Genomic DNA, 72089 nt, shown 5'->3' with positions numbered 1-72089 from the left:
TCCGCAATTGCCAGCTTCTCTTCCAACTTTTTATGTGTGGAGAGTTATCAGTACTCCCCTCATAACTGCCTTGCATGTGTCCCATTCTGTCAACAGATAGTGTGTGAATATTGTCACTTCGAGAATTCACGAAGATCTAAAATATATTGCTATATCTTCGTAATAGCAAATATTCAACATTTTTTTTATCACTAGATAAACCTATAATCTTTTCTGACTTATTGTATATCGCTACTCTTAATCTTTACTATGCTATCTATTATCCATACTTATTTTTTTATAGTTATTATTTTACCTATCATTAATTAACTTTTATTATAAATATTTTCCTACCTATCATTAATTTATTTTTATAGATGCTATATTATTTTATTTTTAAAATAAATCATTACTCACAATAAACAACGTATAACAGACAATCACACAAAGGCTGTGTGCCAAAAGCCAGGTATGTGCAAGCCAACAACCTATCCATGAGACAGGTACAGTCAGCACACCTTACAATGGCAGCCTTGTGTGCAATGAAACATTCTCAACCAGCTTTTTTTCTCTCCTCAGATAGGAAAATTTATGATCTATCACTCATAAACGTTCCATCCCATCATTTTTGGATGCCAGCTCACTCTTCTCTCACTGATTAGGAGGGCTGCATACAAATTTTCAGTTTTCTAATTGTCCTAACATTTATATTCAATAACGTTTCTATACTGTTTTGTCAAGTTATTGAATATAAATGTTAGGACAATTAGAAAACTGAAATTTTTTATGCAGCCCTCCTAAGTAGTGGGAGAAGAGTTAGTTGGCATCCCAAAAACTTTTATACAATTTTTGTCACCCTAATGATAATGATCTAGGTGCGCAGGTCCCCCAAGCCATCCAACAAAAATCAAGCAACTTTGAGGCTCACTGTCTCTCAAGTCTGTGTAAATAGAGAGCTGGTCGTTCCTTGGCTTTTGCCTAAGATTTCTCGCTTGACTGGACTTGGGCAAGGAGTTATTACTCAGCTAAAGGATGGCAGTATATATGCCGAACATCTGTGCAGATTGAAATTTTGAAAGAAGGAGAAGAAAAGAAAGATGAGCTATTTTTTTTTGCGAACGACATTCTACTAAAGACTTTGAACGTGAAGAAGGGAAGCATTCTTGCTCTCAATGGTTAAAGGAAATGTGTGTACAGTCTCACATTTGATAATCTTTCGGACTGTCAAAACTTGTACAAGCAGCTGAAAATACATCACGCTGATCCTATTCTACATGGACTTAATTTTGTTTCACTCTACTCAACGGGGGAAATTCCACTAATTGTACACATGTACAATCCCTTTGTTTCCTTATGTGACATTGAATTCTTTCTTTTGAGATATTGTTCAACTTTGAAATCTGTCCGGAAGCTTATGAATAAAGCGGACTTATGGACTGTAAAGTATCAATTTTTTGTCACCTTCAGGCAGAACCCTGGAGGAACTGGATGATTAAATCTTCCCCTATTAAGCTTCACAATTAGAAGAGACAGAGGGTACATTTATTATCCAGGGATGCCAGAATTTTGTCAAAAGTGTCATCAATTTGGCCACATTCAAGCCAACTGTAAAGAGGAGGCAGGATTTTGCGGGAAGTGCCAACAAGCAGGGCATAAAATCACCAACTGTCAGAATGTGATTATATGTAACCTGTTCAGGATGGAATGCCATGCCTATAAAGACTGTCCAAAGCGGAGTAGAGCTCGGTCCTATGCGGATGTTGCCGTAGGCAAGGGACCTACAAAAGAACTGGAGGCCCCCAAAAAGCTGCACCCGCTATGAAAGAATTGGAGAAACCTGAGACTACGAGCGTACCTGGAACATCCAGAGTGCTGATGAAGGAGAAAATGGTGGATCCTGTGAAGAGTGCTCCTGGAAAATCTGCTCCTGCAAAGGTGGTAGGGGAACCTGCTACTGACACAGGAGTGAAGGGGACAATCGCAAGAGATGAAGCCATTCATCTCACAGAGAGTGAGAAATTTTGAGAGTGCAAAATATCAAATTACTCCCACTAGTGGATACCAACTGACCTTGAGTCTCAATGTGTCCATTAGTAAAGGGGCGTGACCCCCGAAACGTCGCACATGATGAAGTAGGTTACAACCCGGCGCCTCAGAAACACAGTGAGCCTAGAAACTGCTTTTAATGTTTTGCAAATAAAGGAATGAATGTACAAGCACTTCATAAAAAGTGAGTAGCAATTTTTCCTCACTCATACATGTAAGCTAAGAGCTATACACAACTGAATTGTATAGAAATTTCGAGCGAGCTCAACAAAGAGAGCTGCTTTTGTATGCAAAGAGACTTTTTGTTATTTGAAGTTTTTCTTAATAGACATTGTCTGATACGCTAAAAATCTCCTCCCTTAACGTAAGGAGTATTAAAGGAGCATCTAAGAGAGCTGCTGTTTTGGCTTATCTGGAGACAGTCAACTGCAGCATCATCTTTTTACAAGAATGTGGAATAGAATACTCCCCAAACTACGCAGACCTAAGGGAAAGTTGGACACAGGACCCTTCATTGTGGTCTAGAGACAACAATAACAAAGCTACTGGAGTTGGAATACTATTCAAAGGTCTTGATGAAGGGCTAAGATGTAACAGACCGAAACGCGTCACAGCATACTGTTCTGCTTTTGATGTCTGTTTTTAAAGAAGTGGAATAAAGAAGCCTTTTATTGTGAAGAGCTGGAATCCTTGTTCTTTTTCGCATTTTGCTCCAGACCAAGTCCGGGTCTGTACATCCGTGCTCCACTAGAGGGTGAGAGGTGAGAGCTGCAGCAATCTCCATATCTGTCTATATTCAATGGAAATAGTTGCCAAATCATTTCATACATGCAATTGATTCCAGGAAGAGCTTTATTAGTAAATATCAACTTTAATGGCAGAGAAATCAAATTACTAAATGTATATGCTTCACCTGAACTTCATGAAAGAGCTGAGATGCTAGAGGACATACAACCTTTCTTAGCTGGTCAATCACCAGTGATCATGGCCAGAGACTTTAATTGTGCCCTAAAAGAGGAAGACAGAACTGATGAGCAAGTTAGACTACTTTCACACTCGCGTTTGGTGCGGATCCGTCGTGGATCTGCACAAATTCATCCGTTTGTATTATCTTTAACATAGCCAAAACGGATCCGTCTTAAATACCACTGAAAGTCAATGGAGAACGGATCCGTTTTCTATTGTGCCATATTGTGTGAAAACGGATCCATCCTGGCACACAATGTAAGTCAATGGGGACGGATCCATTTGGCTCAGTTTTCGTCAGACAGACACCAAAACGCTGCAAGCAGTGTTTTGGTGTCCGCCTCTAAAGTGCAATGGAAGCGGAACAGAGCCAAACTGATGCATTCTGAGCGGATCCTTTTCCATTCAGAATGCGTTAATGGCAAAACCGATCCATTTTGGGAGGGTCCTGAACGGATCTCATAAACGGAAACCAAAATGCCAGTATGAGAGTAGCTTAAGAAAGGACAAAACAGTGAAGCAACTTAAAAATATGATTTTGGACTTTTATTTAATTGACATTTAGAGTAATATAAAGGACAATAAACCAGGATACACATGGAGTAACTCTTCAGTTCATTCAAGACTGGATTATTTCTTAATTTCAAAAGTCCTGAAGCCTGTGACGATGTCCCTGGAGGGTAATAGCTTCTCTTATCATAAGTTGCTTCTAGTGCAAATTCAAGTAACTGAAGGTGGAAAAGGCAAAGGCGTATGGAGGCTAAATGTGGATCTATTGAATGATGAAGATGTGAAGAAAGTATTCGTTCAAAACTAAAAGAAATGGACTTGTAAAAAAAGTTCTTTTCAATATTGCTATAGTGGGAATATGTAAAAGCCAAAACTAAAGAATTATTCCTCAAAATTGGAATTAAAAAAGCAAACGAGAAAAAACAGTGGTTCAAAAATCTTAATACCAAACTAAAGACTTACCTGAAGCTGACAAATGGAGGCATTGATGTCTCAGACCTGATAGAGAAAACAAAAGGAGAAATTAAAAAGGCAATTTACCAGAAAGGCAAAGAAATAATATTTAATACCAAAGTAAAGCAGCTTGAAGCTGATGAAAAATGTACAAGATTCTTCTTCAGAAAAACAACTGGGCAAAAAACGGTAATATCAAATATCGGTGGTGAAACAAAGAAAGAAGAAATGCCTAAAAAAGTCAAGCAATTCTATCAAGAGCTGTTTAATAAAAAACAAAGAGATAAAGCCTTTGTGGAAGATGTCTTAAACTCTTTAGAAAACAAGCTGGAGAAAGAAGAGCAAGAAATGCACTACAAGAACATGTCGCTAGAATTGCATGCTATCTTTAAAGGTTTTGCAAAAAACAAAACGCCAGGGTCTGATGGACTTACAGTAGAATTTTACCTAACATTCTGGAATGTATTGAAAGGAGACCTGATGGCTATCTTCAAGGAAGCTTTAAATACAGAAGTGTTGCCAGAATTTTGGAGGAAAGGTATCGTGACATTACTATACAAAAAAGGCGACAAATCGCAATTAGAAAATTGGAGACCAATCACACTCCTAAAAACGGATTACAAAGTTATGGCCAAGTTGCATGTGAACCGTATCAAAAAAGTAATTGGCAAACTAATACATAAAGACCAAGTATGTGAAGTCCCAGGTAGAGGAGTATGGGAAAATCTCAACATAATAAGAGACTGTATCCGGTATCAGAATGAGAGAAAACAAGATCTAGCCATACTATCCTTGGACTTTCTCAAAACATATGACCGAGTGTCACATGAGTTTCTGTGGTTGGTTCTGAAGCAAATGAACTTTCCAGATGTTGCAATAAAACAGATCATTGCTCTACAAAGAATCCTTCAGCCAAATTCCTATTAATGGTTTTCTGTCTTGAAAAGTAACTTTCTTTTCCGAAGTCAAGCAAGGTTGCCCCTTGTCACTAGTGTTGAACACAAATATTCGAAAAGCTAATTTTTATCTCGAATATCGCCACTTCGAGAATTTGCGAATATTTAGAATATAGTGCTATATATTTGTTATATCGAATATTCTGCATTTTTTCCATCTGAACACATGATTCCTCCCTGCTTCTTGCTTGTGGGCCAATGAGTCATTGGCCCACAAGCAACTTAAGCAGGGAGAAATCATGACTTCAGATGGAAAAAAATGACGAATATTCTAAAAAACAAATATATAGCACTATATTCAATATAGTGCTATATAGTAGTTTTTCTGAATATTCGTCATTTTTTTCCTTTTGAAGTGAACAGTGTTCACTGTTCACTTCAGATGGAATAAAATGACGAATATTCTAAACGACAAATATATAGCAATATATTGAATATAGTGCTATATACCGTATTTTTCGCCCTATAAGACGCACTTTTTCCCCCCAAAAGTGGGGGAAAAATAGCAGTGCATCTTATGGGGCGAATGCTGCGACCGTTGGGTGTATCGGCTGAGAGGGAGGAGGGGCTGGGGGCCGGCAATTGGTTCTGTAATGGCAACGGGGCCCGGTGCAGTCACTGTATTCTACTACACTGGGCCCCGCTCACTGTAGTATAAACATATCTAACTTGTGGGTATTGTTAAAGTATTCAAATAATCTTAAATCCAGCTCTGTACTACTTACTACTAACTTCTTGGCAGTCAGGAGGCCGGGCGGGCGCTCGCAGCGTAGCTCACTACGTCATGCACCTGCGCCACCTGCTTCATTCATAAAGTGGGCGGAGCAGGCATGTGATGTAGTGAGCTACGCTGCGAGCGCCCGCCCGGCCTCCTGACTGCCAAGAAGTTAGTAGTAAGTAGTACAGAGCTGGATTTAAGATTATTTGAATACTTTAACAATACCCACAAGTTAGATATGATTATACTACAGTGAGCGGGGCCCGGTGTAGTAGAATACAGTGACTGCACTGGGCCCCGCTGCCATTACAGAACCAGATGCCGGCCCCCATTCACTACACAGGGACACTGTTATGGGGAATCTGTGGATGACACATTAGATAAGATGCTATATATGTGTCATCCACAGATGCCCCCATAACAGTGCAATCCACAGATGCCCCCCTCAATGATCCCCCATAACAGTGCCATCCACATATACCCCCATAACAGTGCCATCCACATATGCCCCATAACAGTGCCATCCACAGATGCCCCCATAACAGTGCCATCCACAGACCACCATTAGTTCAAAACTCACACCTTTTGGTTCAAAATATCTTCTTCTTATTTTCCTCCTCAAAAACCAAGGTGCGTCTTATGGTCCGATGCGTCTTATAGGGCGAAAAATAAGGTATTTGTGTTTTAGAATATTCATAATTTTTTTCCATCTGAAGTCATGATTCCTCCCTGCTTAAGTTGCTTGTGGGCCAATGACTCATTATGAATATTTTAAAAACTAATATATAGCACTATATTCTATAGTGCTATATATTAGTTTTTGACCAACGCCTGTATTAATTGCGTAATGTTTGCATATTATGCTATCATTACCTTGCTGATTTTTCGAGAAAAAAATAAGAATGTAGAATAGAATGTAGCCAGCTAAGCGCATCGAGGCCCTAAGGGTAAGACTGCGTGTACACAAGACTATACATCATCATCATCAATATACTGAATATTCGATGAATATTCTATCAAATATTCGTGAAATATCACGAATTCGAATATGACCCTCATCACTACTTGTCACCCATTCTGTTTATTTGTGTTTTGGCACCACTAATCTCGCTACTACAAAAAGACAAGGTAATCAAGGGTGTCTCTATACCTGGTGTTAATGGACCTACTGTTAAAACAGGGGCCTACATGTACAACAACACCTGCATTGAGGAGAGCTGTACAAATTATGGAATTCTTTTGCCAAACTTCTGCCTTTTATCTTAATAGAATGAAGTGTGATTGCTTTGCCATAGGAGATTGGAGAGGCAAATATCCCGGATCTAAAAATACAAAAAGAGCAGATAAAAATACTTGGAGCAATTTTTGATGACAATAACAATGGTCAAAAGAGTTGGGAGGAAGTCAAAGCAAAAGTCCAAAAGAAAGTGGAGTTTTGGAAGCTGCGCAAATTAACAATAGAAGGGAAAAATGTGATCATTAAAGCCCTAATAATCATAATTCTACTGTACTTGAATGTAGTCTTCACTCCAAGTGATACATGTCTGAAATATCTTCAGAGAGTACTCTTTCAGTTTATTTGAAAATGGAGAAAGTCAACAGGTAGACAATGTATAAACAAAAAAAGTTTGGAGGCAAAGGAATACCTAATAATAAGAAAATCCTGTACCTACATGTCACGATCAGTGTGTGTGTGTGTGTGGGGGGGGGGGGGGACTCCACACTGAACACAGGAGGGAAGGAGAAAAGTAACTGGGCCTGGAAACTAGGGAAGAAACAGGTCACCTCCTAGACAACCCTAATCCGGGCCCTAACTATCTATCAATATGAATAGACCTTGAAGGTAGGAATATTTATAAGCAGGATACTTAGGCCCTGATTTCCATATAAGGTCCTGGAATAATTATAGGACCAGAGACAACCCATTCCTCCCCAGATGGATGAATGTAATTTTCTTTCTCAGGCCCAGATACAACAACAGGGAATATAACAAATACAAAGAAATGCGACACTTAACTTCTGTAAAGATGGAAGAACAGGAACACCAAAGAGGATCTCACACCAGCTCAGCCAAACCCAAATGAAGCTATCAACCGCATAGTCAGTAGGGTGGGGTGAGACTATAAAGGGTAGAAGTGATAACCACTGAGCAACAGCTGAGAAAAGGGAAGTGGTCATTAACCCTATCAACACTGAATCAAGAGAAATCAAGGAGGCTGTTAGATTCCTTGAGGCTCAGCCAATCTCCCTCATTTTCCTGACATCAGTCACCTCAGGGACTGTGACACTGCATTTCTTTTCCCTGTGCTTCAGGATGTTTAAAAGAACTGGGAATACCTGGTCTTTTTTCCTAAAGTATGCAGCAGGACATTTGTTCCAGAAACGCCAATGGATACAAGTTCCTTTATCAGTACCAGTGTTGCTTGTCCCACCAAGGCAACATGTATTAACTGAGAAGGTCATTCGACAGTTCTCCCTAGAGAATTGTGAAAGAGACTGTTTGGATAATGCAAAAAAAAAAAAATAATACATCTGAATAATAAGGAACAAGTCTGTCCAGTCTCAAATTATACAGAAGCCAAGTCTTTGTAATGATGGAAGCTATGTAATTGCGCTTACCTCTCGACTGTTTAAAAGACTTAGCCTGGATGGTAATGCAGGATTGTCTTCCGACGAGAGCCTTTTAGCACAGGAGAGGACTGGTGTCATTGGCAAAGTGTCCAAGAAGTGACTATGTTATGGATGAAACCTCTCTCCACGTAATGTGGAATTGTAAGTATGCACAGAACTTATGGAGGAGGGTGGGTGTGTTGCTGAAGCATACTTGTGAACTGGGCTTCTTGAATCACGAACCAGTAATGTATGGACTTTGTACTGTGCCGCAGACAGTTAAGAAGCAGGTATTATGGACTATGGTGAACTGCTTGAAAAACGCATTATGGAAAGTTGTATACTTTGTTGTTCAGGAGAGACTTGATTGATGAAAAAGAATGCATCAAAATTGCCTTAAGTGAGATTTATGTTTTCTATTTACGTGACAGAAAACGTTTAGGTGTTCGAGCTGCTACATTGTGGAATATTAACATGTGGAATATGCTTCTTGAGTAACTTTTGATGAAATTGTTTGTTTTGTAAGTTTTTTAGTTTTATAATAAAAATGAAAAGCTGGTCTTGAATGTCTCATAGTGCACAAGGCTGCTATTGTAAGGTATGCTGACTCTACCTGTCTCATGGATAGGTTGTTGGCTTGCACACCCGGCTTTTGGCATATAGCCTTTGTGTGATTGTTTGTTATAGGTAATGAAATTGCACGTGCAATATGTGCTTATTACATTGGCAATTTTTACAATCGTGAATTTTCAGCTAAAAATTAGCAAAATATCACAAATTTGAATATTGCCTATGCTGCTCATCACTATCAACGGATTGGAGGAACCTGTGTTAATTTCCCCAAATTTATGCTCCACTGGTAGCACCCTTAACCAAGTAGGGTTCAGGCGCCAGTTAGTAAGTGGATGGCCTAGTGGCTGGGTAAGAGTAATCTGGAGCGAGGCATGGTCAGAGATACCACGTATTCAGTGGTCTTTACCCATGCAAGTCCCGGTTGGTTGGCAAATGCCAGATCTATATGAGATAGTGAATGAACAGAGGATGAGTTGCATGAGAATGGTCTATTATCCGGGTATAGACTCCTCCATATTTCCGTGAGATGATCTGCCTATGCCCAATGAAGTAATGCTAAATTGTGTCTAGGTGACGGATGCAACCGGTCTAGTTGTTTGTCCAGTATAGCATTGAAACCCAGCAGAAATAGTGGGGAAGGTGGGAGTAGTGCCACCCGAGTCATAATCTGGTCTAAAACCTCCTTATCAAATGGTGTGTGCACATATATCCCTGCAACCAGTATAGAACAGCCTTTAATAGTGGCCTGCAGCAGTATGTACTTCCCAGATGGATCAATATGCACAGAGATCAACCAAAACGGCAATGACTTACTGACCTATATAGATACCCCTCTGGCATAGTTAGAATAGGTTGTGTGGTACACGTATGCTATCCATGGTTTTTTAAGCGCCAATACTTTTTGACCTAGGAGGTGGGTTTCCTGGAAGATTAGAATATCTGGGTTATATTTCTTTATATAGTTGAAGACTAGGGAACTCTTTACCTTATTATTTAGCCCCCGGACATTCCAGGAGATTAGCTTACACGTCGCCATGGGTATCTGGGAGGGGGGTGCCACCACACCCAGCGTCCATCAGAGTCGTTGCCCCATTCACACACATGCGCACCAAATTAGGAAAAATCTGCAAACCCCTACCCCAACCTCACCCCGCCCAAACATTCCCAACTTATCTAATCCTGTTTGTCCCTAACCTAAATTGTAAGAACTTATGGGGAGCTAAGGCGCTATCTGCCTATCTAGTTGAGCAAAACATAGAGGGATATCAAACATTACCCTCAAGTACAATTAAACTAGTAACTGAACAAGGATAGAGCGCTACTCCTATCTGCATCTATAATGCCAAATATTTAGAGGTTATCCTACTTTCAACAGGAGGGTGCCAAAGAGAGAACCCCAAGAGGTAGTGGCATTCCCTCAGACCCCAATAAAAGTGAGCAACATAAGTTCACTTCAATAGGTTATACATATAACTGTAACTCGGCCTTCATCTCGTTTGCTGTAGATCAATCCAGTCCGATGCCTCTTCTGGGGTCTGGAAAAACCTGGCTTTATTACCATCTTGGATCCGCAACTTAGACGGGTACAGCATTGCATATTCGATCCCCAGCTCGCTCAGGCGAGCTCGGACATTCGTATATTGCCTGCGTTGTTTCTGCACCTCGGTTGTGAAATCTGGATAGAAGGAGATTATTACGTTTTCATATTGAATGTCTTTCTTTTTCCTGGCTGCTGTAAGAATGGCATCCCGGTCTCTATAATTCAAAAATTTTATGATGAAAGGTGCAGAGTCTAGTAGGCATCCTATGGGCTCTCTCCACGACGAAACTGGGGGATAACTCTATAAGTCCAAGGAGGGTTTGAATCAGCTGTTCAGCATAGATCTCTGGGGTGGAGCCCTCCACCCTTTCAGGTAGGCCCAGGATTCTAACGTTATTTCTTCTATTGTGGTTTTCCGCATGTTCCACTCTGGCCTGTAGGGTTTTCACCCTCTGTTGCAAGGTTCTGGTAATTCCAGTAGTAGCAGATGCTGAGTAGAGTTGAGCGAACACCTGGATGTTCGGGTTCGAGAAGTTCGGCCGAACATCCCGGAAATGTTCGGGTTCGGGATCCGAACCCGATCCGAACTTCGTCCCGAACCCGAACCCCATTGAAGTCAATGGGGACCCGAACTTTTCGGCACTAAAACGGCTGTAAAACAGCCCAGGAAAGGGCTAGAGGGCTGCAAAAGGCAGCAACATGTAGGTAAATCCCCTGCAAACAAATGTGGATAGGGAAATTAATTAAAATAAAAATTAAATAAATAAAAATTAACCAAAATCAATTGGAGAGAGGTTCCATAGCAGAGAATCTGGCTTCCCGTCACCCACCACTGGAACAGTCCATTCTCAGATATTTAGGCCCCGGCACCCAGGCAGAGGAGAGAGGTCCCGTAACAGACAATCTGGCTTCATGTCAGCAGAGAATCAGTCTTCATGTCATAGCAGAGAATCAGGCTTCACGTCACCCACCACTGTAATAGTCCATTTTCATAAATTTAGGCCCAGCACCCAGGCAGAGGAGAGAGGTCCCGTAACAGACAATCTGGCTTCATGTCAGCAGAGAATCAGTCTTCATATCATAGCAGAGAATCTGGCTTCCCGTTACCCACCACTGGAACAGTCCATTCTCAGATATTTAGGCCCCGGCACCCAGGCAGAGGAGAGAGGTCCCGTAACAGACAATCTGGCTTCATGTCAGCAGAGAATCAGTCTTCATATCATAGCAGAGAATCAGGCTTCACGTCAGCCACCACTGCAACAGTCCATTGTCATAAATTCAGGCCCAGCACCCAGGCAGAGGAGAGAGGTCCCGTAACAGACAATCTGGCTTCATGTCAGCAGAGAATCAGTCTGCATGTCATAGCAGAGAATGAGGCTTCACGTCACCCACCACTGCAACAGTCCATTTTCATAAATTTAGGCCCAGCACCCAGGCAGAGGAGAGAGGTCCCGTAACAGAGGATCTGGCTTCATGTCACCAGAGAATCAGTCTGCATGTCATAGCAGAGAATCAGGCTTCACGTCACCCACCACTGCAACAGTCCATTTTCATAAATTTAGGCCCAGCACCCAGGCAGAGGAGAGAGGTCCCGTAACAGAGGATCTGGCTTCATGTCACCAGAGAATCAGTCTGCATGTCATAGCAGAGAATGAGGCTTCACGTCAGCCACCACTGCAACAATCCATTGGCATATATTTAGGCCTAGCACACAGGCAGAGGAGAGGTTCATTCAACTTTGGGTAGCCTTGCAATATAATGGTAAAATGAAAATAAAAATAGGATTGAATGAGGAAGTGCCCTGGAGTCCAATAATATATGGTTATGGGGAGGTAGTTAATGTCTAATCTGGACAAGGGACGGACAGGTCCTGTGGGATCCATGCCTGGTTCATTTTTATGAACGTCAGCTTGTCCACATTGGCTGTAGACAGGCGGCTGCGTTTGTCTGTAATGACGCCCCCTGCCGTGCTGAATACACGTTCAGACAAAACGCTGGCTGCCGGGCAGGCCAGCACCTCCAAGGCATAAAAGGCTAGCTCTGGCCACGTGGACAATTTAGAGACCCAGAAGTTGAATGGGGCCGAACCATCAGTCAGTACGTGGAGGGGTGTGCACACGTACTGTTCCACCATGTTAGTGAAATGTTGCCTCCTGCTAACACGTTGCGTATCAGGTGGTGGTGCAGTTAGCTGTGGCGTGTTGACAAAAGTTTTCCACATCTCTGCCATGCTAACCCTGCCCTCAGAGGAGCTGGCCGTGACACAGCTGCCTTGGCGACCTCTTGCTCCTCCTCTGCCTTGGCCTTGGGCTTCCACTTGTTCCCCTGTGACATTTGGGAATGCTCTCAGTAGCGCGTCTACCAACGTGCGCTTGTACTCGCGCATCTTCCTATCACGCTCCAGTGCAGGAAGTAAGGTGGGCACATTGTCTTTGTAGCGTGGATCCAGCAGGGTGGCAACCCAGTAGTCCGCACAGGTTAAAATGTGGGCAACTCTGCTGTCGTTGCGCAGGCACTGCAGCATGTAGTCGCTCATGTGTGCCAGGCTGCCCAGGGGTAAGGACAAGCTGTCCTCTGTGGGAGGCGTATCGTCATCGTCCTGCCTTTCCCCCCAGCCACGCACCAGTGATGGACCCGAGCTGCGTTGGGTGCCACCCCGCTGTGACCATGCTTCATCCTCATCCTCCTCCACCTCCTCCTCATCCTCGTCCTCCTCGTCCTCCAGTAGTGGGCCCTGGCTGGCCACATTTGTACCTGGCCTCTGCTGTTGCCAAAAACCTCCCTCTGAGTCACTTCGAAGAGACTGGCCTGAAAGTGCTAAAAATGACCCCTCTTCCTCCTCCTCCTCCTCCTCCTCCTGGGCCACCTCCTCTTCCATCATCGCCCTAAGTGTTTTCTCAAGGAGACATAGAAGTGGTATTGTAACGCTGATAACGGTGTCATCGCCACTGGCCATGTTGGTGGAGTACTCGAAACAGCGCAACAGGGCACACAGGTCTCGCATGGAGGCCCAGTCATTGGTGGTGAAGTGGTGCTGTTCTGTAGTGCGACTGACCCGTGCGTGCTGCAGCTGAAACTCCACTATGGCCTGCTGCTGCTCGCACAGTCTGTCCAGCATGTGCAAGGTGGAGTTCCACCTGGTGGGCACGTCGCATATGAGGCGGTGAGCGGGAAGGCCGAAGTTACGCTGTAGCGCAGACAGGCGAGCAGCGGCAGGATGTGAACGCCGGAAGCGCGAACAGACGGCCCGCACTTTATGCAGCAGCTCTGACATGTCGGGGTAGTTGTGAATGAACTTCTGCACCACCAAATTCAGCACATGCGCCAAGCAAGGGATGTGCGTCAAATTGGCTAGTCCCAGAGCTGCAACGAGATTTCGCCCATTATCACACACCACCAGGCCGGGCTTGAGGCTCACCGGCAGCAACCACTCGTCGGTCTGTTGTTCAATACCCCGCCACAACTCCTGTGCGGTGTGGGGCCTGTCCCCCAAACATATGAGTTTCAGAATGGCCTGCTGACGTTTACCCCGGGCTGTGCTGAAGTTGGTGGTGAAGGTGTGTGGCTGACTGGATGAGCAGGTGGAAGAAGAGGAGGAGGAAGCCGAGAAGGAGGAGGTGGCAACAGGAGGCAAAGAATGTTGCCCTGCGATCCTTGGCGGCGGCAGGACGTGCGCCAAACAGCTCTCCGCCTGGGGCCCAGCTGCCACTACATTTACCCAGTGTGCAGTTAGGGAGATATAGCGTCCCTGGCCGTGCTTACTGGTCCACGTATCTGTGGTTAGGTGGACCTTGCTACAGATGGCGTTGCGCAGTGCACACTTGATTTTATCGGATACTTGGTTGTGCAGGGAAGGCACGGCTCTCTTGGAGAAGTAGTGCCGGCTGGGAACAACATACTGTGGGACAGCAAGCGACATGAGCTGTTTGAAGCTGTCTGTGTCCACCAGCCTAAATGACAGCATTTCATAGGCCAGTAGTTTAGAAATGCTGGCATTCAGGGCCAGGGATCGAGGGTGGCTAGGTGGGAATTTACGCTTTCTATCAAATGTTTGTGAGATGGAGAGCTGAACGCTGGCGTGTGACATGGTTGAGACGCTTGGTGACGGAGGTGGTGGTGGTGGTGTTGGTGGTACATCCCCTGTTTGCTGGGCGGCAGGTGCCAACGTTCCTCCAGAGGCGGAGGAAGAGGCCGAGGCGGCAGCAGCAGAATAGGCCGAGGCGGCAGCAGCAGAAGAGGTAGCAGGGGGAGCCTGAGTGACTTCCTTGGTTTTAAGGTGTTTACTCCACTGCAGTTCATGCTTTGCATGCAGGTGCCTGGTCATGCAGGTTGTGCTCAGGTTCAGAACGTTAATGCCTCGCTTCAGGCTCTGATGGCACAGCGTGCAAACCACTCGGGTCTTGTCGTCAGCACATTGTTTGAAGAAGTGCCATGCCAGGGAACTCCTTGAAGCTGCCTTTGGGGTGCTCGGTCCCAGATGGCGGCGGTCAGTAGCAGGCGGAGTCTCTTGGCGGCGGGTGTTCTGCTTTTGCCCACTGCTCCCTCTTTTGCTACGCTGTTGGCTCGGTCTCACCACTGCCTCTTCCTCCGAACTGTGAAAGTCAGTGGCACGACCTTCATTCCATGTGGGGTCTAGGACCTCATCGTCCCCTGCATCGTCTTCCACCCAGTCTTGATCCCTGACCTCCTGTTCAGTCTGCACACTGCAGAAAGACGCAGCAGTTGGCACCTGTGTTTCGTCATCATCAGAGACATGCTGAGGTGGTATTCCCATGTCCTCATCATCAGGAAACATAAGTGGTTGTGCGTCAGTGCATTCTATGTCTTTCACCGCTGGGGAAGGGCTAGGTGGATGCCCTTGGGAAACCCTGCCAGCGGAGTCTTCAAACAGCATAAGAGACTGCTGCATAACTTGAGGCTGAGACAGTTTCCCTGGTATGCATGGGGGTGATGTGACAGACTGATGGGGTTGGTTTTCAGGCGCCATCTGTGCGCTTTCTGCAGAAGACTGGGTGGGAGATAATGTGAACGTGCTGGATCCACTGTCGGCCACCCAATTGACTAATGCCTGTACCTGCTCAGGCCTTACCATCCTTAGAACGGCATTGGGCCCCACCATATATCGCTGTAAATTCTGGCGGCTACTGGGACCTGAGGTAGTTGGTACACTAGGACGTGTGGATGTGGCAGAACGGCCACGTCCTCTCCCAGCACCAGAGGGTCCACTAACACCACCACGACCATGTCCACGTCCGCGTCCCTTACTAGATGTTTTTCTCATTGTTATGGTTCACCACAACAACAAATATATTATTTGGCCCAATGTATTGTATTCAAATTCAGCGGGATATAAATTTGAGGCCTAGTATTTAGGCGCTGGGTGACCGGTATGGATTTAGTGACAGAATTAGACTTGGAAATGCACAGAAGCGTGTGTGTGAAGTTATTCTGAATGACCCAATGTGCACCTTGAATATTATATACCCTTTTTGGGATAGATTTCAAATAGCTCTGATATAGCAGGAACCACTAAATTATGAAATTGCTAAATTGGGAATTGTACTTCAACCCAGAACAAAAAATGTGCTTTGACGGGCACTAAATAACTTTCCCAGCTACAACAGGACAGCGGTAACGAGAGATTTAGAGGGATTTAAATTTGAGGCCTAGTATTTAGGCGCTGGGTCACCGGTATGGATTTAGTGACAGAATTAGACTTGGAAATGCACAGAAGCGTGTGTGTGAAGTTATTCTGAATGACCCTATGTGCACCTTCAATATTATATACCCTTTTAGGGATAGATTTCAAATAGCTCTGATATAGCAGAAACCACTAAATTATGAAATTGCTAAATTGGGAATTGTACTTCAACCCAGAACAAAAAATGTGCTTTGACGGACACTAAATATCTTGCCCAGCAACAACAGTACAGCGGTGGGTAACGAGAGATTTAGAGGGATTTAAATTTGAGGCCTAGTATTTAGGCGCTGGGTCACCGGTATGGATTTAGTGACAGAATTAGACTTGGAAATGCACAGAAGCGTGTGTGTGAAGTTATTCTGAATGACCCAATGTGCACCTTCAATATTATATACCCTTTTAGGGATAGATTTCAAATAGCTCTGATATAGCAGAAACCACTAAATTATGAAATTGCTAAATTGGGAATTGTACTTCAACCCAGAACAAAAAATGTGCTTTGACGGACACTAAATATCTTGCCCAGCAACAACAGTACAGCGGTAACGAGAGATTTAGAGGGATTTAAATTTGAGGCCTAGTATTTAGGCGCTGGGTGACAGGTATGGGTTTAGTGACAGAATTAGACTTGGAAATGCACAGAAGCGTGTGTGTGAAGTTATTCTGAATGACCCAATGTGCACCTTCAATATTATATACCCTTTTAGGGATAGATTTCAAATAGCTCTGATATAGCAGAAACCACTAAATTATGAAATTGCTAAATTGGGAATTGTACTTCAACCCAGAACAAAAAATGTGCTTTGACGGACACTAAATATCTTGCCCAGCAACAACAGTACAGCGGTAACGAGAGATTTAGAGGGATTTAAATTTGAGGCCTAGTATTTAGGCGCTGGGTGACAGGTATGGGTTTAGTGACAGAATTAGACTTGGAAATACACAGTAGCGGGTGTGTGTGAAGTTATTCTGAATGACCCAATGTGCACCTTCAATATTATATACCCTTTTTGGGATAGATTTCAAATAGCTCTGATATAGCAGGAACCACTAAATTATGAAATTGCTAAATTGGGAATTGTACTTCAACCCAGAACAAAAAATGTGCTTTGACGGACACTAAATATCTTGCCCAGCAACAACAGTACAGCGGTAACGAGAGATTTAGCGGGATATAAATTTGAGGCCTAGTATTTAGGCGCTGGGTCACCGGTATGGATTTAGTGACAGAATTAGACTTGGAAATGCACAGAAGCGTGTGTGTGAAGTTATTCTGAATGACCCTATGTGCACCTTCAATATTATATACCCTTTTAGGGATAGATTTCAAATAGCTCTGATATAGCAGAAACCACTAAATTATGAAATTGCTAAATTGGGAATTGTACTTCAACCCAGAACAAAAAATGTGCTTTGACGGACACTAAATATCTTGCCCAGCAACAACAGTACAGCGGTGGGTAACGAGAGATTTAGAGGGATTTAAATTTGAGGCCTAGTATTTAGGCGCTGGGTCACCGGTATGGATTTAGTGACAGAATTAGACTTGGAAATGCACAGAAGCGTGTGTGTGAAGTTATTCTGAATGACCCTATGTGCACCTTCAATATTATATACCCTTTTAGGGATAGATTTCAAATAGCTCTGATATAGCAGAAACCACTAAATTATGAAATTGCTAAATTGGGAATTGTACTTCAACCCAGAACAAAAAATGTGCTTTGACGGACACTAAATATCTTGCCCAGCAACAACAGTACAGCGGTGGGTAACGAGAGATTTAGAGGGATTTAAATTTGAGGCCTAGTATTTAGGCGCTGGGTCACCGGTATGGATTTAGTGACAGAATTAGACTTGGAAATGCACAGAAGCGTGTGTGTGAAGTTATTCTGAATGACCCAATGTGCACCTTCAATATTATATACCCTTTTAGGGATAGATTTCAAATAGCTCTGATATAGCAGAAACCACTAAATTATGAAATTGCTAAATTGGGAATTGTACTTCAACCCAGAACAAAAAATGTGCTTTGACGGACACTAAATATCTTGCCCAGCAACAACAGTACAGCGGTAACGAGAGATTTAGAGGGATTTAAATTTGAGGCCTAGTATTTAGGCGCTGGGTGACAGGTATGGGTTTAGTGACAGAATTAGACTTGGAAATACACAGTAGCGGGTGTGTGTGAAGTTATTCTGAATGACCCAATGTGCACCTTCAATATTATATACCCTTTTTGGGATAGATTTCAAATAGCTCTGATATAGCAGGAACCACTAAATTATGAAATTGCTAAATTGGGAATTGTATTTCAACCCAGAACAAGAAATGTGCTTGAACGGACACTAAATAACTCGCCCAGCTACAGCACTAGGGACAGATTTAGCTGGATATAAATTTGAGGCCTAGTATTTAGGCGCTGGGTGACCGGTATGGATTTAGTGACAGAATTAGACTGGGATATGGCCAAAAAATAAACAGACTATTGCTGGTTAAATGCACTTGGTGTGACAGCTTCACCCTGATGTAGGCTTTAGCCAAAAAACAACCACACCATTGAGGGTTAAATGCACTTGGTGACAGGCGCAGCTTGCCCCTGATTTTGTATATGGCCAAAAAATGAACAGACTATTGCTGGTTAAATGCACTTGGTGTGACAGCTTCACCCTGATGTAGGCTTTAGCCAAAAAACAACCACACCATTGAGGGTTAAATGCACTTGGTGACAGGCGCAGCTTGCCCCTGATTTTGTATATGGCCAAAAAATGAACAGACTATTGCTGGTTAAATGCACTTGGTGTCACAGCTTCACCCTGATGTAGGCTTTAGCCAAAAAACAACCACACCATTGAGGGTTAAATGCACTTGGTGACAGGCGCAGCTTGCCCCTGATTTTGTATATGGCCAAAAAATGAACAGACTATTGCTGGTTAAATGCACTTGGTGTGACAGCTTCACCCTGATGTAGGCTTTAGCCAAAAAACAACCACACCATTGAGGGTTAAATGCACTTGGTCGCAGCTTGTGCTGGCGCACCACAAGACACAAAATGGCCGCCGATCACCCCAGAAAAATGAGACTGACAAACGGTCTGTGCAGCCTAAAAACAGTGAGCAATTGAGGATCAGCAGCTCAATGATCCACAGCTGCAGATCGATCAGTTAATCAAGTCCTTTGGAGGAGTTAATCTGCCTAATCTCGCCCTACTGTCGCAGCCGCAACCTCTCCCTACGCTAATCAGAGCAGAGTGACGGGCGGCGCTATGTGACTCCAGCTTAAATAGAGGCTGGGTCACATGGTGCTCTGGCCAATCACAGCCATGCCAATAGTAGGCATGGCTGTGATGGCCTCTTGGGGCAAGTAGTATGACGCTTGTTGATTGGCTGCTTTGCAGCCTTTCAAAAAGCGCCAAGAAAGCGTCACAAAAGCGCCAAGAAAGCGACGAACACCGAACCCGAACCCGGACTTTTACGAAAATGTCCGGGTTCGGGTCCGTGTCACGGACACCCCAAAATTCGGTACGAACCCGAACTATACAGTTCGAGTTCGCTCATCCCTAATGCTGAGTCCTCCTGTCATGGCGTAGACAGTTGATGTCAATTTGTAAATCATCCATTTTAGCGGTTAGCGCTGCATGACACGCTGCTATAGCGGACAATCTTATCAGCTTGTGGCTCAGTATCAGTGGAGGCACATTGCTCAGGTTCAAATTCCGTCTGACTTATATTGTCAACCAGTGCTTTAGGTGACGTAGGCGCAGTAGTAGATATGGTTTTGAGGCCCATAAGTATGGTTCAGATATGCTGTATTTTGCGGGTTCTCCTTAAAGGGAATGCTCTTAGTAATAGCAGTACCCCCTGGAGGGGAAATATATGCGGTCTAGAGACAGCTCAAAACTGCAATATATTAAGCAGCCCTCTGTGAGGGTTTGATATTATGGTGCCCCCACTCAGGATTTGTATCCGATCAACAACCTGGTGGCTAGTGTGTCGCTACGATTAAAGGGTGCAGATCTCCAGTGTCCAGCAATAGCAGATTTACAGGGATCCCAGGGTGGAGTGGCGCTTTCTATTGGGAGAGGGGGATGCGGACAGCAGATTAGGAGAAGAAGACCAGGGCTGCCTATCCAAACTCTGACCCCCACTCCAGCTTCTATAGGGCCTAAAAAAAAGGAATATCCGGCCTTCTCCACAATGCCACAAAGAGCGCTACTTTGCCAGTCCTACGTGGATGTGCGCCACACGCGGGCAAGATGGCCGTCCGCAATCTCCAGCAGCCGCTCCAAAAACCTCCAACCTACCATGCTCGGCAGGCCACGACCCCCTCTCCTTATGTTTAACTCGTAAGCAGGGGAGGACCACCAATGAGGCCAGTTGATGTGATCGCTTCAGACAGCACCGGGTAGGGGCAAGAGGGGGGCAGCAGAAGGGCCATGGGCAATGAGTGCTTTCATTGTGGAAATGCTCATCTCTGCATATTCAACTGCATCGCTATACTCAGGACAGCAATACATTTGAATGCCATGATGGCAGTGATGTCTCCCTGGCCAACTGTTTCGGCTAATAGGCTTTAGTCCTAGTTCCTGTAGCCTATCAGAGGCCGGTGTCATCATTATCGCGCTGTCTGAGCCTGGCATTTCAGTTTTTGCCTCAGGCAGCAGAAAGACTAGCTGCACCCCTGCTCATAAGGGTCACATAAAAGGGCTAATAATATCCGTTGGGTTTCTCTCATGGTGTCATTTTACTGGAAATAAAATAGCACAGTATCCTGCACAATTTTTTGATTTTTGATGAACTAACTGAGCCTCCAACGCAGTTGTGAACATATAATTATATACACATAAAGCAATAATGCTATTTATGATGATGATGATGATGCACATGAAAAGGCACTATAACAAAGACAAACTACAATGCAGAAAACTTTGCTTCAGCTATCTGGACCCAAACATAAAAAATTATGACCTGTGGAACGCAAAGAGGCAAAATTAAAAAACTGTTCAGGCCCTCAGGGCCAATTTGTCTTATGTTCAAGGAGTTAAGGAGGTTGCCCCATGAGGACAACTTATTTTTAGAAAAAGAAGTAAGGGTGGTGAGCATCTAAAACCGCTAAGGAAATCTTGGTTTAGGCATGCATTTCACCTGCAGGGATACAGTATGTAGCGTTACATAATATCTATTGAAATTAATATCTGTCCATGTACTGTAATGTAAGGTTGTTCCATGTCTTCCAGAGCGGGAACTGCCCCATTCTGACACATGGGGGGAAACATAAGCAAGTGACTCTCTTCTATAAAGTCCAAATGACCTAACAGAAGTTCTTGTCATGAGACATCCCCTTTAAGGGAATTTTTGAACACAGCATTGTAAATAATAGGCATACAGAATAGATATTTTGCATTCTACAATGTTTTTCAGTCAAACCTCAAATTGATTCAGAATAGATACTATGAAATACATGTTTGGACATGTGGCTCCCATCATCAATATTATAGGATGGTTGTGTAGGATTTATAAGGGATTTGTGAATATAGCTAAGATGCCATCATCTGTAATATAATGTCTGTTGAGTGGCGGCAATAAGATTCTCGGTGATCTGTGTTCCGTGTGAATACATTTACCTCTGCTTAGATCTAAAGGCTTTGGGGAAAAAAAACAATAGAGATTCATGATGTGATGACAAATGGGCCGGTTAATTTTCTGTAGAATCCAACACATTCTGAAGATAAATGGGAACGTGAAGCACTTTATAATGTGGGTTTTAAAGGATAATATATGATGGCTATGAAATGCAGAACAGTGTTATATAAACGTACAGTATGATAAATAGTGGCAAACGTTCAATATACTGGTGATTCAGGGGGAGTTTTATTGCCAGCCATTTCACTGCTAAGAAGTAGAGACTCATATTTTAGGAAAAAGGTTAGAGACATGACATTTCCTATTGCTCACCAGAGCTTCGTATACTGAACCAGTGAGGCCCAATAACACATTGGAATCCAGTTCTGTGGAAGCCCCTTGAAAAAAAAGATAGTAGTTTGAAGGCTCCAACTTTTAGAAAAAAAGAATAGGTAATAAATAATTGTGACACACAGTCCAGAAATAACATAACCATATAGTGCATACGTGTAATGATGCCGTTTGTGCACAAGATTGAAGAACTGGACTTCACTTAAAGCAGTCGCCTTTCCCAATTCCTAACAATGGTTCTTGGTCCTCAGATACCCCCAGGACTTACAGTAGGTCTGAATGGCACAACTGCTGGACAGTCACAAAAACAACATATATGCAGGGCCGGCGCTACCATAAGGCAGACCAAGCGGCTGCCTTAGGGCGCGCCCTGCGCAGGGCGGAAAAATGAATGCCCTTTTTTTTTTTTTTATAACTTTCTTGAATTTGTGCCGCAGCGCCGCCGCCTTGCGCCCGCCCCCAGCCTGCGTGTGTCGGCCGCTCAGAGTCACGGCAACACACCGGTCACATGTGCTCAGCCTGCCATGGGGGCCTGACTGGTAGTAAGCTGCGCCGCCGGCGGGTATGGCAGGGACTAATAGGCGAGGCTCGAGCTGACTGATTGTGTTGTGTCTGACTCACACAGACACACACAGCCGTCAGCCAGATTAGACCACCAGACGCACTGGCAGCCAGCAGCAGCAGGAGTCAGGCAGGTCAGGAGTGGACTCAGGACTTAAGGTAGGTCACTTGAAGTTTGAACTGTTCCGAATTGAATGTATTGTATATAATAATTAATATGATCATTTAAAATGATTTCAAAATCATAAAATGAGGCCATAAGTGCTAGTCTAGTGCCAGAGCAGAGGCGCTCAGGCTTTTAGCACGGCATTCAATTATGTGTTTTAAAAAAGTAATTACAAAACAACAATCATTAATATTGGCCCCCCCCCCAATATTAATGATTGTTGTTTTGTAATTACTTTTTTTAAACACATCATTGAATGCCGTGCTAAAAGCCTGAGCGCCTCTGCTCTGGCGCTAGTTTGTGTGACCGTGACATGATGGAGGGAGGGGGTACAATGTAAATGTCTGTACAGTTGTACAGTACTCTGAGTATGTGACATGGGAATGGGGCCAGGCCGCCAGGAAGGGTCGGCTGGGGGGGGGGGGGTTAAAATGTGACACAGTAAGGGGTAACGATGTGATCATGGATGGCGCCAGGGCTGTCCGGGCTGGGGAGGGATTAAGTGCAATGGGGGGGAGAAATGTGACACAATAGTCTATTGTGTCACATTTCTCCCCCCCCCCCCCCATGGCACATCATTCCCCCGCCTGGACGTCCCTGGCCCCATCCATGATCATATTATTACCCCCTATTGTCAATAGGCCGGGGCGGGGGGGGGGGGAGGGGGGGAATGTGACACAATAGGGGGTGCTCATGGGATGGGGCCATGTCCGGACGGGGGGGGGCGATGTGCCATGGGGGGGGGGCGCCAAAATGTAGCTTCGCTTGTGTTGGCAAAAATCCTTGCACCGGCCCTGCATATATGAAGCACGTATCAATACTGGCAGAAAACAAGACTTTGAAATTAACTCACTGAAGGATGACAGGAATTAAATGCTGAGGGTCAAGGAAGGAAGAGACAACCCAGCAATGGAGTGGATGGCAGATGTATGGCATACGGGTAGATAGCATATGAATGACAGTGAACGGAAATAGAGCAATACTGAGCTGACTCAGAATATACACTAGACTAGTACAAGATACGATCTTGGAACTACAGTTCCCAGAGTAGAGATAAAAGTACAAAATATATGGAAGTCAGTGCACCTAGTAAACACTATACCTGACAACCAGAATGGAGTAAGGCCTGGATATACAGAGGCTACAATCAGCAACTCCACCCTAATGAACCAGGAATAACTCAAGAATAAGCATAGCAACTGCTCAAATAAAGTTAGTAACTAAAGTTACTTTCACACTAGCACTTTCCCTTTCTGCTATTGAGATCCGTCATAGTGATACGGGCGCCTCCTTCCAGGGCCCTCTCTATAACGCGCCCCAGGTGTAGGAATGCCGAGTGGTATAGTGCATCCTGTTTCTTTATGTGTCACGGTGCTCCTACCTGGATATGGCTGGAACCCAGGCTTTGGCTCCAAAGCAATAGGGGGAATAATTGAGGGATTAGAAAGAATAACTTGAGTCCAGACCTTGAGATGAAGTTCAATGGCAGCTTTACTTTGAATAAACGTTTCTTCAAACAGTTTACAGGCTTTGTCTTGGTTCCAGTAGGCTTAAACTGGCAGGCAAGCTAAACTCTGCTATATCCTTCTCTCATTCTGCTGTACTGACAAGCTGACTTGGTAACTTGGCTTCTTCTTTACGCTGCACTCCACTTTTTAGTCAGACTTATCTTCAGCCAAGGAATAGGTTAGAATCCTGGCAGCTCCAACATGGAGCCTCAACCAGCACAAACCAGAACTGCTCCACCATTTTCTGGTAGCCAGCAGGACTGGCCCACTTCTGTCTAAAGGAAGGGGGGGGGAGAATGGAATGGTGAGTTCCATTCCATCTAACTATAGCACTGCCGTGTTTGCTGCCACCTGCTGGTGAACCAGACACATTACATGAACAGTTACAGAACATTATTATAAATGCACAGTGTTGAGGGACCTGGAAATAAATATATAGGTGACATACAGGTTAGACCATAAAAGATAGTAGCCAATTGCAGAAGTGGTAATACCATTCTTGGGTGTTACATACCCCCTTACTTAAAGCCAAGCCACCCTCGGCTTGTGCTTAGGATGTGCTCTAAGGGTACCCAAGGAAAGTTAGAGTGCTGCATAAGACCATTTACTATTACTGACTGATATAGCAACGGCTACCACTAGGTCTCTGTCCGTATTAGTAGGGTATCCATTCACCGTTTTCGCTCTGGATAATACCCAGAGAACCAAAAGGTCTGCAAAAAGCGATCATTCCTGGCTTTCTTTTGAGTATTCTGGCCACTAATACCAAAAAAAGCTTGGGGGTGTCTTCACTCTGTTATCCCACCACTATGCAATGAAAGCCCGCAAATAGAAGGGTTGCTTCATCCTGTATTCCCTTCCAAGCACCAAGGCCTTATAATGCTTTACGCTTTGTCACCTTGATTACTGAAGAGGTAGCTTTTACACATTTTTTTTTAAGATGGTCTACAGTGCCTTAGGGCACTTAGGAACATATTTTTTTAGCAGCGGGGTTACCCTTTAAAGATGTTAAGACTCCTTGTGACTTTACCACTTGATCCTCCCTGTGTAGCAACAGCACATGATCCCAAAGACACAGGACATACTGGCTCCTTCCCCTCCCAATTCTGTGGAGAGAACAAAACTTTGTTAAGGGCATATGCAAATCATACAATATAATACCTAGGATTTCTAAACTAATACCAGGCAAAATAAGACCATTAGTATTCAGCGTCCTCAGAGGCAGTCCATATGAGCAATGAAGCAAGGATGCTATCTAGCTAACAGTATAAAGTCCAAAGTCCATTCAAAAAGTGCATAAGAGGTCTCAATGTTGTACCCATAAAAGAGTCCATATAATGGGCTAAAGGACCTGTAAAACGTTAAGGCAAAAATAGTCCAAAAATATGATAGTATAAATCACAAAGAGCTCAGGTAAACGTTTGAGTCTTTTCTTTGGGTGCAGGCTTGTAACGTTACAAAACTGGAACATATAATGCAAAAAGGAAAAAAGTTTAATTTGTAATCCACATGAGGTATGGCACCAATGTGCACAAGCTGGAGATAGTTTTTTGGCTGATGGATGGAGTCTTAACAATCTGTGCTCTTCTGGGCAAGAGTTAAAACAGGGCAACAAAATGGAAAAGACCAACAATTCTCTCACCCTTTAGAAGCAGTCCCTGTTGTGGCTCTAGTAGTCAAATGGATGGTTTTCTCACAGCACTGGTTCACTTACAGGAAGGGCTGGAAATCTCTGACCTTTAGTGGCCCGTTGGGATCTCTGCAAGGACAGCTCAGAGTCTCCAGGAACAGAAGTAGAGTCTGGTAATTGTGAAGGAGGATCAGCAATTAGACTTGGTTCTGTAGACTGAGTAATCTCAGTAACTGTCATCAAGACTCAGATTTGAAGCTGGAAAAACCACTGAAGGGGGACAAGCATCGAAGGCAACTGTGTTGGAGTCTCGGTTTCTAGAGACAATGGTAGCTCTGATAACTTATCCACTTATGGCTGCTCCTGAACAGTTTCCTGTAAGCATTTCTTTGAGCCTGTTGCGGTGTACTCATTGAGTACCTTTATCTTCTCTCTGGATCTCATAGACCTCCGATGAGGGGACAGCCACTACTGTATATGGCTCGCGGTCCCAGCGACTATTCAGCTTGCTCACTGGGTGATTTTTTCTGAGCCAGACCTTGTCTCCTGGTTGTAAGGGCTCAGCATGTGCATGTAGATCAATGTCCTCTATTTTGGAATCCACTATTTCTCTGGCATCCTCTAGGCGCCTCTGATGCTCTTTGACCCACTCAGATTGGGGAAGGAGTGGTTCAGAGTCCGGCACAGGGACATTAAGGGCAAGGTCTGCAGGTAAACTGACCTTTTTTCCGAACATGAGGTAGTATGGGGTGTACCCAGTGGAGCAATGAGTTGTGTTATTGTACAGGTACACTAACTCAGGGAGAAGCAAAGGCCACTCGGCACTCTTGTGAGGTGGCACAGCCTTGAGCATATTGATCAGTGTCTGGTTCATCTTCTCTCACAGCCCATTCCCCTGAGGGTGATATGCAGTGGTCCTCAGTTTTTTGCAGTTGTGCAGGGCACAAAGTTCATAGAACAACTGAGACTCAAATGCGGATCCTTGATCAGTGAGTATCTTGTCAGGACACCCATACGGCAGAATGAAGCTCTTCCACATAACAGCTGCTGTATTTTTAGCAGTTAAGTCCTTTACAGGTAAAAGTAATTGATTGGGGCTAGTGGTTAACCAAGCCTCACTGATATTTCAGGGTTCAATATGCGTAAAGGCCCAACACTAGAAAGCGTGGGGAAATATCCTTGTTAAAATATAACTTTTATAGAGTATACGTTAAAAATACACCAAGGGATGCATCAATGTGACATACAAACATTTAGGGGGTCCAATTAGGTACCCCACCGCTGGTAGAGAAAAGGTAAATAAATGGACCTGCTGCGCCTGTGAGGACGCAAGCAGTCTTACCCGACCAACCAGGTGGCTAGGATCAGTAAGGCTCTTTTTGTTGCCTGGACCGGACGGTGTCTTGGATTGGCAGGTTATCAGGAGGAGTGGTATTCCTGTACCCTATCTCACCCTTACAAACGGGGGAAGGGGGCTGCTCCCATACTGCCTATCTAAACAGAGTTCGCCCTTTTCAGGACGCCCCGTTCGGATACCTGTCCCTGGTTATGGACCTGATCCTGGCACTATAAAAATGCAATTTCTTCAGACCTCCCGACGTGGCCCGTTTCTGTCCTGTCGACTCCTCAGGGGAAATTGGTACGCGGAAAAAATAGCATATACCATATGTGACCACAAGTGGCAAAAAAGAGACACCTTGTGGTCAAATCAATGAAAAAATGGGGATGAAGAAGGCTCTTATAAATAAGATAGAATAGGAGCCAATACAATGACACCCCTGGTGTTGGAGTGCCAAACCGCAGGGAAAAAGATAGTCCACTGCTCGTTGGTGTGTGGGATACGGTGGTCCTCACTAAAGGTGATGTCCCTCTAACTTCAGGGGTTCCTCTACATCTACCAGCCACAGGTATCCGGACGGGGCGTCCTGAAAAGGGCGAACTCTGTTTAGATAGGCAGTATGGGAGCAGCCCCCTTCCCCCGTTTGTAAGGGTGAGATAGGGTACAGGAATACCACTCCTCCTGATAACCTGCCAATCCAAGACACCGTCCGGTCCAGGCAACAAAAAGAGCCTTACTGATCCTAGCCACCTGGTTGGTCGGGTAAGACTGCTTGCGTCCTCACAGGTGCAGCAGGTCCATTTATTTACCTTTTCTCTACCAGCGGTGGGGTACCTAATTGGACCCCCTAAATGTTTGTATGTCACATTGATGCATCCCTTGGTGTATTTTTAACGTATACTCTATAAAAGTTATATTTTAACAAGGATATTTCCCCACTCTTTACAGGTAAAACCATAACGAACTTAGTGTAGTGGTCTATGATTGTCATAGCATAGGTGTATCTGGATCTGCTGGGTTCCAGTTTCACGTGGTAGATAGCCACGATTTCCAGATGAATCCTACTCACTATTGGATGAAGGGGGGCTCGCTGGTCATGTCTTTCTCCTCTAGCTACAGCACAGGTGGGACACTCCCGGCATCAGGTTTCAATATCACTTCTCATGCCAATCCAGTAGAAACGCCGCCTGATGGTGGCTTCTATTTTTTTGGTTCCAAAATGACCAGACCTGTTATGGTACATGTCCATTACCATCTTAGCATCTCTTCGGGGCACTACTATCTGATGGAGGCGCTCACAGGTGACTGGATCAAGCGTTCTCCTGAGGAGCAGTTCTCTTTGTAGGAAGAGTAGTTTCCGTTGTCGCCAGAGGCGAAGCAGCTCTGAGTCAGCTCTCCGCTGCCGGATTCTCTCCGGTACACGCCCACTGGATATAAAAAGAATCCAGAAATAATCCAATAGTTCTCCGATGACCCTACTCTCTGCTTGGAGTTTGAGCCAGAGCTCTTTCTCAACTGGTGGTGAGGGACCACAGGTCTTTGGAGAACTAGTGGCTTTGGAGGCCTGATGCCTAGTGTGTAGAGCTTCCTGCTGGGCAAATCGAGAGTAGAACATTGGCATTTCCACATCCTCCCACTGATCATCTTTCGAAATTAGTTCCTTCTGGGCAGGTAGCCTGGACAAGGCGTCAGCGTTGTCATTAGTTTTGCCAGTCTGGTACTTAATGGTGAAGTCGAAGTTCGCCAGTCTAGAGGCCCATCTTTGCTCCCGAGCTCCCAGACACGCAGTGTTCAAGTGAGCCAGCGGATTATCAGTGTAGATAGTGAAAGGAGTGGCCGCTAGATAATCCTTAAACTTCTCAGTTACAGCCCATACCAAGGCTAGGAATTCCAGTTTGAAAGAGCTATAATTCTGATCATTCCGCTCTGGCTCTCGTAAAGACCTGCTGGCTTAGGCAATGACTCTCTCAGTTCCAGCTTGTGTCTGAGATAGTACGGCTCCTAAACCGTTCTTACTGGCATCAGTATAGAAGCAGAATGTCAGGCTATAGTCAGGGTAGCCCGGGATGGTGGCTCTGTAAGTTTTTCTTTTAACAGTTGGAAAGTCTTAGCATTCTGACAGCCTTTTGGATGACCTTTTAAAAGCTCCTGGATAGGATCCGAAATTTGAGCAAAGATAAATCTCCAGTAGTAACTGCAAATCCAAGAAAGCTCTTGACTTCTTTGACTGTTTTAGGAGCTGGCCAGCTTTGTACTGCAGCTATCTTATCGGGGTCCGGTTTCACACCCTCCGCGCTCACATGTCCCAGATATTTCACTTGGGGCTTCAGTAAGTGACACATTGAAGGTTTCACTTTCAGTCCATGTTGGGCCAGAGTCTGGAACACCTCCGCCAAGTGCAGTAAATGCTCTTTGTAGGTTTTGGAGTAGAAGATCACATCATCCAAGTACAGTAATACGGTTTGAAAGTTTTTGTGTCCAAGACATCTCTCCATGAGTCTCTGAAATGTCTCAGGGACATTGCACAGCCGGAATAGGATGTAGTTGAACTCGAACAGACCCACTGGGGTAGTGAAAGCTGTTTTCTCTTTATCTTCTGGTGCCATAGGGACTTGCCAATAGCCACTGGTTAGATCCAGGGTGGAAAAATAAGTAGCAGATCCCAGGGCTGCTAGAGACTCCTCAATATGTGGCAGGGGGTACGCATCCTTGTGTGTAATGTTGTTGATCTTGCGGTAATCCACACAGAAATGGATGGTTGCACCCTTCTTTTTTTACCAGGACCAGAGGGGCAGCCCAGGGGCTGTGACTATCCTGGATGACGTTAGCTGTCTTCATATCCTGAAACATCTTCTTCACCTGCTGGTATAGGGCTGGAGGCACTGGCCTATATCTCTCTTTGATTGGAGGAAGAGTGCCGGTTGGAATAGTGTGCTGTATTAGGCTAGTTTGACCATAGTCCAGGGGGTGTTTGCTGAAGACTTGGTGGTGTTCCTTGGCTAAGTCAAGCACACCTTTGATCTGTTTGGCAGAGGTTGTGGGATCTCCAATATGTAGTTCGGCACACCAGGGCTGCTCAGCGAGTCTTTGACTGCATCCACTGTTTGAAGCGATTGTTGTGCAGCAGCAGTAGGGGGATCCAGGACATCTTGCCAACTGACGTGATATAGACTCGCCACTGGATAGTACTTTTTTTATTCTACAACTTCATCACTTAGATTGACCAAGCATATGGGTACATTTCTGTGTGACACAGTGACCAAGCTCCTAGCGGCTAGGACAAGGGGATGATCTTGTAGATTCAGGGGTTCCATGATGGCCGGGTAATTCTGACTTAGGACACTGATGCAAGCCTTGCACCATATCAGGGTCTCTGCTCCAGGCTGGAGTCTAATAGGCTGAGCATCATTGATGCGAACAGGGCAGATTTTACCCTGTCGGTTGCTGAATTTTTGTTGGGCAGCTAGCACCTGGATGGTCTGGTTTATGACGCGTTGAGTTACACGGGGTGCGGTTAGTAGGATTTTCGGCAAGGTTTCCAGCACTTCAGTGTAACAGTTGCCTACTACATTCATCCCCAGGACCACAGGGAAATTGTCATCTTCCGGGAGCTGGATCACGACTACCCCTTGATGTGGGAGTTTGTTATCTTCAATCTGTAAGGTAGGTTTCCAATAGCCTAATATAGGCACTGGTTGGCCATTGGTAGCTATGATGTGGAGCCAGGATGCCAGGGGTTGTGTCAGCTGGGCTCCATTCTGGTAGTCACTTGAGATATAGTATCAATCAAAGCAGAAAACATTACTCCTTTGATGCTAACTTCAACCACGGGGAGGGTGCCCATATATCTAGGCATAAAGGCTGGATCTTTGGGACCTAGTATTCTTCCTCCTGAGGGGTGGTCCTTGGCCTCAGGGGATACCAATTTAAATGCCAGCAGTCCCTTACGGTGTGTCCAGGTCTCTGACAATGCCGTCATATGCGCTTCCTGGTGTCTCGATACCTACCGGTCGGCTGGCACTGATCTTCTCGTGGACCAGGTGTAGGATGGTCTCGGTGCAGAAATCCCTTTCTCAGCCTTGGGCTGCTGTTTCAGTCGCTCTAGCTCCTTCCTTATCCTCTCTATATTCTCAGCTAGGAGGGAGACTTGAGAAGTCAGGGCTGTGACAGCATCTGGGATGGGCAACTGAGCCCCATGCTCAGCTATCTGGCCGTGGACAGCAGGTCGTAGGACGGGCCCGCCTTCTTGTCTTCAGGAGGTTCAGACTGGTGACCTTCCTCTAGGATGCCAATAACAAGTTCCTTAAAATCCAAGAAAGAGATATCTGGGCGCTGAGCTGACAGCATCTTCAGCTGACATTTTAATGATTCGTCGAGGACACCTTTAATAAATTGCTCTCTGAGGGTCTGATCTTGTCCCTCAGCTTCACAGGAATCTATGTGGAAAAGAGCTTCTTGCAGGGACAGGGAAAAGTCTCTCAAAGTCTCCTTTGACTGCTGTCGCTTCCCAAAGAAGTGCATCTTAAGTTCAGAGGTGGTCCTAGTTTCAAAGGTGGTACTGAGTTGGTCTAGGACAATGATGGCGAACCTATGGCACGGGTGCCAGAGGCGGCACTCAGAGCCCTATCTGTGGGCACCCGCGCCTTGGAAAAAGTCTATGGTGTACCAATATGCTTTAGACTTTTCCTGCCATTCATTAGCACAGGGCGCACTATGAACAGCACAGGCAGAGCACTGAATGTAGGCTAATAAGCTATTATAGCTAAATGATAAAGTACATGGAAGATATACTATATTGGTATTCAGTTTAAATTGCTGTGTTGGCACTTTGCGATAAATAAGTGGGTATTTGGTTGCAGTTTGGGCACTCGGTCTCTAAAAGGTTCACCATCACTGGTCTAGGATCTGATCAGCTGTTTTTTGCTCTGGCTGAGGCCAGGACTTGACCTCCCGGAGCGCAGCTCACTGTAACTGGCCAATCAGGATTTTCACTTTCTGGTCCTGTGATACTGGATATAGCTTAAAGGTAAACCAACATTTTATCACGGAATTCCCTGAGTGAATGAGGTTCTCCTGAATAACGTGGGACCCAAGGTGCCCCAAAGTAGTATGGGATAGTAAGAGGCATGATGCAGGTCGCTGCAGCTGCTGCTGATTGATCACTGCGGTCTAAGTGGGTGCTATCTTCGCTGTCAGACATGGCTTTTGATACCCTGTACCAAACTAGAGGGGTCAGCATAAGCCAAAATGCAATTTAAGTACATGTTGCTATGGGCAACGACTGAGAATTGGTGCGTGGTTCCTTTAAGAGTCCCTGAAACTGCTTAATTTTGGGGAGTATAATGCTCTGGCAGGCAGATTATGGCCCCTAACAGTCTCTAGCAAGGTTATTTTTCCCAGCAGTACTCACTCAGACCGCTGGACATTGCTTCTCAGGATCCAGGGAAGAAGGAACTGTATTTTCCCTTTTCCAAGATGGCCGCCACTTCCACTTCTCTGTCCTCCTGGGAACTAGTACTGAGCACTTTAGTTCCTTCTGCTACAAAAATTGTTCTTCTGTGGAGGTGGGCTGTTTGGTTCCCTCCCCTCTGCTGGGTGAAGGTCTTCTCAACACAGGATGCCCAAATCCAAGATGGCCGATTAATCCCTGTTTTGCAACAGTGCTGCAACGGATGCAGGTTTACACTCTCCAGCAGTAAGTAGATGCTATAAAGTCTCTTGTAGGAGGCTTTACAGAGAGAGGGGGCCTTCCAGATGCAAAAGTAGATTTTTCCTGTTTTGTTACGCCAGAATTGCAATGGGCACCTCCCCCCAGGGCCCTCTCTATAATGAGACCCAGGAGTAGGAATGGCGAGTGGTATAGTGCAGCCTATTTGTTTCTTTATGTGTCACGGTGCTCATACCTGGATAGTGCTGTACACCAGGCTTTGGCTCCGAAGCAATAAATAGGGGGGATAATTTAGGGATTGGAAAGAATAACTTGAGTCCAGACCTTGAGATGAAGTTCAATAGCAGCTTTACTTTGAATAAACATTTACAGGCTTTGTCTTTGTTCCAGTAGGCTTTAGCATTAACTGGCAGGCAAACTCAACTCTTCTTTATCTCTTTCTCTCTGCTGTACTGACAAGCTGACTTGGTAACTTGGCTTCTTCTTTACGCTGCACTCCACTTTTTAGTCTGACTTATCTTCAGCCAAGGAATAGGTAAGAATCCTGGCAGCTCCAAGATGGAGCCTCAACCAGCACAAACCAGAACTGCCCCACCTCTTTCTGGTAGCAAGCAGTGCTGGCCCACTTCTGACCAAAGGGGGGGGGGGGAATGGTGAGTTCCATTCTATCTAACTATAGCTCTGCCGTGTTTGCTGCCAGCTGCTGGTGAACTAGGCACATTACATGAACAGTTACATACCATATAAATGCACAGTGTTGAGGGACCTGGAAATAAATATATAGGTGGCATACAGGTTAGACCATAAAAAATAGTAGCAAGGTGCTAAAAAGGTAACACCACTCTGGGGTGTTACAATAGGATCTCAATAGCGGGGGAAAACGCTTCCATTTTGTCCCATTTTGTCCCCATTCATTGTAAATGGGGACGAAACTGAACTGAATGAAACGGAATGCACCAGAATGCATTCCATTCCGTTTGGTTGCGTCCCCATTGCGGACAGAATAACGCTGCAAGCAGTGTTTTTCTGTCCACTATGTGATGCGGAGCAAGACAGATTCGTCATGATACAAAATGTAAGTCAATGGGGACGGATCCGTTTTCTCGGACAATAGAAAACGGATCCGTCCCCCATTGACTTTCAATGGTGTTCATGACAGATCAGTTTTGACTATTTTAAAGATAATACAACTGGATCCATTCAGAACAGATGCAGGCGGTTGTATTATCAGAATGGAAGCATTTTTGCTGATCCATGATGGATCCAGCAAAAATGATGGTGTTGAAAGTAGCCATATGGCTTTTTTTTTATTTTTGCAGTCCGCAAAAAACGGATCCGCAAAAAATAAGGATGACGTCCGTGTGCATTCCATTTTTTGCGGAACTGCTGGCCCCTGATAGAACAGTACTATCCTTGTCCGTTATGCGAACAATAATTGGACATGTTCTATCTTTGATTGGAACGATAAAATGGAAATACAGAAAGGGAAGGCATACGGAGTACCTTCCATTTTTTTGTGGACTCATTGAAATGAATGGTTCCATATACGGTCTGTATACGGAACGCAAAAAATGGAACGCAAAAAAAACGTTCATTTGCAAGAGGCCTAAGTGTGTATTAAGAAATACAGACACCCCTGTTGCTCGTAACAACAAGTAACAGTGCCATAAAGGAGGAAAAGAATAGAGCCATACTGAGCTGAAATAAAAGTGCCATACAGTAGCCAAAGCACAATGCTATGCAGTGACTAAATGATACCACCATATAATGATAAAAGTATTTAAACAAAACAGTGCCTGTCATGTATGCACCATCGCAGCACATGATGTGGGTGTGATTACAAGGGGTTAAACTGTCTCCAATTAATCTTGCACTCATCTTCCACTCAGGCTCAAATATGAACATACATAAGTCATACCTCAACATAGCCCATGCTTCCCAGATTAGAATGCACCTCCTATAATCCAGCTCCGCCCATTAAGTCAAAATGTATCTGTTCATTTATATATTTATTTTACACAGTCTAAGCCCTAGGTTCTTAGGCTCCATTCACATGTCCGCAACGTGTTTTGCGGATACACGGAGCCGCGGATCCGCAAAACACAGAAAGCGGCTGTGGCGAAAGCCACTTCACCACAGTGTTTTGGAGGGGGCTGTTTGCCCGCCTCCTGCCCCTGGATTACGGGCCTTCTCATCAGCCAGGCTTCCTTTGTTCACAAAGGACTTGTACTAACTTGAACCCCTGGTCTAATTCGTGCCATTTTGGGATGTTAAATGTCTATGTGTATTGAAAAGGGTGGGACATTGTATACGTTGAGTAGAGAGGTCTGTTCCATTGTCTCTCTGTGTGTATTGGCGATGTCCCTTTGTCCTGAGAGATAATTGAATTATGTCTCGGTTGTCTACAGGACAGAAGATATTGGGCCAGATTTATCATTAGCTCAGGTCAGAATAATGGAGTGAAAAAGTCCCAAAAAAAGTCCCAAACGCTAAAACTGCACACAAATTTGCGACTTTTTTCTGCTCTGCACTATGCTCGCCAGTTTTCTGAAAGTGGGCGTGTTTTCTTATGTAAATGAATCTCTAGACAGATTTACTATTGGGACTATTTAAAAAGTCGCAAAAAAGTCGCAACTTCACTCCAGTGAGGACCATGCTCATCTTATCAGACTTTTTAATAGAACATGCGACTTTTTCATAAAAACTTGCGACTTTTGTAAAGCTGCTTACTGACGGATAAACTGCTACCGTCAAACCACATTTATTACAGTCTTAAAGGGCCGATCATAAATCTGACTTGGCTAAAACTGACTTTAGCCATATGTGAAAGTGGAGTGAGCTGTCAGAGTCGTGATAAATCTGGCCCATTGTGTATTCGCCTGCCTGTGATGATTGCATCAACCCAGTGTGAGGTAATTCTATCACAGGCAGAGGGGAGGATTTTGTGTGGGAGTGTCTGAGTGTATTGTACGTGGTTATTGGCTGTTTTTACAAAACCCTGTGGGTGGTAACCTTGTTGGAAAATGTGTATAAATCAATGCTTGTGTGTCCAAATAAAGAGGCTGCTTTTACCCCTTCATGAAGTTTTGGCTCATGTTTGAGGAATGGGATAACTACACTCTTGGGGATTGATATATCACAATGCTCCCCTGAGTAGAAGCTCTTGTAAGAGCTTGTTCATGGTTCCTGCTCTGTGGATTTAGGAGAGGTTCACCCACTGGAAGCTGAAGCCCGGTCTTGGGTCCAGCATGGGTGGAGGACGGTGAGACCCCTACCAAGCTGCGGCGGTTCGTGGGCTCTGTGGTGGTTATGGTGTCAAGTTGAGTGCTTGGAGCCCTCGGGAAGCACTAGAAGCATCCATCGACGGAGGTACCCGGTCGGGGTGCCAGGAGATCCGTTACAGCAGCAATGTGCGTTCCGCATTTTGCGGACCCCACATTGCCGGCACTAATAGAATATGCCTGTTCTTGTCCGCAATTGCGGACAAGAATAAGACATGTTCTATTTTTTTGAAGAACAGAAGTGCGGACCCGGAAGTGTGGATCCGCAATTCCGTGTCCCATAGGAATGAATGGGTCCGCAATTCCTTTTCAGTAAAATGCAGAACTAAATTGCGGACGTGTGAATGGAGCCTTAGCCTGTGGTGTTCATACTTTGCTCATGCCATGCTTTCAATAGGTAGCACATAGTGTGGGGCGCAAATATTCGAATCACGAATTTTAATTGCGAATATCGCCACTTTGAGAATTCGCAAAGATTTAGAATATAGTACTATATATTCGTATTCTCGAATATTCTAGATTTTTTTTTCATCAGTAACCTTCCTTCTTGCTTGTGGGCCAATGAGAAGGCTGCAATGTCTTTGTCTGAGCTTAGCAACCGATAGGAATGTTGCCTACCCCTTACTATAGAGAGAGAGAGAGAGCAGTGACATTGCTGTGCTCTGTGCTTTCATCTGGATCCTATTCCTTATCCAATTACATTAGATAGTGTGTGTATATATATATATTTTTATATATATATATATATATATATATATATATATATATTACAGATAGTTAGTGGGAGATAGTCAGTGTAGGTTAGATAGTGATATAGTGTAGCTGATAGGTTCCAGTGCAGGGTGTTAGGTAGTGTGATAGGAATTACTGTTTCTCTGCTGTCCATACATACATGCTACAGACATAGTGCTGTGATGTCACAAGTTCACAACAATACTTAGTGCACCAATCAGTAATATGTAGTCAGACCTGCTACAATGTGAAGTAGCACATATTGCGCCAAAATATGCGCATCATTAATTGTTGATTTGCGCAATCGCGAATATGTTGGAGCACTCTATCTGCATATAAAGCTATTGTAATGTTCTGCCGTGCCAACCATTTTCTCCAGACTCAGGAAACGTCTAGCAGCTTGAAAAATGTAGCGAAAGTGACCCAGGCCTGTATTGCGCGCGCAATATGCGCATATTACATTGCCGATTTTCGCATTCAAGAAAATAATGGCGAATTTGCGAATTTATGATGAATATTCACCCAAATATTCACAAAATATCGCGAATTCTAATATTGCCCCTGCCGCTCATCACTAGTAGCACAGTGCAGGAACATACTGTATCACTGTTGGTGGTACATTAATTTCATTGGTTTGAGTAGGGTTACTTGGAGTGGGAACCATAATAAATACTGGTCTAAAGCAATTTCAAGCAGCGCAATTGTCTACTAAGATCACCCTTGATTGATAGTAATGTTTTGGTAACACATTATTAAGTGTCCAGTTAGCATGACATGCCAGATAGCTAGCTGCAGCAGGACTCAGGTTTCTGGGGAGTCAAGTTCATATGTTACGCGGGAAGGCAAGGTTGCCTAGTAAAAAAACTAAAATCTAAAAGAGAAAAATTCCAGCATAGCGTGAAACCATAAAATCAGGATTTATTGAGATACACTGAAAGCCTGAAATGTGTCAGCTGCTTCTGTATGCAATGTTAAAGAACCCCAATAAATCCTGGTTTCATGGGTTCTCACTGTCCTAAAAATTCTGGGTTGGATGCATTATATACAGTACTGTAGGTGACTGTCAATTGTGCTGAACTAACAACTTCTTTAACACTTCAGTTCACTCCAGAACTCTGCAAAAAATAAATATTCTCCAACTATAGCATATATATTATATTACAGTATATATTAGCATTAGCAACTTTTGGGCAATTTTTTTCCAGGAGACAATCTGGTAGAGGGCCCCAAATGGAAATATATATGGTACAAGGGCTGATATATAAAATAGAAATATGTTAGTTTGGTGTGGCTTTTGGGGTGTACCACTGCCCTTGGTCACCTATGGTCTGATACCTAAGGCTAGTACTGGTTTTGGATCAGATTCTGTATGGAGCTGTATTTTGGTCATGGCCCGAATATGTTGTCCCTTGGGACACAGATACAGTTAAAATCTGCCAGAAGCTATTTGCTCTGTGCCCGCTGTTCGCCATCAATATAGGCAGAGTGTAATCATTTTATCGAGCCTGTTTATGCCGTGTCACAGATTGCTGCTTCCATCAGCCGGAAGATGGAACCATTGGCTACAATATTAGATGAGGTAAGTACTTGAGTTTTGTTGTTTGGGGCACTATCAATATTGGGATCACTATAGGAATCTGTACTTGGTAAAGGTTTTTTAGGGGATAATGGCCACTGTTACTGTTGGGACTTGCTGCTTTGTACTTTGGGGGCACTATGTGGGTACCATTAATACCTGAAGTATTTTTACTTAACACAGTTATGTTGGGAGGCACTCTTAATGTTGAGGCATTATTGGAGCACAATACTAGTTGCAGTTCTTTTGGGGACACTTTATAGACATTATTAATGTTAGGGGAACTCAGTTTGACCTTATGGGAGAACTCTAAATGGGACACTTATTTTGGGGGACACTATACTGGCACATGCTGCTAGGAGCACTGTTATAGCCACTATGGGGCACCCTGATTGCTATAATTATTTTGGAAGCATTATTATTGTAAAAAGAACTAGCATACATACTTACTGCAATTATATTTGTTGGCACCCTGTTGGTACTATGCACCCTGTTGGCACCATTTCTGTTAGAGGCACTGATGAGGCATAATCTGTTCACAATTATTTTGAGGGCACTATGTAAGGCTTTAATTATTGTCAGTGGCACTATCTGTTCACAATTATTTTGGGGAAACTTTGAGTGTGTGGCACTATAATTATTGGGGATCCATGTATGCATTATTACTGACTGAGTGCAATATCTGCTTAGCACAATTATTTTTTTTTGGGGGGGGACTGTTTGTCACTAATTACTGACGGGTAAATGGGCAGCACAGCAAGCACAGTATTGTGGATAGTAGAAGTACAATACTGTTAGGTCACTAGGGTGGGGCGTTTTAGTTGAGAAGATAGGGAGGATGAAGGAAATGTGAGGAATCTAAGATGTCTATGATAAAAAATATGCAGGGACCAGTTATGGCTGGAGGAAGCATTTATGGTGGTCTGGGCCAAATGGAGAAGAAGAGATATGTCATCTGTGAATCACTGGATGGAACTTGTGTATTTTGCTTGTGATTGCTTCCTATCAATACAGGATTTCCTTATACAGGTCCTTCTCAAAAAATTAGCATATTGTGATAAAATTAATTATTTTCTGTAATGTACTGATAAACATTAGACTTTCATATATTTTAGATTCATTACACACCAACTGAAGTAGTTCAAGCCTTTTATTGTTTTAATATTGAGGATTTTGGCATACAGCTCATGAAAACCCCAAATTCCTATCTCAAAAAATTAGCATATCACGAAAAGGTTCTCTAAACTACCTATTAACCTAATCATCTGAATCAACTAATTAACTCTAAACACCTGCAAAATATTCCTGAGGCTTTTAAAAACTCCCAGCCTGGTTCATTACTCAAAACCGCAATCATGGGTAAGACTGCCGACCTGACTGCTGTCCAGAAGGCCATCATTGACACCCTCAAGCAAGAGGGTAAGACACAGAAATAAATTTCTGAACGAATAGGCTGTTCCCAGAGTGCTGTATCAAGGCACCTCAGTGGGAAGTCTGTGGGAAGGAAAAAGTGTGGCAGAAAACGCTGCACAACGAGAAGAGGTGACCGGACCCTGAGGAAGATTGTGGAGAAGGACCGATTCCAGACCTTGGGGGACCTGCGGAAGCAGTGGACTGAGTCTGGAGTAGAAATATCCAGAGCCACTGTGTACAGGCGTGTGCAGGAAATGGGCTACAGGTGCCGCATTCCCCAGGTCAAGCCACTTTTGAACCAGAAACAGCGGCAGAAGCGCCTGACCTGGGCTACAGAGAAGCAGCACTGGACTGTTGCATGTCATTCGGAAATCAAGGTGCCAGAATCTGGAGGAAGACTGGAGAGAGGGAAATGCCAAAATGCCTGAAGTCCAGTGTCAGGTCCCCACAGTCAGTGATGGTCTGGGGTGCCATGTCAGCTGCTGGTGTTGGTCCACTGTGTTTTATCAAGGGCAGGGTCAATGCAGCTAGCTATCAGGAGATTTTGGAGCACTTCATGCTTCCATCTGATGAAAAGCTTTATGGAGATGAAGATTTCATTTTTCAGCACACCCTGGCACCTGCTCACAGTGCCAAAACCACTGGTAAATGGTTTACTGACCATGGTATTACTGTGCTCAATTGGCCTGCCAACTCTCCTGACCTGAACCCTATAGAGAATCTGTGGGATATTGGGAAGAGAAAGTTGAGAGACGCAAGACCCAACACTCTGGATGAGCTTAAGGCCGCTATCGAAGCATCCTGGGCCTCCATAACACCTCAGCAGTGCCACAGGCTTATTGCCTCCATGCCACGCCGCATTGAAGCAGTCATTTCTGCAAAAGGATTCCCGACCAAGTATTGAGTGCATAACTGAACATAATTATTTTAAGGTTGACTTTTTTTGTATTAAAAACACTTTTCTTTTATTGGTCGGATGAAATATGCTAATTTTTTGAGATAGGAATTTTGGGTTTTCATGAGCTGTATGCCAAAATCATCAATATTAAAACAATAAAAGGCTTGAACTACTTCAGTTGGTGTGTAATGAATCTAAAATATATGAAAGTCTAATGTTTATCAGTACATTACAGAAAATAATGAACTTTATCACAATATGCTATTTTTTTGAGAAGGACCTGTACATTCTGCCTGGCATGCAAATTTCATCTTTGCTGTGTGTGTTGGGGGGAGTGAGGGTCTTGTACATATGCATTGTGGCTTGTGCCATTGACCTTTTAAGACCAAAGCAGCTCCCTTGTTGCAATATATGGTTATGCGGTACTGTATATTGTATATTATTTAGGCAACTGCATGGTGCTATTATTTGGGCACTATACTGTAAGGAACATGTATGGTATTATTATTTGTATACTGTATGTCTGTACACCATATAGAGGTACCGTATCACCTACCGTACACACCGCATCATCCAGTGGAAGCTTTAGTAAGTTCTAGTAATCAAATGTCTACTATGAGAACATTAGATCTAGTTACACAGTAACTATTCATGCAAAATATAGGAGGAAAGTTTTGCACCATAGTTTTTTTTTTTTTTCTATAAAACTGACCCTTTCATGTGTACATGTGTTTGTGTGTGGTCCCAGTCTTATTGTAAAATTAAATTCTCTGTGAACTATATAAATAGTCATAAGATTATTTTAGTTTTTAGACATTTTATTGAAATAATATTAAATAAGCAAAATAAATGAATTTTAAATTGTAATAACAATTTAATTAAAAATATTGTTTACATTCAATGGCAATTTACATGAAAAATAGTTTTGCGTGTATTACAGAACATGTAGTAATGTGTAGAATAAATAGCAGGATGACCATTAGAAGAACAATATTGTATGATAAATTACCCGGCAAAAATTGATGTTCCTTCTGAGATAATAGCAATTTTTCACTTGGTAGACATTGATGAATCTTATAAGAAGTAAAGGAAAGTGTATTTTTTCCCATGTATTGGCTAACAGTCTGCTCCTCCATGTCCCCAGAGGGAAAATATTATAGATGGGATACAACAGTCATTCTTAGCATTAGAAAAAACCTAACCACGTCCCAAAACTGGACCTATAAGTAGTAAAAATTTAAACTGTCAATTACCAAAACAATTAAAATAGATATTAAAATTTTAAGTAAAATTACACAAAAAAATCATATATGTTTTAATGATTGTTACTATGATCATTCGTTCCCATACAGTTTCATTGTCACCAGCACATCCCTGTTTACAGATCGCATCGTGCATGCTTGTCAATTGATCGTCTGCATGTATACTCAAGTCAATTATCTGGAATGAGGGCTTGTAAGAACTAGCGATGAGCGAATCAAAGTCCAGGATAAATTTGATTCGCCGTGAAGCCGAATTTCCTCATACTTCATTGTAGCGCATTGAAATAGTGTAAAAAACAAAAAAATGTATAGTTAACTGATCCATTTGCTTGCAATGGGCCGGCGGCCGCCATCTTTCTTGAAGATCTCGGCTGGAATCCCATGCGTGATATAACGTCACCTTGCCGGACCTTCAAGCAAGATGGAGGTGGCCAGCCAGTCGCGAGCAAATGGATCAGGTATGTATTATTTTATTTCTTATTTTATTTAAATTAAACACTCTGTTATTAAGATGCCACGATCATGTATGAATGTGGCATCTGAGGGGCACAATGACAGGGAGCGGCGCAATCGCAGCTCCCCGTCATTGCACCCACTACTTACAAAGAAATGCGCTTCATGACAAAGTAATTTGGCACAAAGTGGATTTTTGTAGAATTCAGCGAAGCAGCCGAATCCAACTTTTAAATACTTAGCTCATCACTAGTTGAGTAGTAGTAGAACTAGTAGAACTATAGCAAATTGGTACAATTGGTGTCATAGTCAGGGAAAACCCCTTCACCAGTATTTACTGCAAGCTATTATAAAGCCTCATCATTCTAGGACTGGCAGGAGCTCCAGCAGTTGGACTTTCACTGATAAGAAAGTGATATAACATCACTTATTATAGTGGGAAAACCTCTTTAAAGGGGCTGTCTGACTTCAGCTAGTGGCATTTAGCAAACGCAATCAGATGTTCGCAAACCACAAGTTCGCGGCGGGCCCCATTCACTTTAATGGCAGGCGAACCTGAAAAACCTTCAGCTCATATTTGCAGCCACCAAATACTTAGTAAAAGTGCACAAATAGTCCCACAACATGGACAGTGACATACTAGAGGGGGATCAATGACAAAATTCCAACAAAAAATATGTTTCTTAATCAGGGGACATTTTTCTGCGTCTTAAAGGGAAATTCTCTGAAATGTGCACTGCTGGAGCCTAGAAAATGTTATTTTAGGCCACGGGAGTACGGGCCTTAAAAATTAGGCATTCATCTGACATAAAAGAAATTGTGATTATGTGGCTCGAGGTACATTATGCGGTCAATGGATAAAAACTTTACTGTAGGGGGGGGGGGGGGGCAACTGGTATATCACACCAGTAGAAATTATTTGTTCCAATGGCATTTGTCACTATCTGTAGCTGAGGGAACGCAGCAAAACCGCAAACAAATGCTGCACTACCCAAATGCACTATATAGAAAGTATATAATTGGTATATCACAGCCCTGCTTCAATTATTTTTTTTGGGGGGGCAACTGGTATATCACACCAGTAGAAATTATTTGTTCCAATAGCGTTTGTCCCTCTATATACCTGCAGTATCGCAGCAGAACCGCACACAACTGCTGCACAATACAAATGCACTATAATATACTTTCTATGTTAGAAAGTATAGTATAAGTATATCGCACCCCTCTGTGTATCACACATATCAATAGCACACCTATACCAGTCCTTAAAATGACTTTTGTGGCCCTATTAGCTAGCGTTTTGTGCCCCTAACAGCCTGTCCCTGCTCCACACAGCAACCTCTCCCTACACTGGCAAAACACAGAATGTAAAACGGCGGCCAGATCAGGTTTATTTATAAGGTAGGGGGTATGTCCATGTGCTGAAACGTCTCAATTGGCTGTCCTGTCCCATCTGATGGATGTGTCATGGGTCAAAGTTCTTCACAATGTAAAAGAAAATATGGCACCGGCGGACATCGCCATATGTTCGCCTGTTTGGTGAATCGCGAACTAGCAAAGTTCACTGCAAAACGACCGCCGGGCTTACCACAAGGCAATCTCTAGTCGCATTTATCATGTAAAGAAAGTTAATACAAGGCACTTACTAATGTTTAGTTATTATCCATATTGCTTCCTTTGCTGGCTGGATTCATTTTTCCATCACATTATACACTGCTCATTGCCATGGTTACGACCACCCTGCAATCCATCAGTGGTGGCCGTGCTTGCACACTATAGAAATAAAGTGTTGTCCTTACTGGTGGCCAGGACCGTGGGAGCTCACATAGGCTGGTGCTTTTTTCTATAGTGTGCAAACACGGCCACCACTTGAAAGGTGGTAGTAACCATGGAAACGAGCCGTGTATAATGTGATGGAAAGATTAATCCAGCCAGCAAAGGAAGCAATATGGATAATCACAATACATTAGTAAGTTTCTTGCATTAACTTTCGCCACATAATAAATGCTATTTGCTGAAGTGACACAAATCCTTTAAATATCATATAGCAGTAGCTGTTAGAGTGTAGCAGTGTGCAGATGAGTGCTTGCACAAGGCTACTTTCACACTAGCATTTTGGCTTTCCGTTTGTGAGATCCGTTCAGGGCTCTCACAATCGGTCCCAAACGGATCAGTTTTGCCCTAATGCATTCTGAATGGATAAGGATCCGCTCAGAATCCATCAGTTTGCCTCCGTTCCGCTTTGGAGGTGTTTTGGTGTCCGTCTGACGAAACTGAGCCAAACGGATCCGTTATGACACACAATGTAAGTCAATGGGGACGGATCCGTTTTCTCTGACACAATAGAAAACGGATCCGTCCCCCATTGACTTTAAGTCGAGCTCATGATGGATCCGTCGTGGCTATGTTAAAGATAATACAAACGAATCTGTTCATGGCGGATGCATGCGGTTGTATTATTGTAACGGATCCGTTGTGAAAGTAGCCAAAATTGTTACAATGTGACCTGCTAGATTCCAGTATAAAGAGTAAATTCTGGTACAGGAGAGCTGCCAGAGGTTATCGCTGATTGAAGTGAAATTCCTCAATATTTCATAGTTTTATCTAATATAATGTAGGTTCGTGGACAAAAAAAAATGAAATCGGTGGAGAAAAGCCCCTGAGGTTACCAGACTTATTACTTGATTCATTGCAATGCTAATACATGCATAGTTCTTACACTTAAACATTGTAGGAAATGGAATTTCAAACTGTTACAGATTAAAATGCCTTTGACACTTCTCACTTAGAACATTATAGTCAATCACTTGAACATTTAGCAATCATAAAACATTAGAGATCCAATATTTAAATGACCTCCCAGAAGAATTCCAGGATGATAGGCCATTTACAACTTGGAAGTGACACAAGATAACAATCAGTTCTCCTTGCCGCGGAGATTAAAGACCCACCAAGCTTTTACTTGAAGTTTTCATCAATGATATAATCAAAGCTCCCTGTAGATCTGTAAGATATTTTTTAAACATAGACTTAAACCCCTAGTTCCACCATGAAAGCAAGGATGCAAGTGCTATTTTTTAAGCCACCGTACATATTTATATTGGATATAACTATAGTGAAAACCAAGGGTTAGGTAATACGTCTTGTCCTAAAATACAGCAGATCATAATTCTCACCGATAACAATCTCTTTTACTTAACTGCCTCCGGACCGCCTAACGCAGGATTGCGGTCCGGAAGCGGTCGATTCAGTCCTCCTTGACGCTCTGGCACGTCATCTCGCGAGACGCGGGATGACGCGCATAGCCGGCCCGCGCATGCGCATTGCGGGCCGGCAAAATTCAAAAGTTAGTGGAATATGAGACTTTGTAAGAAAAAAAAAAGAAAAGAAAAAAATCATCATTTTCCGCTAACTTAAAATAAAAACTTCTATGAACTCACTATGCCCATCAGCGAATAGCTTAGGGTGTCTACTTTCCGAAATGGGGTCATTTGTGGGGTGTTTCTACTGTCTGGGCATTGTAGAACCTCAGGAAACATGACAGGTGCTCAGAAAGTCAAAGCTGCTTCAAAATGCGGAAATTCACATTTTTGTACCATAGTTTGTAAACGCAATAACTTTTGCGCAAATCAATAAATATACACTTATTGCTTTTTTTTTATCAAAGACATGTAGAACAATAAATTTTGAGAAAAATTTATATAGAAATGTAGTTTTATTTGAAAAATTTTACAACTGAAAGTGAAAAATGTCTTTTTTTTGCAAAAAATTCGGTAAATTTCGATTAATAACAAAAAAAGTTAAAATTTCAGCAGCAATGAAAAACCACCAAATGAAAGCTATATTAGTGAGATAAAAAGGAGGTAAAAATCATTTGGGTTGTAAGTTGTATGACCGAGCAAAAAACCGTGAAAGTAGTGCAGAATTGTAACAAGTGGTCTGGTCATTAAGGGTGTTTAAGCTAGGGGAGCTGAGGTGGTTAAAGTGGCTTTCCAGGATTATGGCCCTTTTTAAGTCGCCTCTGGATCATATGGTACCTAATGAAAAATCATACTCCCTGCTCTCCACAGTTCAGTTCCGGTGCACTGACTCTGTTTAGCGATCTTCTGGTTCTTGGGTTGTTTGCTTCCAGATGGGTCACGTACACCACTGCAGCCAATAATTGACCTTAGCAATGGTGTCCCCAAGAAGCATGTCACTGCTAGGTCTTGTGCCACTTGCAGACACATCAGCACTGAGGCCATTGGCTTCAGTGATGCATGTGACTCCGCTCATACCGCAGCTGGCAGTAAACAAGCGGGGAACTGGAAGATCACCATACAGAGCTAGGGCACTGATACAGAGCAGCAAGGAGCAGGTATCATTTTCTCATTAGGTACCACATGCTCTGAGGTGAGGTAAAAATCAAGGTGAGGTAAAAAGGCTACTAACTTGAATAATGTTGACATTCTGAACCAACGTGAACAACCAATTACTTCTGCAAGTGGTTTTCAAGAGAAGTTGGGAAGTTGTTTATGCTCATCAGAGCAGGTCATAATTGTGGAGGTCAAGTATGTCTGTGAAGGTTCTCATTTATCCAGGTCATGGTATATCTGTAAAGAATAAATCAAGGCAACTGGACTTACTGTAGATTTCTTGAAAATGTTTCACTCGTTCTTCCAACGATCTTTCTCAATTCTGAGAATCAATTCTCAGAATTGAGAAAGCTCGTTGGAAGAACGAGTGAAACGTTTTCAAGAAATGTACAGTAAGTCCAGTTGCCTTGATTTATTCTTTACAGAGAGGTCAAGTATGGTACAAAACCAGCATGCAGTTCAAGGCATGGGCATGGATAACAATTTCAGGTACTGTAAGCTGGCATTAAGCTGGGTCAAATTTCTGAAATCAGGATGTGAAATTCAAAGAATTCAGAATACACAACACAATGCAAGCTAGGTGTCATCACGGGTCCCAATAACAAACTTTCATTTGAGTAGCTTTAATCAGATTGACCTGGGCCACTGGTAGGCATTGTCCATGAGATGCTAGTCATCTCACCTGCCAATTTTCCTGAGCAGAAAGTGTGAATCAATGTTCAGGCCAGGGCCTTGAACAGGAAAAAAATTATTGTGGAGTCTGCTATGACCACACATTTGTCCTTCAACAGTTCTCAGCTTCTTCTACTCGAAGACAGCAATAAATTTGTGTGAAGTAAGCTTCTATATCCACTATCATGTGCAAGATACCCAACTGAGTCTAAAATCATCAAAACACAAGGTTGCTCCACGCAGAGAGCAATTTATTCTCTTATCAGTGAGTGTCTCTGTAAGCATTTTGTAACCTGATAGCTCTAGTTGTTTGCTTGTCAGGTTGTCCAATTAGTGAGCATTCTCTAGTTATTGCCTCCCGGTGGACATTGACTGTAGTAGACCACAATCAAAAACTTTCTACTGGAAAAAAAGAATTCACTTGCATTTTCTTAATTCTTAGCAACCTACATGATATACACTTTGAACATGTTCCTTTAGGTGATTTGTGCTTTGTTTCTTTTTGATACATCAAGGCTCTCAAGTGCCCCTAAGTAAAAATCATGTGGAATAAAGTCTGGGCCACTCCTGAGGACTATGGAAATAAATCCAGGAACCCAAGAAAATATGAGATCCACTATATGATATGCCATCATGGATATGCCATCACTTTATGATCAGTGGGGTCTAACCTTAGATGTTGGGAATGATTAGCCATCTATCCATGTTTTTTATGCAAAGCAGGGCTCCTCTCCACCTGGCCATATTTACTTTATGCCTGGGTGACTGGGTAGCTGCTGTGAAATATGCAGAACTACACCAGTGCTTTGGCACCTTTATTCTGAGAATTGGTGGGGATCTCAGAATTTGGACCAACATCAATCATTAAAGGGGTTTTCTGAGACTTTTTTATCTTCTTTTATCTATCTTCTGGATAGGTCATCAGTATCTGACTGGTGGGGGTCCGACACTTGGGACCCCCGCCAATCATCACAATCCCTTTAGAGCCGCTGCCTTCTTGCAGCTTAGCAAGCACAGGGCTGTACATTGTACAGTGGCTGTGCTTGGTATTGCAGCTCAGCCCCATTCACGTCAATGGGAGTGAGCTGGGCCTAGGCCATGTGACCGATGACTGTGACTTTCCTTGCCTCACAGGAGCACCATGGCCTTCTCAAACAGCTTATTTGATGGGCTCCCAAGTGTCAGATCCCACCGATCAGATACTGATGAGCTATCCAGAGGATAAGTCATCTGTTAAAAAGTCGCTGAATTACATTCGGGGCTTGCTACAGTATATAGTCTTTCTTGGCTCTTTACTTTAGCATGACCATCTCCCTCCTTTTAGAACACATCTTTTCACCTTTGGCCGCACATCTTCTTTCTCCTTGCCTACTTTAGGGATTCATTTCATGGAGTCTTGACTCTTGAGTAGTGATGTCCCGAACTATTCGCCGGCGAACAGTTCCCGGCGAACATAGCTTGTTCGCGTTCGCCGCGGCGGGCGAACATATGCGATGCTCGGTCCGCCCCCTATACATCATCATTGAGCAAACTTTGACCCTGTACCTCACAGTCAGCAGACACATTCCAGCCAATCAGCAGCAGACCCTCCCTCCCAGACCCTCCCACCTCCTATCAAAAAGCAAGGACAGCATCCATCTTAGATTCATTCTGAAGCTGCAGTGTCACAAATTTGACTAAGTTGTAATCGCAATGCAAATTCAACTTAGAGCTGAATTCCTAATGGTTGCAGTGGCGTTGCTATGGCTGGTGTCACCCGGTGCGGTAGAAAATTGTGTCACCCCCCGCCCCCCGAAGCCATAATAAAGAGATAAAGAGAAAAAAAAGAAGTCACTAAGTCAGCTCCAATCAGATATCTGCATAGACCCAGAGTCTTGGTCTATGTGCAGATATCTGATTGGAGCTGACTTCTTATTCTCTCTTTTGCACATAAACGTTTAAACTATATTCCTTAGTAAAAATGACCAGTCCACACCATGTGGGTCTATATTTATGAGGGCCCCCCTGAGAAAAGATTAGTAAATGTGGCCGGGTGGCCCCAGCCCACAGTTCAACCCAACCCCTTATGTCTCCTGGCCTGGGGCCGTCTCTATAATAATCCACCAGTAATTTATGAATGTGGTTAGGTTATTAAAGGGGTTGGCCACCATAAGTATAAAAAACAATAAAGTGCCCCAGACAATAACTAAAGCCAAGAGGACTTTGTATCATGAGAGATATACTGTGTATATATCATTTTTCTTCTGCATTCGGCATAGCATGCTCCCATTAATGAGAGGCTGTGTGGGCGGAGCAGCTGCAAAGTGAAAGTAAAACTCCCAGCATGCATCACAGCAAAGCGTCTCCAGGGGAGCAATCACATGACATCTCTGCCTACTTGTGATGCCATAGTGACCACAGCACATTAGGTGTCCTCTCATCAGTGCTTTAGCATACCTCCCAACTTTAGAATAGAAGGAAGAGGGACACTACGTGCCCAGGGCTACTTTCACACTTGTGTTTTTTGCGGATCCGTCATGGAGCTGCAAAAACGGTTCTGTTACCATAATATAACCGCATGCATCCGTCATAAATGGATCCATTTGTATTAGGTCTTCTATAACCATAACGGATCCATCTTGAACACCATTGAAAGTGAATGGGGGACGGATCAGTTTTCTATTGTGCCAGAGAAAACGGATCCGTCCCCATTGACTTACATTGTGTGCCAGGACGGATCCGTTTGGCTCAGTTTCATCAGGCGGACAGCGTTTTGGTGTCCGCCTCCAAAGCGGAATGGTGACTGATCGGAGGCAAACTGATGCATTCTGAGTGGATCCTTTTCCATTCAGAATGCATTAGGGCAAAACTGATCCGTTTTCGACATACCTCCCCCGTACCAGGACCGCCACTGAAATCCGGGACTGTCCTGCCAGATACTGGAAGGAGGTATGGCTTTAGGCCTCATGCACATGACCATAGCCTGTGCCTGTATTGTGGCCAGCGAACAGGGGGTCTGCAATATACAGGCACCAGCCATGTGCGCACCGTATCAAGTGATGGGTCTGAAATCCGAAAGATACGGTGTGGTCTGGAATGGAAGCACAGATCAGAAACCTATGGAGTGCATCCATGGGTTTTCTGTCTATGCCTCCGCACTGTGAAAAAGTACTGTCGGATGCAGATTTCAGACCCCATTTAAATGAATGGGTTCATGTCTGCAGACAGTGGACACACTGTCGGCGCCCATGCATTGCAATGTATACACACACACACATACACATGTGTGTAAATATATGTATATATACATATGTGTATGTATATTCATATATATTTATATGTACACATACTTAGGCTCCATTCACACATCCACAATTCCATTCCGTATTTTGCGGAACGGAATTGCGGACCCATACATTTCTATTGGAAGCACGACGTGCGGCCCCGATCCGGAATTGCGGACCCATACATTTCTATGGGAAGCACGACGTGCGGCCCCGATCCGGAATTGCGGACCCATACATTTCTATGGGAAGCACGACGTGCGGCCCCGATCCGGAATTGCGGACCCGCACTTCTGGGTCTGCAATTCCAATCCTGAAAAAAATAGAACATGTCCTATTCTTGTCCGCAATAGCGGACAAGAATAGGCATATTCTCTTAGTGGCGGCCAGTGGCGTAACTATCAGGGAAGCAGCTGCTTCGGGGCCCGAGCTCAGAAGAGGCCCAGGAGCAGTCACTGAACTTCGTCACCCTGGGCCCCTGTCAGAGCAGCTGACTTCTCCTGCATCGGGTCCAGAGTCCTGCACTTGCACCTCTGTCACTGACCTGACATCAGTGACATTGCTCCGCCTCTCCCCTCCTTAGTTCTTATGATGGACAGTGGTGACCAGCAACAGGACGGCCCGATGTGGGCGGAGCGCACATTGCTGCTGTCCGTGTTTTGCCGATCTGTGGATCCGCAAAACACACACGGATGTGTGAATAGACCCTTAGACATAAATACATACACACACATATATATAGAAACATACACACATATATACATATATATACACATACGGTCAGTGCCCATGCATTGCGGACCGCAATGTATATACACATATATGAATCCAGAGGGGAAACAAACCAGGCTGGTGTAGTGAGCTGCATCTATATTTATTTACATAAGGAGATATATAACGCGAGTTTGACCGCGACGCGTGGTTGATTAAGTGTGGTTGCGTAAGTGTGTGACTTAAGATTAAGTGACTTCAGTGGGGGACTGTAATTAGCCAGTTTCTTAGTACTACATTAGGCCTCTTCCACACGACCGTTTTTTTTTTCCGTTTTGCGGGCCGTTTTTTGCGGTCCGTATACGGTCCGTATACGGAACCATTCATTTCAATGGTTCCGCCAAAAAAACGGAATGTACTCCGTGTGCATTCCGTTTCCGTATTTCCGTTTTTCCGTTCCGTTTAAAGATAGAACATGTCCTATATTTGGCCGCAAATCACGTTCCGTGGCTCCATTAAATTCTATGGGTCCGCAAAAAAACGGAATGCATACGGAAATGCATCCGTATGTCTTCCGTATCCGTTCCGTTTTTTGCGGAACCATCTATTGAAAATGTTATGCCCAGCCCAATTTTTAATATGAAATTACTGTATACTGTATTTGCCATACGGAAAAACGGAACGGAACAACGGAACGGAAACGGAACCACAACGGAAGCAAAAAACGGAACAACGGATCCGTGAAAAACGGACCGCAAAACACTGAAATGGACATACTGTCGTGTGAAAGAGGCCTTATATTGTATTTTTTGCTTTGCTGGTGTAATCCCCATTTAGTATGTGTTGCACAATTGACAACGCAGTCCAGTGCACATCTTGCATGATGTATGCAGTTCTGGAACAGGAGTTCAAGGGCGTATATCTTTGTTCAAGATGTGAGCAAATTACCCGTTTGGAATCGCTAATCGAGTCTCTAAATGGGCAAGTTGCAACACTGAGAGGCATTGACAATTTGCAAAAGAGTTAGTCAGGCCGGACATGGAGCAGAGCGTTAGGGGGAGGCCGCTCATGAAGAGGATTGGCGTGAGGGGACAGACAGGTAAAGGGTTAAGGGCCGGAGGAGGGGTTAGGTGTTGGCGCGTGTCGCCATGCGAACGGGGGAGGGGTTATGCGGCAGAGCGAGGGGGAGGCGGTGTTAGTGGCATTCGGCCAGGCGAGACGAACGGAGCAGCATGGCGGCACAAGCGTGGTCTGTAGAGGAGATGCTGGAACGGCTGCGCAGGGAGGCGGAGGTGCGGGGGCCTGGCTGGTTGCTGGAGCAGGTTGGTGCTGGTGTCTTAGGGCCTGCTCCTGCAGCTACCCCCAATGTACGGGCGGTCCGGCCGCGGCGGGGCGTCCCACCGGCGCGCCTTAGTCCGGAAAGTACTCCCAGGGTCCGGCGCCGAGTCGGGAGCCCCTCAAGGGACCCTCCGCGGCGGAGAGGGTCCGCCCGGTCTGCAGCGAGGCCCTCTCGTCGCGGGAGGAATCCCACCACACGGCGGGACCCGGAGCAGAGCGGGACGTCCCTTCCCCCGCTCTCTGCTGCCAGTTCTGGGGATGCAGGACCAGGAACGGTGGACCGGCCCAGCCCAGGTCCCAGCGGGCGGTCTACTCGGCTGTGTGAGGACTTCCAGGTGGTGCGGGCTGCGCGGTGTGTGGATGAAGAGCCGTGCAGGCCCAGCGAAGTTCCAGGCGACGGGGGAGCCGTGTCAGCATGCCGGAGGCCTGCCAGCGTTGTCCAGAGGGCCGTGCCAGTCGTCCAGGAGGAGTTACCGTCGACGTCCAGGAGCAGCGCAGAGGGAGAGTCCATGCGGCGGGAGTCAGGATTGGCGGCAGCGGGAGTCACAGCGCCCGTGGTGCCTGGTGAGCTTGCTTTGGGTCCCTTGTTAGCGCAGGGCTTCCCGGCGGGGGGTGCTGGGGGGGGGGTGGCCATGGGGGATTTAGGAAAAGGATTGGGGCAGTTGTTGGGGGGGTTGGCGGGTTGGTTGGCAGGGTTGGGGGCGGGTGGGGTGTCTCCGTTGCCGGCGTGGGGGGTGCCGGCGGGACCGGTGGCGGGGTCGTGCGGGGGTGCGGTGTCTGTGGAGACTCAGGCTGGGGGGGAGGAGGAGGTGCAGAGGTTGGATGATCGGGCGCGTGGGGAAGTGTATGTGTGCTTTGAAGGGCCGTTGGGGGCCCATTTGAAGCAGGAGGTTAAGGAAAAAATCTGGAAAGGGGAGTATGTGGAGATATTTTCACTGCTCCCGTTGGAAAGGTTTAATTTGGATAGGGGTAAGAAGGATGAGGGGAAAAAGGAGGAGGAGGAGAAGCGGCGGCATAGGTTGATTCCCCGCACATTTGCTAATTGGCTGCAGGCGTTTGCCATATTGGCAAGTGTGATTGGCGAGCGGTCCCCGGAATGTTGTTCGGCGTTGTTTTGCTACCAGGATGCTATAGGCGAGGCGTATCGGGTGTATGGCGGGGTGGGGTGGCTTCGCTATGACGAGCAGTTTCGGCAGCGGAAGGCGGTGAGGTCGGATATTCGGTGGGACCACAAGGACATTGGATTGTGGTTGAAGGTGACGGCACCACCTAGGGTGGGGCAGTCCTTTCGGGGGGAGCCCGGAGGGTCGTCTTCGGGTGCCTTGGCGGCGGCTTCAGCTAAGGGGTTGTGTTTCCTCTTTAATGAGGGGAGCTGCAGATTCGGTGCTAAGTGCAAGTTTAAGCACGAATGCACGGGGTGTGGGGGGGCCCATGGAGTTAGTCGGTGCTTTAAGGGGGGTAGACAGAGGGGCGGTGATGGCGCTGGAAAAGGGGCGGACGCCGGTGCGGGTGGAAGAGATGCAGGGGTTCCTAGATAGGTACCCGGATCGGGCGGCGGCCAGGTTGTTGGGGGATGGTTTTAGGTTTGGTTTCCGCATTCCTTCGGTGGTAACGGCGGGGCCTAGGGTTCATAAAAATCTTAGGTCTGCGCTTGATCATGCTGAGGTGGTGACGGATAAGTTGAGGAAGGAGGTGGAGTTGGGGCGAATGGCGGGTCCTTTTAGGGCGCCGCCGATTCCGGACCTTATGGTGTCTCCGCTCGGGGTGGTGCCAAAAAAAGAGCCGAACAAGTTTCGGCTCATCCATCATTTGTCTTACCCAAAGGGGGCGTCGGTCAATGATGGTATAGATCCCGAACTTTGTTCGGTGGTGTATACCTCATTTGATGCGGCTGTGCGCTGGGTGCGACGGTGTGGGCGGGGTACGTTGTTGGCGAAGGTTGATGTTGAGGCGGCGTTTCGGCTGCTTCCGGTTCATGTGGAGAGCATGGGTTTGTTGGGTTGTTGTTGGGAGGGGGAGTATTTTGTGGATCGGTGTTTGCCGATGGGGTGTTCTCTCTCGTGTGCGTACTTCGAGACGTTTAGCTCTTTTTTGGAGTGGGTTGTGCGGGAGGTTTCGGGTTGTTCCTCGGTTATTCATTACTTAGATGATTTTTTGTGCCTGGGGCCGGCGGGTTCTCGGGTGTGTTCGTTGTTGTTGCACACGGTGCAGTCTGTGTTTGCGCGTTTTGGGGTGCCGTTGGCGGGGGAGAAGACAGTGCGTCCGGTGACGGAATTATGCTTCCTGGGGATTGTGATAGACACGGTGGGGATGGAGTGTCGGCTCCCGGAGGACAAGTTGCGTGATTTACGGCAGGAGATTGCTAGGGCCATTGGGAGGGATAAGATTAGGTTGAGGGATTTACAGTCGTTGTTGGGGAAGCTTAATTTTGCATGTCAAATTATGCCGATGGGTAGGATTTTTTGTCGGAGGTTGGCTGCGGCTACTGCTGGGGTGTCTGCGCCTTATCATTTCGTTCGGTTGCGGAAGGAGTTGAAAGGGGATTTGAGGGTTTGGGCGGAGTTTTTGGGACAGTATAATGGGCGGACGTTGGTGATGGGGGAAGTTTGCGAGTCTGCGGATTTTGAGTTATATACGGACGCGGCCGGCGGTGCTGGCTTTGGCGCGTATTGTCAGGGGCAATGGTGTGCGGGCGGGTGGCCGGAGTCTTGGGTGGTGCGGGGTTGGGTGAGGAATGTTGCTTTGTTGGAGTTGTTTCCCATTGTGGTGGCGGTGGTGTTGTGGGGGGGACAGTTTGAGAATAGGAAGGTGCGTTTTCATTGCGATAACTTGGGGGTAGTTCAGGCTATCAACAGTTTGTCGGCGTCTTCTCCTCCAGTGGTGCGGCTTTTACAGTTTTTGGTATTGCGGTGCTTGTCATTGAATGTGTGGTTGGTGGCGGAGCATGTCGCGGGTGTGTCTAATGCTGTGGCGGATTCTCTTTCTCGTTCACAGTGGGAGCGGTTCCGGCTTCTAGCGCCAGAAGCGGAGTTGGAGGGTCTGGAGTGTCCGGCATGGCTGTGGGGGATCTTGGAGGAGAGGTGATGGGGTTGCTTAGGGATTCGCTGAGCCCGGGTACGTGGAGGGAGTATGGTAAGGCGTGGGGCATCTGGGAGGAGTGGATTGGGGGCTGGGGAGTCGGGGAGGAGGATGGGGGTGTTAAGATGGTGATGTTGCTGGGGCATTTGAAAGGTGAGGGTTGGTCGGTGTCTAAGGTGAGTCGTTTTGTGGCAGGGGTGGCGTTCGGTTTCAAGATGCGGGGCATGGTGGATTTGACGAGGGGGTTCTTAGTGCGACAGGTGTTGAGAGGGTGGCGTAGGGGGGCGGGAAAAGTGGCTGATTGGCGGAGGCCGGTGTCTTTTGAGTTGCTGATGCGGTTGGGCGAGGAGTTGAGCGCGGTCTGTAGTTCTGGGTGGGAGTTGAGGTTGTTTAGGGCGGCGTTAGCGTTTTTTGGGGCGTTCCGGTTGGGGGAATTGGTGTGTGGTAGTGTCAACCGGGCGGGGGGGTTGGCGAGCGAGGATGTGGAGTGGGGTGGGGACCAGGTTGTGGTTCGGATTCGTAGGTCGAAGACTGATCAGGAAGGCAGAGGGCAGCGGTTTGCGTTGTTTCCGGTTCCAGGGTGTGGCATGTGCCCGGTTAGGTGCGTGGGGGAGTATCGGGTGGGTGTTGTGCGGGATTCACTGCCGTTTTTCCGGCATGCGGATGGTTCCTTTTTGTCCAGGTTCCAGTTTGTTGCGGTTTTCCGGAAATGTTTGAGGGCATTGGGGGTTCGGGAGACGGAGTATTCCGGGCACTCATTTCGGATCGGCGCTGCGACTGAGGCGGCCAGGTTGGGGGTCAGTGATGAGGTCATTATGAGGATTGGGCGCTGGGAGTCGGTGCGGTTTCGGTCTTATGTTAGGCTGGGTTTTTTGGAGTAGGGGCACAGTGCTAGGGGTTGGTGTTAATTGTGTTTTTGTTTGTTTGCAGGTTTGCCGGCGGCTTTGGTGTGGATTCTAGGTCATTCCTATGTCTTTTGGGGGGCGCTCCGGGCGGATGTGCGGCCGCATGGTCGGCAGCTGGGGTTGAGTGCTGAGGTGGCTACGGTGAGGTGGTTGGGGGTTAGAGGGATGCTTTGGGGGGGGGTGTTGCGGGAGGTACAGAGGTTTGCTCGGTTGGATAGGGCCCCGGATGTGTTGGTGCTTCATGTTGGGGGTAATGACTTGGGTAGGCGCCCTTTTCGGGAATTGATACGGGATGTTAAATTTGACTTGTTGAGGATCTGGGCGTTGTTCCCTGGGGTGGTTACGGTTTGGTCGGACATCGTGCCACGTAAGTCGTGGAGGGAGGCGCGGTCCGTGGAGAGCATTAATAAGGCTCGGATTAAGGTGAATAGGGCGGTGGGCCGATTTATGGCAAGGAATGGGGCTGTGGCGGTGCGGCATGAGGAGTTGGAGAAGGGTGTTGGTGCATTTTGGAGGATGGATGGGGTGCATTTGAACGCGGTAGGGACGGATTTGTGGTCATTGGGGATTCAGAATGGAGTGGAGATAGCGTTACAAATGTGGAGGGACGCGCAGGTTTGAGGGAGTCAATCTGCGCGTTCTTGGAGGCGGGGGAGGTCCTGGAAGTGGAAAAAGATGGTGGTATCTGAGGATGGGAGGGCCCCGCGGGAGGGGCTGGACTCTCATGGAGGAGCTGGGATTAACGAACTAGGCGTCCATCAGTTGCTGCCTCCGAGCTGGGTTCAACGGCTGGGGGCAAGATGGAGTCGCAGGGTTTTTTCCCGGTGTTTAGGAGGCTATTGGGGCTTCTAGGACCTCCCTCGTCATGGGTTAAGTTATGTTAATTTATGTTAATTATGTTATGTATTTATTTAATAAACGGCTGCTGTGGCCGATTAAATCCAAGCAGTAGCGTTGTGTGGTTATTTATGGGAGGGGAGAAAAGAAGCAGGTAGTAAGAATTAAAAGAACCGAACGAGTAGCCAATTCCCTCTTCAAGTCAGGCCGGACATGGAGCAGAGCGTTAGGGGGAGGCCGCTCATGAAGAGGATTGGCGTGAGGGGACAGACAGGTAAAGGGTTAAGGGCCGGAGGAGGGGTTAGGTGTTGGCGCGTGTCGCCATGCGAACGGGGGAGGGGTTATGCGGCAGAGCGAGGGGGAGGCGGTGTTAGTGGCATTCGGCCAGGCGAGACGAACGCCCACCCGCCCGACCCTAGTTGGGAGGTTTATTAATAAAAAATAAAAAATAAAAAAAAAAGAAGGAAAAGAGAAATGTGGTTGTCGCGGCAGTCGAGGAGGCGGGGGAGGTCCTGGAAGTGGAAAAAGATGGTGGTATCTGAGGATGGGAGGGCCCCGCGGGAGGGGCTGGACTCTCATGGAGGAGCTGGGATTAACGAACTAGGCGTCCATCAGTTGCTGCCTCCGAGCTGGGTTCAACGGCTGGGGGCAAGATGGAGTCGCAGGGTTTTTTCCCGGTGTTTAGGAGGCTATTGGGGCTTCTAGGACCTCCCTCGTCATGGGTTAAGTTATGTTAATTTATGTTAATTATGTTATGTATTTATTTAATAAACGGCTGCTGTGGCCGATTAAATCCAAGCAGTAGCGTTGTGTGGTTATTTATGGGAGGGGAGAAAAGAAGCAGGTAGTAAGAATTAAAAGAACCGAACGAGTAGCCAATTCCCTCTTCATGCTTCTCACCAAGCAAGCACTCTTTGGGGTAGATGAGGGGGAGGGTGACAGAGAGGAGGCTGAGGAAAGTGAGGTAGCTAGCTGGGTAACAGTTAGAAAGCGGGGTAGAGGGAAGAGGGCCAGGGAGGCTAGCCCTGATCTGACACACCCCAACAAGTTTGCACGTTTGGCAGATGAGGGGGATGTCAGTCCAGGGATGGCACTGCCGCAGCCGGACACTTCCTCTGCCAGTCAGGGGAATGCCAGCTCCGGTAAGCAGGGGACCAGGAGAGCAGGGCAGGCCAGACAGGTGCTGGTAGTGGGAGACTCAATTATTAGGGGAACAGATAGGGAAATCTGTCACAAAGACCGTGATCGCCGAACAGTGTGCTGTCTTCCTGGCGCTAGAAATCGACACATCGCGGATCGGGTTGACAGATTACTGGGAGGGGCTGGAGAAGATCCAGCGGTCATGGTCCATATCGGAACCAATGACAAAGTTAGGGGTAGGTGGAGAGTCCTTAAAAATGATTTCAGGGATTTAGGTCAAAAGCTGAGGGCAAGGACCTCAAAGGTAGTATTTTCCGAAATACTACCTGTACCACGGGCCACACAAGAGAGGCAGCGGGAGATTAGGGAAATTAACAAGTGGCTCAAGAACTGGTGTAGGAAGGAGGGGTTTGGGTTCCTGGAGAACTGGGCCGACTTCTCTATCGGCTACAGGCTCTATCGTAGGGACGGGCTGCACCTCAATGGGGAAGGGGCAGCTGTGTTGGGGAAGAAGATGGCTAGAAGGTTGGAGGAGTGTTTAAACTAGGGACTGGGGGGAGGGTAATTATGTTATAGAATGGGAAGATAGTGCAGATAGAGACCGGGGGCAAGGTAGTGAGACTGGGGGAGGAATGGAAGGAGGGACTAGAACAGTTCAGAAGGAAAGGTGTAGAGTAAAAAATATACATAAACCTCTCAAATGTATGTATACTAATGCCAGAAGCCTGACTAATAAAACTGGTGAACTGGAATTAGTGATGTGTGAGGAGGACTATGACATAGTGGGAATAACTGAGACATGGCTGGATGATAGCTATGACTGGGCAGTTAATGTACAAGGTTACAGTCTGTTTAGAAAGGAGCGTCAAAACCGGATAGGGGGAGGGGTCTGCCTTTATGTAAAGTCCTGTCTAAAGACCACACTCCGGGAAGATATAAGTGAGGGACATGAACATGTGGAGTCACTGTGGGTAGAGATACATGGAGCTAAAAACAATAATAAATTACTAATAGGAGTTTACTATAAACCACCTAATATACCAGAGTCCACAGAAAATCTACTACTAAACGAGATAGACGAGGCGGCAAATCATAATGAGGTGGTTATTATGGGGGACTTCAACTACCCAGATATAGACTGGGAAACTGAAACTTGTATATCTCATAAAGGAAACAGGTTCTTGGCAATAACCAAAGACAATTACCTCTCCCAACTGGTTCAGGACCCGACTAGAGGGACGGCCATACTGGACTTAGTATTAACCAATAGGCCTGACAGAACAACAGACGTGCAGGTTGGGGGACACCTGGGAAATAGTGACCACAAAGTAATAACCTTCCAATTATCATTCAAAAGAGCGTTTCTACAGGGAGGAACAAAAATACCAAACTTCAAAAAAGCTAAATTTAGCCAACTAAGAGAGGCCATAGGCCTAACTAAATGGGATAAAGTCCTCACAAATAAAAATACAGCCACAAAATGGGATATCTTTAAAAGCATCCTAAAATCTCATTGTGAGAGGTACATACCGTATGGGAATAAAAGGTTAAGGAACAAAAAGAAACCAATGTGGATAAACAGAACTGTAAAGAAAGCAATAAATGACAAAAAGAAAGCATATAAAACACTAAAACAGGAAGGTAGCACGGAAGCACTGAAAAACTATAAGGAAAAAAATAGAACATGTAAAAAACAAATAAAAGCGGCCAAACTAGAGACCGAGAGATTAATTGCCAAAGAGAGTAAAACTAACCCTAAAATGTTCTTCAATTATATAAATGTTAAAAAGTATAAATCTGAAGGTGTCGGCCCGTTAAAGAGTAATGAGGGGGGAGTCGCAGAGAGCGACGAGGAGAAAGCAAAGCTGTTAAATATTTTTTTCTCCAATGTATTCACTGAGGAAAATAAACTGTCAGATGACATGCCGAATGTTGAAATAAATTCCCCATTAAAAGTGTCCTGTCTGACCCAGGAAGAAGTGCAACAGCGACTTAAAAAGATTAAAATAGACAAATCGCCAGGACCGGATGGCATACACCCCCGTATCCTAAGGGAATTAAGTAATGTCATAGCCAGACCCTTATTTCTGATATTTGCAGATTCTATATTGACAGGGAATGTCCCACAGGATTGGCGCATGGCAAATGTGGTGCCAATATTCAAAAAGGGTCCAAAAACAGAGCCTGGAAACTATAGGCCGGTAAGTTTAACATCTGTTGTGGGTAAACTGTTTGAAGGTTTTCTGAGAGATGCTATGTTAGAGCATCTTAACGGAAATAAGCAAATAACGCCATATCAGCATGGCTTCGTGAGGGATCGGTCATGTCAAACAAATTTAATCAGTTTCTATGAGGAGGTAAGTTCTAGACTTGACAGCGGCGAATCAATGGATGTCGTGTATCTGGACTTCTCCAAAGCATTTGACACTGTACCACATAAAAGGTTAGTATATAAAATGAGAATGCTCGGACTGGGAGAAAACGTCTGTAAGTGGGTAAGTAACTGGCTCAGTGATAGAAAACAGAGGGTGGTTATTAACGGTACATACTCAGATTGGGTCACTGTCACTAGTGGAGGTACCTCAGGGGTCAGTATTGGGCCCTATTCTCTTCAATATATTTATTAATGATCTTGTAGAAGGCTTGCATAGTAAAATATCAATTTTCGCAGATGACACTAAACTGTGTAAAGTAATTAACACTGAAGAGGACAGTATACTACTACAGAGGGATCTGGATAGATTGGAGGCTTGGGCAGATAAGTGGCAGATGAGGTTTAACACTGACAAATGTAAAGTTATGCACATGGGAAGGAATAATGCAAGTCACCCGTACTTATTAAATGGTAAAACACTCGGTAACACTGACATGGAAAAAGATCTAGGAATTTTAATAAACAGCAAACTAAGCTGCAAAAAACAGTGTCAGGCAGCTGCTGCCAAGGCCAATAAGATAATGGGTTGCATCAAAAGGGGCATAGATGCCCGTGATGAGAACATAGTCCTACCACTTTACAAATCATTAGTCAGACCACACATGGAGTACTGTGTACAGTTCTGGGCTCCAGTGAACAAGGCAGACATAGCAGAGCTGGAGAGGGTCCAGAGGAGGGCAACTAAAGTAATAACTGGAATGGGGCAACTACAGTACCCTGAAAGATTATCAAAATTAGGGTTATTCACTTTAGAAAAAAGACGACTGAGAGGAGATCTAATTAATATGTATAAATATATCAGGGGTCAGTACAGAGATCTATCCCATCATCTATTTATTCCCAGGACTGTGACTGTGACGAGGGGACATCCTCTGCGTCTGGAGGAAAGAAGGTTTGTACACAAACATAGAAGAGGATTCTTTACGGTAAGAGCAGTGAGACTATGGAACTCTCTGCCTGAGGAGGTGGTGATGGTGAGTACAATAAAGGAATTCAAGAGGGGCCTGGATGTATTTCTGGAGCGTAATAATATTACAGGCTATAGCTACTAGAGAGAGATCGTTGATCCAGGGATTTATTCTGATTGCCTGATTGGAGTCGGGAAGGAATTTTTATTCCCCTAAAGTGAGGAAAATTGGCTTCTACCTCACAGGGTTTTTTTGCCTTCCTCTGGATCAACTTGCAGGATAACAGGCCGAACTGGATGGACAAATGTCTTTTTCGGCCTTATGTACTATGTTACTATATAAATATATTAAACACGTGTGTTATATTTTGTGTATATATAAAGCAAAACAACCGCACTCTCATTAGATGAAAATAGAAAAAAGATTATTCACCCATGTGGACGCGATGTTTGTATATATATAGAATCCAAAAAGCAGGCAGCACTCCAAGGTAAAGGTATATATATATATATTACATACACAAAATCATAGTTCCTGGCTAGATGTCCTGCTTCCCCTGTTGGTTGCAGGGGGAGTGGCCTAACAGAACAGGTGGGCGTGGCTTAGCGAGTCGGCTGTGTGGTGATCGTGCAGGGGGGATGGGGATTGACTAAGTAGCTTCTGCAGTAGGGACTCTGCAGGTTTTATCACCGCCAGCTTCTGACCGGAATCCGCTGTTTGTAGAGAGGGAACAAGCAGCCGATTCCTGTCACAGTTGGAGCGGGCAGCAGGGAGCCGACCACTGACAGGAGCAGACTGCACATGCGCATGGACGAGCTTCCTCTCAAGCTCCTCCATGTCGCATGCAGCCTCGGACGAACTCAGTAGTGATGAGCAGCAGGGGTCATATTCGAATTTGCGATATTTCGCGAATATTTTGTAGAATATTCATCGAATATTCGCAAATTCGAATATTCGTTATATTCTACGATTTTTTTTACTCGAAAAATCGGCAAGGTAATGATTGTGTAATATGCGAATTTTCGTAATGCAAATTTTTTTATTGCAAATTTTTCAACTTAAAACTTTTAGACAAAGAAGATTATGGCACTATATTAGCTAAATTGCTCTATATTCGATTTTTTTTCGAATATTCGCTATATTGCTATAACTTAGTTTTTTCGAATATTCGTAATATTCTAAAACAAGAATATATAGCAATATAGCGAATGTTAAAAAAAAAAAAAGCTAATATAGTGCTATAATCTTTGTCTAATAGTTGTAATTGTTTTCTCATCTTTAACAAAGAAGATTATGGCACTATATTAGCTAAATTTCTCTATATTAGTTTTTTTCGAATATTCGCTATATTGCTATATATTCTTGTTTTAGAATATTACGAATATTCGAAAAAACAAAGTTATAGCAATATAGCGAATATTCGAAAAAAATCAAATATAGAGCAATTTAGCTAATATAGTGCCATAATCTTCTTTGTCTAATAGTTGTAAGTTAAAAAATTCGCAATAAAAAATTTGTATTACGAAAATTCGCAAACAACACTACTCCTAAAGTCCTTCTTATTGGCCCACAAGCTAGAAGCAGGGAGGGATCATGTGTACTGATTTTAAAAAAAAATAGAATATTCGAAATTACGAATATATATCACTATATTCGAAATATTCGCGAATTTTCAAAGTACCTATATTCGCGATAAAAATTTGAAATTCGAATATTCGTGATCAACACTAGAACTCAGCTGCAAGGTAGAGCAGGACTAAGGGGGCGTGGCTTATAACTGACAGAGAAGCAGCAGGTGTGTTTAATGAAGTCTATTAGGGACTTCATTTTTTCCTGCCTGCCACACTGTAGTGGAGAGTATTTAAAGAGTGGTCAACCCCTTTAACTTATTATTATTGGGGTATTATTAAAATAATTTGGTCTATAAAGTCAGAGCCGCTCTACCTACCTCCTCCTCCCGGCACCAGAGACTCCTGCAGGGCAGCTGCCGCGGCGCCCCACCACTCACCAGGCTGCAGTGAGTCACCCCCCGTCCCCCTTTACCACGTGACGGCGCGACGTGCTTGCTTGCTTGCGAAGTTTAGAAGTTGAACTTGTGAGTGAGAAGTCCTGCGCCGGCGGGCCGCGGGTGACACCCCATCAGACTGTTGTCACCCGGTGCGGCCCGCACCCACCGCACCCCCCCTCGCAACGCCACTGAATGGTTGTATTGCTAGAATATAACGAAGATTGAGAATATAGTGCTATATTTGTTATATTCGTCAATTCCAGCAATAAAACCATTAGGAGCTCAGATCTAAGTTGTAATCGCAATGCAATTAGGTTATATTAGTCGCATTGCGAAATTAAACTTACCACACTCTGCGTCAACTACGTAATTTTCCATGGAAGTTTTGGATCCCCCTCCGACATGCCACAGTCCAGGTGTTAGTCCCCTTGAAACAACTTTTCCATCACTATTGTGGCCAGAAGGAGTCCCTGTGGGTTTTAAAATTCGCCTGCCTATTGAAGTCTATGGTGGTTCGCCCGTTCGCGAACATTTACTGAAATTCATGTTCGCCGTTCGCGAACGGAAAATTTTATGTTCGCGACATCTCTACTCTTGAGATGCACCTTGTGAAGCCCACCAAAAGTATAGAGTCCCCATTACCAGCACTGTGAGAGTGCTCAGAGTTTCATCTGGTGGCTTCTCAGTGCTGGCTGGCCCTATATCAGTGCTAGTAGTTTGCCCCCAATTAACAGTCCTAGCAGAGAGCGCCCACAAAGTGTGCCATAGAGTGCCCCTTCATAAACTATACAAGCTATGTGCTCCCCTTTACACAGCTATAGCATTAAATTATGAAATTCTGGCTGACTGACGGAGTGTGTGGGGATATTCGGTCATTAGAAACTAAATAAATATGAGGTAGCTCACCTTGGTGCCAGCTACCAGTAGCATTTCCTGGGAGAGTTCAGAGGATCTTCCCCATATCAGGACACTCACAGACAGTCTAGGAGCAGTGGCGTCTCTAGCTTTCAAATTTTGGGGGGGCACACTGGGGGCCAGGACAAAAGTAGGGGGGGCAGCTATAGCAACGATACATTTACACAAGTACGCTTAGAAATGCTGCGATACTTTACCCAATACCTAAAACCGCAACAGGAAAGAAAGGTCCTGCTGTCTGTGCTTTAACCACCTCCGGACCGCCTAACGCAGATGTGCGGTCCGGAGGTGGCAGCGCTGCGCACAGTCACGCATATACGCGTCATCTCGCGAGACGCGAGATGACGCGAATATGCGCCCGCGCATGCGCAGTTCGCGCCGGCATTTCGTTCAGGACTATTTCGTCAGCAACCTGCCAGCCGTGATCATTGGCTGGCAGGTTGCTGATTTAAAAAAATCCAATCAGAGAGCCGAATAACAGATCATATTTGTAAATATGATCTGTTATATGGCTGCCTGCTCCTCTGCTGGTTCTTTTCGTCGGTTGGATCCAGCAGAGGAGCAGGCTTCACAGTGAGTACACCAAACACTACACTATAGCCCCAGATCACCCCCCTGAACCCCAATTAACCCTTTGATCACCCCTTTGATCACCCCTGTCAATCACAAGTGAAAAGAAAAAAGTGATCAGTGCAAACTGTCACTTTTTTTTCCCACTGGTATTGACCGTTAGGTTTCAGTATAGTTTAGGCCCCTTGGTTAGGTAGTTTAGGGATCGGTTAGCGCCCAGCCCACCGCACCGCAGTCCGTTATTCGCTGATTAGCGTATCGCTAATCAGCATTTGTACTTTTATAGTATCTGGAAGTGATCAAAACTGATCACGGTCAGATCTATAATAGTACTAGTGTCACTTTAGTTCTCCCTCCACCCAAAACGCAGTGTTTGCCCGATCAGGCCTGATCGGTCGCCCACACGTGCGTTCGCCCACACCCGCCCCACCGCAGTGACAAAAAAAAATTTTTTTTTGGTTCACTGCACAATCACTTTACACGCACTGCGGCGATAAAAAAATCAGTTTTGATATTTTTTATCAACCGCAGCGGCCTCCGGTACTTCGCTAGCCTCCCCTTTGTAAGACAGGCTTGCTTTTTTTTTCTTGGGTAGTCTCAGGGAATACCCCTAAATTTAGTTGCCCACATGTCTAACAGGGGGTATTCCTCTGTAGAGGCCTACAGGCTTCTGACCCAGTCGGATGAGGAGTGGGAACCCTCATCTGATGAATCCAGCGGGTCAGAATACGAACCTGTAGAAAGCAGTGGCTCTCTGACCCAAAGTTCGGACGAGGAGGCTGAGGTCCCTGATACCACCAGGCGTACCCGGCCCCGTGTCGCTAGACCGCAGGTTGCGCAGGATCCGCTTCAAGAGCAGCAGAGTGGGGCTGGTGCTCTCGGATTACGTGGTGAGGCATACACCAGCAGCCCAGCCCTCCCTGGACCTAGTACCAGCACTGCCGTACAACCTGGTGAAGTAGCGAGCACCAGAAGGGCAGTTGAAGCTGGTACGGTGGCACGTGCAGTAGTGACCCCGTCGCAGCCACCGCAAAGACGTGCCCGTAGAGCCCCTAGAATCCCAGAGGTGCTGGCAAACCCTGATTGGCAGTCCCCAACTTCAGCCGCACCTGTAGTTTTCCCTTTCACTGCCCAGTCTGGAGTTCGGGTTGAGACAGCTCAGATCGGTTCGGCCCTGGGATTTTTTGAGCTGTTCTTGACTGCGGAGCTTTTAGACATAGTTGTGGCCGAAACAAACAGATATGCCACACAATTTATCACCGCTAACCCGGGAAGCTTTTATGCCCAGCCTTTCCGGTGGAAACCAGTCCAAGTTTCCGAAATTAAAACTTTTCTGGGCCTCCTCCTCAACATGGGCCTGACAAAAAAGCATGAATTGCGGTCATATTGGTCCACAAACCCGATGTCACGGCCATGGCTATGACCGTGACTCTCTATCCGCATGCGGTTGCCTGCGGTTTCGCGTAGGTTAAAACCACAGGTGAGGGCCGCTGGCGTGTGGCCTAACTTGTGGTTGCCGCGGGCAACCCGTTCTCTCATGTGTATGTGCAGCAGCAGTCTGAGCGTGGCTAGGCAGCGTGCTGCAGTAGCATGCGGTCTCACCTGACTCCCTTTTTGTTAGGTGTGTGTGTTGTGTGCACGGTGTATTATGTTTAGTGTGCACTCCCCCTTATATGTGTGTTTTCCCTTCTGTGTACTGGAAGGGTTAACTTCCTTCCCAGTGTGTGTGATGTCACTGGGTGTGGTTGACCGGTGGGTGTGGCCTTTGGGCCTATATAACCTCTCTCTGTGGCAGGGCTCAGTAGGTTGCTGCAGCCTTGCTAGCTGGAGCAGCCTCCTGTGTTTTTCCATCTGCCTGTGAGAGCCACCACTGTGGTCATAAGATTTATGTATGCTAGGTCTATGTGATGGTAATATGTTTTGTTGCTTTCTCTATGTCATCTGTGTGTTGTTGGTGGATGTTGTCTGTTGGGATTTTCACATGTGTTTGTGCAGCACACGGTTCTGGATCCCTGTCTGTTTAGGGATCCAGTCAGCAGGGCTGTGGCAGGTTGGTGAACTTCTGTTCGCCTGCCATTTCCGTGTTGCTGTTTGTCCCCCTCTTCCCAACAGCTTGGCCATTGAGGCTCCTGCTCCTCCGTGTCAAGGAGGAGTAGGTCGTCTCACCCAGCTCCTAGCTCAGGGATCTGCGGAGGGTAAGATAGGGCTCCGAGGTTCCTGCGCATGGGCCCTCCTACCCTAAAGGTCGGCCCATGCAGGTTAGGAGTTAGGGTCAGGGTAGGGATGCTGTAGGAGGTGACCTGCTCCCTATCCTGTGGCCTCATGGCCGAGTAGCCACTCCAACACCTGGCATCTCACGGCTGAGGGTTTCCCCCATCCTCAGCCGTGACACCCGATTCATCACATGCCCATGTTCTCTGCTGCTATGTCCAGGGCACGTTTTGAGGCCATCCTGCGTTTCCTGCACTTTAGTGACAACACCGCCTCCCGTCCCAGGGGCCACCCTGCTTTTGACCGGCTCCACAAAATTCGGCCCCTCATAGACCATTTCAACCAGAAATTTGCAGATATTTATACCCCAGAGCAAAACATCTGCGTAGACGAGTCCCTGATACATTTTACCGGGCGCCTTGGCTTCAAACAATACATCCCAAGCAAGCGCGCCCGGTATGGGGTCAAATTGTATAAGCTCTGTGAAAGGGCCACAGGCTATACCCACAAATTTCGGATCTCTGAGGGAAAAGATCAGACCCTGGAGCCGGTCGGTTGCCCTGACTACCTGCGGAGCAGTGGGAAGACAGTTTGGGACTTGGTTTCACCCTTATTCGGCAAGGGGTACCATCTTTATGTGGACAATTTTTACACAAGTGTGGCCCTCTTTAGGCATTTGTTTCTAGAACGGATTGGCGCCTGTGGTACCGCGCGAACTAGTCGCGCGGGCTTCCCCCAACGGCTCGTTAGCACCCGTCTTGCAAGGGGGCAGAGGGCCGCACTGTGTAACGAAGAACTGCTCGCGGTGAAATGGAGAGACAAGCGTGACGTTTACATGCTCTCCTCCATTCACGCAGACACGACAATACAAATTGAGCGAGCAACCCGTGTCATTGAAAAGCCCCTCTCAGTCCACGACTATAACCTCCACATGGGAGGGGTGGACTTCAATGACGAGATGTTGTCTCCGTATTTAGTTTTCCGCAGAACCAGACGCTGGTATAAGAAGGTGTCTGTATATTTAATTCAATTGGCTCTGTACAATAGTTTTGTTCTCTACAGTAAGGCTGGGAGAACTGGATCCTTCCTCAAATTTCAGGAAGAGATCATCGAGAACCTCCTGTACCCAGGAGGTTCCGTGGCCCCATCCACCAGTGTAGTTAGCCGTCTACACGAGCGACATTTCCCCAATGTCGTTCCTGGTACCTCAACCCAACCGTCACCCCGAAAAAGATGTCGTGTCTGTAGCAGGAGTGGAATAAGGCGTGACACCCGCTATTTCTGTCCTGACTGTCCTGACCACCCTGCCCTATGCTTTGGAGAGTGTTTCCGGAAGTATCACTCACAGGTACACTATTAGCATAGGGATCATCTCACCAGGATAGGCACACAGGGCTATTCACTCACTGCTGCTGCAAACGTCTCCTTTCACATGGGACAAAGTGCATAACGCACTTCGCCACATCTTTGGGCGATTTGCGCTTTGCACATTGACCCATGGGGAAGGAGAGGTTTGTTCTATAAAGGTAAAAAACAAAACAAAAAAAACACCAGTAAGCAAAAAGGTTAATGTTCAGTTAAAAAGTTAGTTACATGTTCTGTTGCAAAGTTAATAAAATTATTGCGTTGCGGCCTGGTTTTTTCTTTTTTTGTCTTTTTACCTTCCAGGTGGACCAACCGATCGATTAGCTGCAGCACTGATGTGCATTCTGACAGAAGCATTGCGCTGCTGTCAGATTACACGCAAGTCGGTGTATGCGGCGCTGCAAGACGGGATTTTCTCCTCTGCAGTAACAGATATGTTTGCCGAGGCATACGAGCTGAGGAGGAGGCGGCGTTCCTATGCTTTGGCAAACACTTTGTGTATATATATATATAAAAAAATAAATAAAAAAAATCCCGGCAATGATTTATTCATCCACATCGATCGATGCGAATGAAGAAATCTGTGCCGTTCATTTTTTTCTTTCAGCCCAGAGGCTGAACGGAAAAAAAAATCTCATTACCTGTATGCTCAATATAAGGAGAATAGCAGAAACTCCTAATGCTGGCCATACATGTAATGATTGCGGAGACCCTCAAATGCCAGGGCAGTACAAACACCCCACAACTGACCCCATTTTGGAAAGAAGACACCCCAAGGTATTTGCTGAGGGGCATATTGAGTCCATGAAAGATTTAAATTTTTGTCCTAAGTTAGCGGAAAGTGAGACTTTGTGAGAAAAAAAAATAAAATAAATCAATTTCCGCTAACTTATGCGAAAAAAAATAATTTCTATGAACTTGCCAGGCCCCTCATTGGATACCTTTGGGTGTCTTCTTTCCAAAGTGGGGTCACATGTGGGGTATTTATACTGCCCTGGCTTTTTAGGGGCCCTAAAGCGTGAGAAGAAGCCTGTGATCCAAATGTCTAAAAATGCCCTCCTAAAAGGAATTTGGGCCCCTTTGCGCATCTAGGCTGCAAAAAAGTGTGACACATCTGGTATCGCCGTACTCAGGAGAAGTTGGGGAATGTGTTTTGGGGTGTCATTTTACATATACCCATGCTGGGTGAGATAAACATCTTGGTCAAATGCCAACTTTGTATAAAAAAATGGGAAAAGTTGTCTTTTGCCAAGATATTTCTCTCACCCAGCATGGGTATATGTAAAATGACACCCAAAAACACATTCCCCAACTTCTCCTGAGTACGGCGATACCAGATGTGTGACACTTTTTTGCTGCCAAGGTGGGCAAAGGGGCACATATTTCAAAGTGCACCTTTCAGATTTTGCAGGCCATTTTTTACACATTTTGATTGCAAGGTACTTCTCACACATTTGGGCCCCTAAATTGCTAGGGCAGTATAACTATGCCACAAGTGACCCCATTTTGGAAAGAAGACACCCCAAGGTATTCCGTGAGGGGCATGGCGAGTTCCTAGAATTTTTTTATTTTTGTCACAAGTTAGCGGAAAATGATGATTTTTTTTTTCTCTTTTTTCCTTACAAAGTCTCATATTCCACTAACTTGCGACAAAAAAAAAAAAATTCTAGGAACTCGCCATGCCCCTCACGGAATACCTTGGGGTGTCTTCTTTCCAAAATGGGGTCACTTGTGGCGTAGTTATACTGCCCTAGCAATTTAGGGGCCCAAATGTGTGAGAAGAACCTTGCAATCAAAATGTGTAAAAAATGGCCTGCGAAATCCGAAAGGTGCACTTTGGAATATGTGCCCCTTTGCCCACCTTGGCAGCAAAAAAGTGTGACACATCTGGTATCGCCGTACTCAGGAGAAGTTGGTGAATGTGTTTTTGGGTGTCATTTTACATATACCCATGCTGGATGAGAGAAATATCTTGGCAAAAGACAACTTTTCCCATTTTTTTATACAAAGTTGGCATTTGACCAAGATATTTTTCTCACCCAGCATGGGTATATGTAAAATGACACCCCAAAACACATTCCCCAACTTCTCCTGAGTACGGCGATACCAGATGTGTGACACTTTTTTGCTGCCAAGGTGGGCAAAGGGGCACATATTCCAAAGTGCACCTTTTGGATTTCACCGGTCATTTTTTACACATTTTGATTGCAAAGTTCTTCTCACACATTTGGGCCCCTAAATTGCCAGGGCAGTATAACTACGCCACAAGTGACCCCATTTTGGAAAGAAGACACCCCAAGGTATTCCGTGAGGGGCATGGCGAGTTCCTAGAATTTTTTTTTTTTTGTCGCAAGTTAGTGGAATATGAGACTTTGTAATAAAAAATAAAAATAAAAAATCATCATCATTTTCCGCTAACTTGTGACAAAAAATAAAAAGTTCTATGAACTCACTATGCCCATCAGCGAATACCTTAGGGTGTCTACTTTCCGAAATGGGGTCATTTGTGGGGGTTTTCTACTGTCTGGGCATTGTAGAACCTCAGGAATCATGACAGGTGCTCAGAAAGTCAGAGCTGCTTCAAAAAGCGGAAATTCAAATTTTTGTACCATAGTTTGTAAATGCTATAACTTTTACCCAAACCATTTTTTTTTTATCAAAGACATGTAGAACAATAAATTTGGCGAAAAATTTATATATGGATGTCGTTTTTTTTGCAAAATTTTACAGCTGAAATTGAAAAATGTCATTTTTTTGCAAAAAAATCGTTACATTTTGATTAATAACAAAAAAAGTAAAAATGTCAGCAGCAATAAAATACCACCAAATGAAAGCTCCATTAGTGAGAAGAAAAGGAGGTAAAATTCATTT

This window comes from Bufo gargarizans, chromosome 3 (assembly GCF_014858855.1).
Source record: "Bufo gargarizans isolate SCDJY-AF-19 chromosome 3, ASM1485885v1, whole genome shotgun sequence".
Classification (NCBI taxonomy): Eukaryota; Metazoa; Chordata; class Amphibia; order Anura; family Bufonidae; genus Bufo; species Bufo gargarizans.
This window is presented reverse-complemented; position numbering follows the sequence as displayed.